Source organism: Nannobrachium achirus (assembly GCF_963921795.1).
Source record: "Nannobrachium achirus genome assembly, chromosome: 1".
Classification (NCBI taxonomy): domain Eukaryota; kingdom Metazoa; phylum Chordata; class Actinopteri; order Myctophiformes; family Myctophidae; genus Nannobrachium; species Nannobrachium achirus.
This window is the reverse complement of record NC_137810.1, coordinates 75,137,284-75,209,372: the sequence shown is the minus strand read 5'-3', so window position 1 is coordinate 75,209,372 and position 72,089 is coordinate 75,137,284. Positions and strand designations below refer to the sequence as shown.

The window sequence follows — 72,089 nt, the reverse complement described above, 5'->3', positions numbered from 1 at the left end:
GTGTGTGTGTGTGTGTGTGTGTGTGTGTGTGTGTGTGTGTGTGTGTGCGTGTGTGCATGCGTGTGTGTGTGTGTGTGTGTGTGTGTGTGTGTGTGTGTGTGTGTGTGTGTGTGTGTGATAAGCCATGTTCAGCTTAGAATATAAATTGTCTTTATAAAACATGTTTATGATTGTAAAACATGTTTATGATGTGTGTTTATTTACAGGTTTCTGGCTACTGGCGATTCTTTCAAAATGATCGCTTTCAATTACCGTGTGGGTGTGAGCACTGTCATCGTGAGGCAAGTTGCCACAGCCATATGGGACACAATGGTTGATCGAGGCATTGTGTGCACTTGAGCCTGAGCAAGATGGCGCCGCCCAGGGCTGCTATGGTTCGTGTTGTACGTGTCGTGTGAGCCTTCTTACACAAGAGAAGAGCTGCTGCACATTGGGTGTTCTACCCCACTGGACATTCTACTAACACTACTCACCCGTTCCACGGATGTACTGGATATTCTGCTGAGGGGGACAGCGTTCTTTGCCAGTGCTGTACGCTGGACCCGAAGACAACGGGGGAAGCGAGGAGGTTGTCTGGTTCGCCTACGGCGGCGAAGTTCGCGTCCACCGCTGCCAGGTATATTCCTCTGCAACGTGAACTCTTTACCCAATAAAATGGATGAACTCCGGTTGCTTGTTTCACGGGAGAATGACTTCAAATCCACGGCGGTTTTCGCGTTTGTGGAGACAAAACTGACGCCGACGGTCCCAGACGGGGCTGTACAGTTAGATGGCTTCTCCGCGTTTCGCTGGGACAGAGACTTCGAGGCGGCTGGGAAGTTGAGTGGAGGAGGATTAATGTTCTTTGTGAACAACCGCTGGTGTTCTGATGTGACAGTGTTACAACAACACTGTTCGCCTGCAATTGAAAAGCTTTTCATCCTCTGTCGCCCATTCTATTCTCCCCGTGAGTTTAATGCGTTCCTCCTCGTGTGTGTTTACATTCCTCCGGATGCTGACGTCACCGCAGCAGTGGACATACTAGCAGAACAGCTGTCTGTGGCGGAACGTAAATACCCGGACAGTTTTGCTGTGGTGCTTGGGGACTTTAACCAGGCTCATCTGAGTCGGGCTCTCCCTAAATACAGACAGCAAGTGACATGTGCTACTAGGGGTGGGAACATTCTAGATCACTGCTACTGTACCATCCGGCAGGCATACCACTCTGTCCAACGTGCTGCTCTGGGCAAGGGTGATCACCATCTCATCCATCTGATTCCTCGCTACAGGCAGAGATTAAAAATATCAAAACCTGTAGTGCGGAGTTTCAGAGTGTGGTCCAGTGAGGCAAGTGAGCGACTCTGTGCCTGGCTGGAAAATGCGGGCTGTGACCAGGACTTTGTTGAGTGGGCGGGGCCTGTGGCTGGAAACAACCTGGATGACAACACTGTGACATCATTCATCAGCCTCGGCGAGGAGGTGTGTGTCCCCCTCCGCTACAGGAAGATCTACAACAATGACAAGCCCTGGTTTTCAGCCCATCTCAGGAGGCTGAGGTCGGAGAAGGAGGTGGCCAGGCGTAGCGGCGACGTGGCGTTGTTCAGGCAAGCCAAGTACGGGTTTGCCAAAGCGGTGAGGGAGGCGAAACATCGCTTTTCGGAGAAACTGCGGCAGCAGCTCTCTGAGGGGAACTCCTCCTCCGTCTGGAAAGGCCTCAAGACCATCACCAACTACAAGCCTAGGTCCCCGCAGGCGTCTGACAACCTCCCCCTCGCCGACAAGCTCAATGAGTTCTACTGTAGATTTGAGAAGGAGTGTTTTCCCCCTGCCCTCCCCCTCCACCAACCCTGGCCACAACCACCCTCCCCCCCCCCCCCCCCACCCCACCCCCTCTCACTGTCACAGAGAGAGAGGTTAAACTGCTGCTCAGGAGCCAGAACCCCCGGAAGGCGTCCGGCCCGGATTCTGTCTCCCCCTCCGTCCTGAAGCACTGCGCTGACCAGCTCGCCCCGGTGTTCACCAACATCTTCAACACCTCGCTGGAGCTGGGTCAGGTCCCAGCATGCTTCAAGGCATCGACCATCATTCCCGTCCCCAAGAAGGCCAAGGTCACAGGCCTAAATGACTATAGACCCGTCGCCCTGACCTCTGTGGTCATGAAGGTCCTGGAGCGCCTTGTCCTGGCCCATCTGAAGCGCATCACTGATCCTGTGCTGGACCCGCTGCAGTTCGCGTACAGAGCAAATAGATCCACGGAGGACGCCGTGAACATGGCTCTGTACCACACTCTAAAACATCTGGACACTACCGGCAGCTATGCCAGGATCCTGTTCGTCGACTTCAGTTCGGCCTTCAACACCATCCTACCATCTATCCTGGAGCACCAGCTGTCCCTGCTGCAAGTTCCTGCCTCCACTCGCAGGTGGATTACGGACTTTTTGACCAACAGGTCCCAGCGGGTCAAGCTGGGGAAGAACATTTCCAGCTCTAGGTCCACCAGCACCGGTTCCCCCCAGGTTGTTGTTGCAACAACAACAACCTGGAGCTAAATGCCCTGAAAACAGTGGAGATGGTGGTGGACTTCCGGAAGGACCCAGCCCCGCCCCTTCCCATCATGCTGGGTGGCACTCAGGTGAACTATGTGGAGTCCTGCAAGTTCCTGGGGATGATCATCTCCAGGGATCTGAAGTGGGAACTCAACATCACAGCCCTCCTGAGGCCCAGCAGAGGATGTACTTTCTTCGGCAGCTGCGGAAATACAGACTGTCGAGGGCCATGATGACGCAGTTCTACACGGCCATCATAGAGTCCATCCTCACACATTCCATCATCACCTGGTTCCCCGCTGCAGCTGCAAAAGATCTCATCAAGCTGCAGCGGGTGATACGCTCTGCGGAGAGGGTGATTGGCCGTCCCCTGCCCTCCCTCAAGTCCCTGCACGACTCCAGGGCGCTGAGGAGGGCAAGAAAGATCATGGCCGACCCCTCCCACCCTGGCCACGGCCTGCTCACCCTGCTCCCCTCTGGGAGAAGGATGCGGCATCTAGGGGCCAAGACAGAGCGCCACAAAAACAGTTTTTTCCCCTGAGCCGCCAGGCTGCTTGATGACGCTGGTTTTCCTTCTGCCCCTGCCCCTTAGGGACATCAGCAATATGTCGCACTACTGAACACTACTGCACTTTATATATATTATTTATTATTTATTTTCTGCACGGTGTTGTTTTGTGTTGTTGGTTTAATGTTACTTGTGAAAAAAATATTGAATGCACACTTGTATGTTGCCAAAGCAAATTCCTATGTGTGTTACACAATGGTAAATAAAGGAATCTGAATCTGAATGTATTAGGTAATTTTATCACTGTATACTTAAAAGTGGTAAAATCTGATTTTGCTTCTATAATGTTGAGCATATTTGCAGCTAATGGTGTAATGTAGCCTATAAAATACAGGTAGCAAAGGCCAACCTATTCAGAATTAATCTTTAACCCCTTGTGATGTGATCTAGCCTGGTTGGCATCTCTGAAAATGATTGTAGGTCATGTTATCACTGTATACTTAAAAGTGGTAAAATCGGATTGTGCTCCTATAATGTTGAGCAAAAAAGAGGGATTCACTGCAGTGGAGCATGTGGATGTGCCTGTGCTGCTTTGTGCAAAAACTCATTTGACAATGAAGAATCTGACAATGAAGAAACAGACCTTGGCCAGGAGTAGAGCCTCTTGTGGAACTCACAGAGTTTTGTTAAGAACACATACATTTGACTGTTATTACACTGTTATTACAATATGGAAAATAACTTTCTATATTGTTCTTTTATCTATTTCCTTTAATATAACATGTCAAAAATACTTTTAAAAGTAAAGAATTAAGGAAATGCATGCAATTTAATCGGATTATTTGACTATAGCATAAATGGGCATTCAAATATTGAAGGGCTTCTAAAAGTCACCAGAAAAAAATAAATAAACAGAGAGTAAAGCCGTAAAGCAAAGTATGGACAAATAGTATTGATAAATATATTCACTGGTATGAGTGGCAAATGACCAACTCACTTGAATTATGCAATGCAAAGAGGGGGGTTCAAAACTTTTGTTGCCATTAAACTCTCAGTTCACACCAAAGACAATTGAGTGGTCAGGGTGGCCCATCCTTAACTATTGAAATGCTGAACTGATTAGCCCCATCAAAATTGAAAACAGCAGGCATTACTGGCAAGTGCCATTAGTCCCTCCCACTTGTGCTATAAAACATGGTGCTTGCACCCCAGTTTTTCACAATCACCAGCAGGGAGGCTGGTGTGGAGGTCACAACCAAAAGCTCTCAGCATTGTTGATATAAGGTAAGAGACATTTTTTCCCCTTGAAATATATTTATTCAATTGCAATACTATAACTATAGTCCAGTGTTATTGTCAGCAAATTCTGGTAATCTTTGCAATATAAATCCTGTCTTGGTCTTCTGAAATGTGTTGCCTATAATTTCATTGCGGTTTTGTTGACATTAGTATTAGTCCTATAACTAGTATTAATGTTATTCACTTTAGCCTGCTTTAGACTTAACAACTTTGATAATATTTGGCTAAAGTAATCAGTACCCAGATCCTGCAGGAACACGCTTTAGTTTGCTATTTACTTTGCAGATATAAATTATAACATTATAAAACATTAACCACTTCAATGTTTTTAGGGTTGATCACCCTAAAGAGCGAGTGACCTTAACTGTCCTCTCTCTTCCCTTGTTCTTGTCTTGTCTTTCCTAGTAACACAATGGCTGAATATGATAGTAGCGACGACGATGTCCCCCTCGACCAGTTGAGGGAGATATTGTTAGATAGACAGGAACCAGAATACAGGATAGATGAAAGCATCACCTTTGATTCTGTGGCTCAGAGCAACACTGACGCGTTGTTAGGGGCCTATGAGAGATTCCCAACCGCCGAGGAGTACCTGAGGGAAGAGGATATATTTGTCAGTCTCCACAGTACACACGTTTCAGACCCACAAAGCCTCCTTCTGTTCGACTATGACGTCGATGGACTGGTCATGGAAGTCAAGGACTTTAGTAATCTCTGGGTCCGGGTCACTGACCTCCATTTCCCAGATGCGGACTACAGAGTCAAGCCACACTGGGGGTTTCTGAAAAAGCACCTCAATATGTCCCACTATTCCCACGATGTCATTAGGAATTGGCACGCTGTCCACGGCGTGGACATGGGCGTGGTGGATGGAGGTTACCACCTGAACATAACTGTCGTCCCCGACGACAAACGAGTGAAGTGCGTGACCCTGGACAGATCAGACGAAGCCCTGAAAGCCACAAGAGCGTTCACGTTAAGAGTCATGGAAACATTTATAAATAAAGTGTTTGAGCTCGGAAAGTCGGACTTAGCAAGACCAACTGTCCAGGCAAACGCCCTGACGCAACTCGGGAGGGCCGGACATGGCAGGATCAATGTCAAACCAACAGACTTGTCCTGGATTCTTGGAATGTTTGACAAGGCCATCCGAGACACTCCTCTGCCGGCAGGCACCAGGCTCATGAAGACGATCATTCGCATGGGTCAAAAGGAAGTGTCGCCCTTACGCATAGAGAGGCTCATGGGCTCCCAAAAACCCCTCTCCCTTTCGGTCCATGTGGCCGTTAAAGTGAGGGCCAACGACCCTGCTGTACACCTGATGTGGTCTCGCTATGGGGTAAAGTCGGTGACCTATGAAAGCGGATCGACCTTCACAGCTCTGGGAATGCACGAAGCCGTTAACTACCAGAGTGACCCGGACCACGGTGTGGAAATCAGGCCTGCTTTGTTCCAGGTCTTGGCGGGGACACCCACAGTTTTGTTTGTGCAGTTGTATTGCGACAGCCCACATAACAAACAGGTTAGTGTTGCTTTTATGCGAATACCAACTAGTGTGTACACCTTTTGGTTCTCAGCTCTGTTCATGGTTTCTGGTAACTCATTGTTGTTTTCATCATCCCTAGGTGCCATTCACAAGTCACCCTGTATCTGGTGCAGTGGCGACCGGTGGACTGCTCCACCACAAGACAAACAGGATGCTGTCTGACAGAGCCTTTGATTACGTTCATCACATGGTTGACCTCTTAACGAAATGCAACATCCAACTTCCAGCGAGAATGGAGTTTGTACTGCTGTACGACCAGGATGCCCTTCGTGGCCTGGATGTGGTGGATCCAAAAAAGTGCTTTGACCAAGACAAGCTAAACAAGCTCCTGCGGGTTAAACCCATGCTCTTGCCATTTAAGGACAGAGCTAACGGTAGAGGCCTTCACAGCGTGAACAATGGGGTGCTGGAATTCCTCATAGGCACGTTATCAGATACATGCCAGAAAAACTCCACGATGGAGGTTTCGAGGCGACCTGGAAAGCTTTCCAGGCCGAGCTGGCACTGGAGGAGTTTTTCCACGGCCACCCACGGGGACGGCTTTCGTTGCTGAATCAGTTCTCTGTGTCGCTTGGAACCAGCTCCACCAGCATCAACAGCCGGACGTACCAGCGCGGCGCACTAGCACTGGCCCCCTTTGACGCTGCCAGTGTACTGCAAGATCCTCCTCCAGTCGAGATCTGGACACCAGAGGACAGAGGCGCAGACGCCATAAGATTGACGGAAAAGAGGATAAAGAGACTTTTCCCGCTCGGAGACGTCCTTGAAAGCATCGATGATGCTGTTGTGTACTCCAGTATCTGGCCTATACTCCTGTTCGCAATTTGATGTGAGGGGAGTTTCTCACCTGAACTGAGTCAGTGGGTCCCTAGACATGAAAAATCACAGAGGTGCTTGTCCGCCATAGTGCCACGAATGGCGCAATGGCCAAATCAAATATGGCCGCCATCGGCTATAATGAAAATCCAACTTTTGTGTATATGCACATGCAATACCTCCATTCTGACTAATTTGGGTGTGGGGAATTCATTTCTGATGTTGTTTTGACCATTTTGAGTGATTTGGACCTTGAAAGGTCATGGTCAAGGTCATTTTGTAATTCCGAAGACCATGGCCACAACTTGGCCATTGTTAGGAGTAAAAACAGGTGCTGTAGGTATAAATCAACTAATTCTGACATGTAGAATTCATTTCTGGTATTGTTTTGACCATTAAGGATCATCTTGTCTTTGAAATATCAATATCAATGGACTGCTCCACCACAAGACAAACAGGATGCTGTCTGACAGAGCCTTTGATTACGTTCATCACATGGTTGACCTCTTAACGAAATGCAACATCCAACTTCCAGCGAGAATGGAGTTTGTACTGCTGTACGACCAGGATGCCCTTCGTGGCCTGGATGTGGTGGATCCAAAAAAGTGCTTTGACCAAGACAAGCTAAACAAGCTCCTGCGGGTTAAACCCATGCTCTTGCCATTTAAGGACAGAGCTAACGGTAGAGGCCTTCACAGCGTGAACAATGGGGTGCTGGAATTCCTCATAGGCACGTTATCAGATACATGCCAGAAAAACTCCACGATGGAGGTTTCGAGGCGACCTGGAAAGCTTTCCAGGCCGAGCTGGCACTGGAGGAGCCAGTGCCAGCGCGGCGCACTAGCACTGGCCCCCTTTGACGCTGCCAGTGTACTGCAAGATCCTCCTCCAGTCGAGATCTGGACACCAGAGGACAGAGGCGCAGACGCCATAAGATTGACGGAAAAGAGGATAAAGAGACTTTTCCCGCTCGGAGACGTCCTTGAAAGCATCGATGATGCTGTTGTGTATGTGGGACGGCTGATGTTGTTGATTCTGATGAAGGACCTTTACAACGGCCCCACTTTCTACGATGAGAACGAGACCCTGCGAGAGCTCCAATCTCTTGAGCCGCCGCATGGCCATAGGCTCGTGGATTGCCTAGACCTCGTCGAATATGCAGACAGGATCGTGTCACATGTCAGCCATTTCCGTTACCCACTCGTCTTCCCAAGGGTAGTCGAATTCGTGGGAAGAAGAGCAGGGGACTGTCTCGCAGAAGGCTTCAAAGTCCTAGGTCTCAGGCGATTCCCCCATCTCAACTTCGGAGACGCCAAAGGAGGGAAAAAGGCCTTTTGGGACAAGAGGAGCTTGGTGTTGTTGCTAGCCCCCGGGGCCCCTGTGCCAGACGAAATGAAGCAGCTCCAAATGAAGACCCAGATCCTGCAGGAATTGGTCGAAAGGGGGTTCTGCTATGAACATGGGACCCAAACCCAAACACTGATGGAGCATGGCATCCCATGGCAAGCAGAAATCGAAAAGAGGATGCCTCAGGACTATGTCGGCACCCAAAGATTGGAGATACACATCTTCTGTACGGTCATTGGGATTCTGCAGAGATTCGGGTTCATAGATTACGGTAAGGTCGGTAAATTCGTGAAAAACTTGCCAATGAAAATCCTTGACATGCAGAGGGCTGCCATGCTCTCTCATGATCCACTAAAGGGCACGAATGGAGCTCCGCTGGCATTTGGAGGCATCCCAATGTACAAGCTTCACGGTGGCATTCCGACCGTCAGCCCCGATGTCAAAATCCCACAGAGGCGGCAAGGAGATGAAACCGACTGCCCTGAAAGGGGGCCACTTGAGGGATTGAACGAGCTGTCGGAGTACGACGACATCCCAAAGCCACACTACACCAAAAGTCGACAGATGCCTGCGAACACGAGTCGCAGGTGGTCTAACCTGGAGATAGAGGCTGTTCCTCTGGATAGGAACTTGACTCCAGACGAGGCATACGATGCTTATTACATAAACTGCGAAAGACGTGATCTGCCCAAACGCAGCAGGGAGGCATTAAAGAAAAAAAGGAGCTCCCTCCGGAGCACTGTCATCGTGAGGCAAGTTGCCACAGCCATATGGGACACAATGGTTGATGAATGTATGCCGGTTCCCATCATGGCTGACTGGAAAGCAATTGGCCAGAAGTTCCATGAGCGATGGAACTTCGCTAATTGTGTCGGTGCCATCGATGGGAAGCATGTCATCATGCAATGCCCTTTCAAGTCCGGCTCACTTTATTTCAATTATAAAACAACATTTTCAATTGTCCTCCTGGCGGCTGGCAGTGGTGGATGCGGATTATATTTTCAGAATAATTGATGTGGGCCAATATGGAAAGAATCCAGATGGTGCCACATTGTACCACTCTGCCTTTGGAGAACACCTGAGGGATGGCACCCTGGACCTCCCAGCCGATACACCCATTCCAGGAGCAGAGTACAGGGGACCAGTGCCTTATGTCTTTGTGGCTGACGAGGTTTATATATTTTTTGCACTGTTGTTTTATTTTTTAATTTTCCTTTTTTCCCTGACTACTGCAGTGCATAGTACTGTGTTCTATCCGTCTGTCATTCAATGTAATATGAGCTACTTCAATGGTTTCCTGTGGAAATAACACTAGTGCTTTTCTAGGATATCCTTTTAGTTGACCTTGTACCAGTGAACTGTAACTTTTTCTATGCAAACTTCTAATAAAGTCTTCAATCAATCAAAGGCATTTCCGCTCCGAAGAGACGTGATGAAATCCTTCCCTGGAAAGGACATCACCAGGGAGAGGAGGATTGATCTTCAACTACCGTCTCAGCCGTGCCAGGTTTGTGTTGCAAATTACATGAAGTCAGCAATATTAAAAAGTATACAAGAATATGTATAACTGTCTGCAACAATGCATGCTCTTTTTTTATTTTATTTTTTTCCAATATGAAGCTTATTTCTGTTTTTCTGACAGGTTTGTGGTTGAGGATACCTTTGGCATCCTCGCTGCTCAGTGGAGCATGTACCACCTGGTTATTGGGGTCTCCCCTAGAACTGCAGAGGAGTGTGTCAAGGCCACATGCATACTGCACAACTTCATGAGGTTTGATTGATTGATTAATTTATTAACAAAAATGGAGAACAGTACAAGTATAGTCAATATAGCCTTGGGCTACAAATGGCCCCAGAAAACGATGGTTTAGTGAGTCATCACTTTTCATCAGTTTCATCAGTTTTGTGGGCATTTTCTGGGGCCATTTGTAGCCCCATGAATGTTTTTTGTGCAAAACAATTGCTTGCAATGGATTCAGCATCATGACAAACCCCTAGTTAGACCCCTCGCATCCTACTTAAATACCCAGAAAAAAAAACCCTCCTGTATAGAAAGTCGAAGGGAGACCGACTCTAGCGGGTGATAACATCAATTAAGCTACTTCTCAGAAAGGGTTATCATACCAAAATATAAACTAGAGACATGTACGAAGAAGAAAATCCAAACATGTTACTGTCACCTTGGGTGGTACCAAAATTTGTATTAGCCCCTGTACTACATCTTATTTTGTTGTTGTTTGGGACAAGATCAACACAATCCACACACAGTTATTTTTTGTGTTCAATCTGTGTTTTGAGATATTTTAATATTTCAGCATGAATGATGATGCATCAAACACAGATTGAACACAAAGAATAACTCAGGATTGTATTGGTCTTGTCCCAAACAACACTAAAATAAGATCTGGTTGACCCAGAGGTGAACCTGCCCTTTAACCCTTAAGTTCTGTTCAGATTCACTACACCTTCGTTCTGTTCGGGTCATTTTGACCCGGTGGATATTTGGTTTAAAAAAAACAACACTAATATAAATTTTAACTTAACAAATCATCATGATACATTGACTTTGACTCAATACCAAACAATTCTTATGATATATTTGGTAAATGTTTGCATTTCTGCTTTGCTATATCACATTAAACACTGAAAGAGCTAGGCGTTTTTACTGATTTAGCTGAAATCCATGTAAAAAAAACGACTTCATTTAATACTGGGCAATATTGCTCATGCTTATAGGAAGGGGGGGAGGGTTCGGAATGGGGCTTCGGAAGGGGGGTGTTAGAAGTGGGGGTGACTGTGTGTCTGTGTTTTGGCATAATACTGTGTATTTCTCTGCTTCCGGGTCAAAATGACCCGAACAGCACTTAAGGTTCAAAAAATATGAGGGGGGTGTAGCATGGGTGTAGTGCAAAAATATTTTTTTTACATGTTCATCTCAGAAGAATCTTTAAGGCCAGTGAGTTTCAGGTGGAAACATTTTTAACTTCTACCTTTTTTTTCCAAATGAAAATGTAAAACGGGTCAAAATGACCCGAACAGCACTTAAGGGTTAAACTATCACTGCTACACAGCAAATCCTTGTGTTTACCTTGCTTATTGTAAGTTGCCCTGGATAAGGGCGCCTGCTAAATACCTAAATTGTAAATGCATTGTACACAGCATTTGAAAAACTACTGCAGATTGAGCAACATTTTAATCTCTCTCAGACAAATACTGCAACTCATCCGAGTTCGCGGACGTCCCCCATTCAAACTACCCTCAGCTCAAGGAGAGTGGGGGCTATGTGCTGATGGGGAGCCGGGGTTCCACCCGCTGCAAAGCACTTGATGTAATTCAATGCCCCCCAGACGGCTACACGCCGGAGTACCTGTCAAGGCAGGAGCTGGGTGTTAGGGCGGCGACAATATACATCAGACCTCTCCAGAGGGACATAGACCTGCAGGTAACTTTGTGGTGAAAGGAAAACACATTTTTAAACCAAAATTATGTTTGCATTGTTTCATGTAGATATAACATTTTCTCCACTCACATCAGACAATCTGTGAAATGTTTTTACCTTACTGGCACCTGTCCTGAGTACCCTCAGCAGCTACCTAAATACCTACCTAAATATTCTGTCAGGGGGGGCAGGAAGAGCACCTATGGTGCAAATCACAGCTGCAGCTTCCAGCCTCCAGGAGGGCTCCAGGATGGGCCCCAACAATGCTACGATGGAGGCATTCCGTATAAGGAGGACCCCCTCCTCTCATTTCAACAATAAGCGTGCCGTTTCATGGCAAAATGAACATTTTCTATGAAAATTTGTGTGCCTAGTGTAGGAGTGTCATAGCCGCAAATTGCAACACTAGATTTTTTTGTTATAATTGGATGAATCTAGGGTTGCAATACCTATCATAGGCAGTGAATGCATCAAAACATTTTTTTGCTATCTGATTGTATTAAACAACAAGCTTGTTAGTTATCATGCTGGTGCAGCTGACTGACTGACTGGGACATCCTCGCCACAACCTGAACAACACAGCTTCTGAATCAACATGGCTTCTGATCCTGATGTGATAATGACTTGCATAGGAGATTTCAAAAGAGCATCCAACACATTCAATGGGTCGAAGTTTGGTGCCAAATCTACGGATCACAGGAACGTTTCCACTGACATCACTGGCCGTAACTGGAAGGGTCTTGAGGTCAGAATCAATGTGACCATTGATTGAATTCGATCCCACAGCCCCTCAGATGATCACCAAAGCCCTGAGCAAGTGGCCTCGTAACAAGACTTACTACAAGAACTCCGAAAGAGTCAATCTTCAAGTAATGGGTGGACATCTGGAGTTGGACCAGATAAATGACATTGCTCGTACCATTGATGGCAAGAAACCATCCATTTCCAAGGACCTCACACTGTGATCATCAAGGAGATGCTTGATATCCCCGAGAATATGGGCTGCTAAATTGATTCTCGTAATGTCATTGCTTACATTAGACGTCGCAGATTGGTGTGTCCAACAGAGTAAAATACATTTTGTTTATGATTTTGTTTTGTTTGTTAGGGAGAGTTGTAGCCTGCATTTGTTTGTGGCTGTGAGTTCTGTTGCATATGTTGCACCCCTACTCTGGTATAGGCTAGTGTAGCAGGGGTTAGCTAACTTTGATTTCTAGGTCCTGAGCAGATAGGTATGAAGACTCACAAGGAGACTTGAGTGTGTTGGACACAGAACAGCTGCTGGCAAATGTATTACACAAATGACCAGACAATAAACAAACATGAACAGTATCCACAAGTTTCCCCGGGAGTTTACTGGAGACTATCAGGACCAAACTTCCGGGTTTAACAGCAGACATACAAGCTCACGTCGCGTCGCAGATGCAACCCGCTGTGAGCTTGTAAATCGGCGGCGGAAGCTCGGTGCAGACGTCTGCACAATGTACTATGGGGCGTTGGAAACTCGTGGATATAGTTTTAAATTGGACAAATAGAAAAATACCCCCCAAAATAAAATAAATTAGAGCTCTTTGTGGTTTTAGAAAAATAGAAAAAATGCAATTGTCTTTGAAAAGTGTGCACTCTACCCGGGTAGTAAAAGTAAAACACTTTTGGTTTTATCCTTATTTGAGAATCTTGAGTATTCCTTGTATTCCTGATTTGACTCAATAAATACTTGCGACTCTGGTGAGTTTATCAGCTCAGTTCAGTTCACTGCAGAATCCCAGAACCGATGCAGTGTGGCCACCACTGCATCCAAATGCTCCTCCTGCAGATCTTCCTCGCTGGGTATTAGCTCGCCATCAGATTTTTCCACCAGGACACAAACACCAATCTGTACATAGACGTACAGAGTGAATAAAGTCAGTTAGAAAACTCTTTTCCCAAATATTTCTCTCCATATGGTACCATATTAATTTTGTTGCTATCAATTAAATCTCTTTGAAGGTCCAAGTTGCCATGGTCTCCATAGACTTCCATGTAATTCATAGTGCACGGATCATGCACGCCCATGCCTAATCATGCACCACGTGTGTGCACGCTGTTCACAGCTTTCAAACAAAAAAATCCGCTTGGAAATCCGTTCAGGCATTCATGAGCTAGCAGCCATTGTTTTCTTCAAATGTAAACAAACATGGCTGCCTGATGGGGTTGGTATGGGGGTTAAACATGCAATTTCGCAATCGCGATCATGCACAATACATTTTTTGAGGTCCAAAAAACATTTTTTTTTCTTCAAAAACGCCCAAACTCGGGAAACTCTGTGTTGGCACCAAGCAGGTTAACTTCTCTTCTTTATAAATCAATCAGATAGCCTACTCATTTTTTTAACCATTAGCCTACTCATGGATAGGAGTACTGTTCTGTTCACATTGTGCTCTATGTCTGTCAGACTTGAACAGTAACACTGATTGTCAAAACCACATTATGATAGCTGCACCTTTTTCCAAACTGAAATAAATTAAAGGATTCCGTTAAAGGATTTTTATCTTTTTATCTTGTTAACTTTTTACCTTAAACCATGAACTGTAATGTAACTGTTTTTAATCACCATGAAATGAAATTAATTGCATTTTTAACAGCATCAAATAAATAGAATGAAATGCACATAGTGTTCCCCTTTTAACATCATGAAATGCATAAAAGTGCTCCCTTTTAGCAGCATAGCATGACTGCAGTTCTACTGCATAGGACTGAACACAGTAACATCACCAAAAACGTTCTTAAACCAAAATAAATAATTGCAAGGTATCAAAAATATAAAATGTAAACATTTCCTAACAATATTCCATCACTCAAATTGGTTTTGATATGGTATCTTTACACCTTGTGTTGTTTTCTGTAAAACATCCACACATTGTTCATAAAATGGCTGCTGCCATGTTGGCACACACAACAACAACATTACTGGAGTTCTTCAGCAACAAAACACAGACACAACTGGAACAGGAACCGGGATCACAAAAGCAGCAGTGGTTTACTACTCCTAGAAGTGCTTTTTAGCAAGATTTGTACAGAAAATCAGCTTAATAAGTTAAGTTTTCAAAAACTGAGCAGGAGCCCTCTCTTGTCTGTCTTCACTCTAGCAGGTTCAGTGCAGAATGACCGGACTCACGGGAAATTGTGCCCTCTAGTGGTCAACATGTGCATAGGTGTTGAATTGAACCACAAAGTTTACCCTTTAGTTACAGCAAAATGCATTGACACCATTAAATGACAGAAATGAGAATTAGTGACACCATATGCCATGGGTTACACCAATGATTTATGTACTTAGAATATTTGTTGTTTTTATAAAAATCTAGCAAGCCTATACAATGTTTGCCTCCACCCATCTGTAGTTGAACACATGTTATTTTTTGTTTTCTAATCCCAATTTGTATTTTATATATTGGCCTTTAACTGAACTCAATCAATTTAGGTTCTGCATAATCATAATCTTATCTTGGTTATTTTGATGTTTCAAACCAAGTTGTGCAGCAGCAGTAGGCTACTTGTAGTTTTTATTTTAGTTTTCTACAAGTTGTAATGTTGGTAAATAAATGTTAATTTAGCTAAAAAAAAAAAAAAACTTTTCTGACCACACATGTTAAGGGAGGGGCGCTGTTGTCCTGGCCAGCAGGCCAGGCACACTCACATTCACACATACACGCACGCACGCACTTGCGCACACACACACACACACACACACACACACACACACACACACACACACACACACACACACACACACACACACACACACACACACACACACAGCCTCCACCTCTCAGTTCACACGAGTGTGATTTTATTAATAACAAAAGACAGAATGCCCCCTTTAACTTTATACAAATAAAAAACAAAACAAATAACAATTTCACTCGAAGTGAACTATTGTGATTGTGCTCCAAGGTGAAAGACTGCTTGATGCAGTGGAAGCATGTGCTGCTTCTCACCGGTGCCATACTGCTGCAAGATCTCCTTCATCCCGTGCTTGGAAGTGGTGTACAGTAGTATAGCATTCATGTGAAGGACACCAACTTTCTGGGGTCCGCTCAAACTCCTGATGTCACACTATTCCGACCATTAGGTTAGTGCAGGGGTCAGCAACCTTTTTGAAATAAAGTGCCATGTTTTTATTTTCGAGAGTGTCAGTGTGCCAACACCAACATACATTTTAATTACAAATATTTTGACATATTTTGATTGGCAGGACATAACGATCATTAGACCCAGAGCAATAATCCACCTATCTCCCCGACTCCCTCCCCAGTCAGAGTTTAAAAGAATGTAGAATTTTGTGCAAGATGTAATTTGCTATAAATGAGATTAATTTAATTGACCATGTTGTGCCGGTGATCACCCTCCCCAGTGCCAATGTTGGTACCCGTGCCTAAGGTTGCCTACCCCTGTGTGAGGTTAGGTTTATGGCTGTGATCTTCTATATCGTTATGCAAAAGCAAAATATCGTACTCTGTATCGAATCGTTTTGCAATACAAATAATCGATTGTATGGAAACTAAGTATCTGTGCCTTGTATTTGGCAATTTTAAGAAGGAAAATGAAAAAGAGGGGTCTAATTACTTTTACATTCCATATAGCTACACTTGGTCTATTGATAAATGTGTGTGATCTCTGTCAAGGTGCAGGTCTGTCCGTATGTGTTGAAATATAATGTATTTGCTGCTATGCTGCTATGTGTTTACTTATTTATATCCATAATAATAGATTTTTCACTTAAAAAAACTGCACTATTGACATGCGTCACATAGATTTAATTAATTTTCTATATAGTTTTATACTATATTCTAAACCAGGGGTGGGCAATTATTTTTTTTCCATGGGGCGACATGAACAAGAGAAAGATTTGTGGAGGGCCGGGCCAAAAGGCAGTGCTCCCCACAAGATGTGCTCCCCGCAAACTAAACACACGGATTTAACTCCGACCTCAGTAAATACATACTTAGCAGTCCAACTTTTGTTGAAAACCACGGCATCACACACACGCTGATGTACACATTGCGTCCATATGTACGTGGATAAAAAAAATTCTAAATAAAAGCAATGCAGCTTTTTGTCCATGCATGAGGTAACATTTGAAAATGTGTTTATTTTGTAATTTGCCATTAACCATACAGGGGCCGGTCAGAGTGAACCAAAGGGCCGTATACGGCCCCCGGGCCACACAATGACCAGGTCTGTTCTAAACCATTGAATCGAATCGTATCCGTCACGTGTGAGGCAGGATTGTTGGACCCAGGAGCAGAACAGACAGGCAGGAGCAGAGCAGGTCAAATGAAAGAGGATTTATTCTCCAAACACACATAAACAGGACTGGAACATGACACCATAACAACATCTTAAGATCTGACAAGGGCACATAAGGAAGTGAGGGTTTAAATAGACACAAGACTAACACATGATTGGCTAAGGACTAACAGGACACAGGTGGAGAACAATAACTAATCACAGGGAGGTGAGACAAGACAGGTAACAGTAACTAGGCCAACACAGGAAACACCAAGACATCACTAGGCCTACACAATAAAGGTACTCAACACAGACAGTACATGACAGTATCACCTTGAATGAACTAACATCGTCCATGTATCGTATAGTCAACCATGTATTGTGATGCATATCGTATCACTATTAAATGTATCGTTTCACCCCTAACTCCACATGCACCACCAGCCTGATGTCAGCCTCGAGCCTCCTCAATCCTGTTGGAGATGTCTGGGATCTCTTCACAACCAGCCACCTTTGTCATAATCATCAGAGACAAAGGGATTGCTTTCATATAGTGCTTTTATCCAAAGCGCTTTACAATATATTTCACATTCACTCATTCACACACACATTCACACACCGATTGTGGGGGAAATCATGCAAGGTACCAACCTGCTCATCGGGTGTTAAGGTTTAGTTCTGGTATAGTAATCCACAGGTGCAACCCTGGTTTATCTTATTGGGTTAGTTGGGTTTTCTGAGGTTTAGAGCTAAATTAGATATAGCTCGACTCAGCAGTTAGGGGTTCAGTGTCTTGCTCAAGGACACTTCAACACATACTGTAGCCAGGAGGTGCTCACCATGCTGGGAATCAAACATGGAACCTTCAGATTCCAAGGCGGCCACTCTTCCTCCTGAGCCTCTGTCGCCCGTCAATAGGCAATTTAAGCTTTGGGCGGCTACGGTTTTGGAAGGCTGAGCAAATTTCAAATATGTCAGTAATTTATTTATATATGTATGTCATATCTGCCATGTGCAGCTTCAAAGCCTATACAAGCCAAACTGAAATGTAATTGTCAACGACAAAAAACTCAATTAAACCGTTGATCACAATCATTTGAGTGAAAATGTATCGTCATTTAGAATGTCATAATCGTGACGGCCCTAGGTGGAGTATCCATTTAACTCTGGGAGAGTATACGTAACCAAATGGACCCATTGGGTACAACTCAGAGCCAGAATGGGTCAAACAATAACAGAAATATGTTTCAAGGTTGTTGTTTTTTTATGTTCTTTTCTGTGAGCACTTTGATTATAAGAAACACTAATATAACAATAATTTGTGCTCTTTCAATTCTATATTATATTTTCAACATCTTTGATGCTGTGTGATGCTGCAGCGTGACACGTAGTTAACTTGTAGATATTTTCTTTTGTCACGTGACGTCAACCCAATTTGGAATGGAATTACCATAATAGGCTACCATTCTATGCTTTGTTTTTGCTACACTGCCTGTCTTTGGGCATGGCACACAGGAGTAAGAGACTCATTATTGTGCTGAATGGTTGTTATATAGGCCTGGAAATTGGGTTAAATATTCTGGAAAAGTTTTAGAAGTTCATTGGTAAACATGTGTGGGAACCCTGGTTCTAACAGAACATAGACAGACACTGTAGTGACAACGGAGCAACAAGAGGTGGCGCCAAACACACAAAAAAGAACACCCAGAACAACAGAGCAACTCAACAGCAAACCAAAAGAAAGAAAGCTTTAAATAAAATACAAGATCAGAGACTTTACAGGTCCATGTGGTTCCATTTGTACACTCTGAGTTAAATCAACACTGAGGATTTAACATGGTAGATTGGATTCCCGGACAAAAACGTTATCACACTTTTAATTTAAATGTTTATATTCACTGCTATAGACCAGTGGTTCTCAACCTTTTCAGGCCGCGACCCCCAAAATAATCATTTTTCAACTGGGGACCCCTCCCACCCTACGAGCACTAAGAGTTGAGCCATTACATTTTGTATAACACGGTTCTATTGTGAAAATAGTAGATCTACATGCTCACAATTCCTCGCAACGCGAGGCGTTGTGAGCATGTAGAATAATTTTGTTATTTTAGAGGTGTTTAACAGTCCTTAAACTGTCACTTTAGAAATGTGCATAAACCCTCTATACACTTAAACTTTGTGTTGTTTTGTTTACTGTTGAGTGAGAAAACAATGTTGCACATTAAGTTAATCATCTGGGGACTCCCCATAATAATGTGGCGACCCCCCTGGGGGTCCCGGCCCACAGGTTGAGAACCACTGCTATAGACAACATGAGCTGTCAAGTTTCACTTCCATGCTGACACTGCAGTGTGTGTGTGTGTGTGTGTGTGTGTGTGTGTGTGTGTGTGTGTGTGTGTGTGTGTGTGTGTGTGTGTGTGTGTTTGCATGGCAGGGAGAGAGAGAGAGAGAGAGAGAGAGAGAGAGAGAGAGAGAGAGAGAGAGAGAGAGAGAGAGAGAGTTTCTGTTTCACCAAAGAAGACGATTAAGATTCATCAGTCACGTCTTTGCTGAACACATTCTGGTAACATTTCTAATAATTACGCCATTATTATGGAGCGTTAATGACCAATACAGTGTTGTTAATGTATATTAAGTATACTTACTTTTCCATATATGCAGTTAATGTATTGTACTTTTATGACGGCTTTGTTTACTGATGCCTTTGCATGTTGAATTATGTATTATAGGTTTGTCTACTGAGCAACATATTAAAGTTGTTTATCAGATGCAACATTAAAGTGATGAAGACATTAATGTGTTATTAATTACAATATATGGTGGTGAACAGGGGCATTCTGCATAATGACATAGATAGGCTACTTTTATATTAGGTAATTACGTGTTATGAGGTATTTTGTTTTTGTAGTATTGCAACTTTTACTTATGTCAAAGTTTTACTTAAAGGGGAGTACAACTCATTTTCTACTTTGAACTATGTCATTAATATATCTTAGTTAGGGTTGTTTGGTAGAAATAAGAAATGAAGATGTACTCTTTGACTGGCAAAGTACACCTTCATGATGTCACTGATCACATGACCCCACAATCAATCCTCCAGTTCTAGGCAACACAGAAGGGGGGTTCTTTTATATTATTTCACCTTAACTCTGAGGTACAGTAATGACAATGTTGAAAATTAGTTGTATTCCCCTTTAAAGAAACTAAAACTATAGTAAAACTATATTATCTTTTTTATTATTGTCTTACCCCTTGTCAAAATCCCCTGGTTAGTTTTTCTCTTTATTACTTGATTTTAATGGATGACAAATCATTTTTTGACATTGTGTAGCTTATCATTACTGTTTCCATTATGATTGTGTTTAGAGGCCATGACAGGACGTTATTATTGGCCTGCCAGTCTGGCGGTGGGCGTGGCTTTACTCCTGACAGCCAGCCAATCACAGGACACGTGTGGAGGCCAAGATGGCCAACCAGGAGAGGCAGGAGTGGCGGGGAGAAACGGCTGGCTGGGTCCCAAAGGAGAGAAAGGAGAGCCAGGTAAAACTCCTCTCCTCTACTTTCCTCTCCCCTACTCTCTCCTTCACTCTCTTCTCTTCTCCTCTCCTCTCTCACTCTCCTCTTCTCCCTCACTCTCCTCTCCTCTCCTCTGTTGCCAATGCTTTTGTACACCGAATTAAAGGACAACTCCAGACTAAATAACTTCTAGGCTCATTTTCCTACTTATATTGATCCCAAATTACAGTCAATGGGGTCTATTCGGCAGAAATGCCCCTGTTTTCCAGTTTCCCCAGCAGAACCCAGCAGCCCTCATGGCATAGAGTGGCCATGAGGGCCATCACTTTTACACTATTTGTTACGGTCAAATGTTTTTTCCCCCCATGAATGTGTTACTAGTTGTCAATACAAACACATCCATGCCTTGGTTGTCCCACATGAGCCACCACAGTCTCATAAATCATGTTTTGGGACACAACTGCCACTGTCTGTACTGGCCAATCACAGCAGGTCTTTTCTGGGACTTGGCAAAACACATAACAGCATAACAATACATAATGACAACTAAATTAGTAACACATTCATGAAAAAAAAATATATAATAAAAGAAAAACACTTTTGACCGCAACAAATAGTGTAAAAGTGATAGGCTTATGTTATGGGCTCCACTCTATGCTATGAGGGCTGCTGGGTTCTGCTGGGGAAACTGGACAACAGGAGCATTTCTACCTAATAGACCCCAATCCCCATGGACCGTCATTTGGGATCAATATAAGGAGGAAAATAAGCCTAAATGTTATTTTGTGCGGAGTTGTCCTTTAAGTTTGAACCTTTCGGTTATAAAATAGTTATTTATTTTTACATTGCAGTTCGGTTGTAAAATTGTTATTTATTTTTACATTGTTGTAGTGATTGACTCAAGTGAAAAGCGCAATAAATACGAGTGTCCTTCCTCCAGCCGCCCCAGTGCATGCTGGTCCTGTGGCGGTGGATCCCGGCGCCCTCCTCAGACTGAAGGGGGAGCGCGGGACCCGAGGGTTTCCTGGAGAGCCCGGTATGAAGGGTCTGTCGGGGGACTTGGGACCCGAGGGAGCGTCTGGTCCGCCTGGACCCCCGGGAGCTGCTGGAGGAGCGGACAGACAAGGTACATTCCAGCTGGGGTCAGGGGTGATCAAGGAAATAAAAAAACTAACTGCCCTCAAAATATTTAACCCAGGCCTGGAACCATTGTAAACCATTATTATATGCTTTAACTATTAAAAATTAAAAATGCAGATATACAAGCTCACAGTGCTGCACCGAGTGCCACGTTTCGAGCTTGTAGAGCTGCTATTATAAAAGAAAAAGAAAAAAAGTCTTTGAATATATCTTTTTAAAAGTGAACATTTTAAATTCAAATATTTGCCAAGAATAACATATTTTGAGATGGAGGTCCGTGGTCAAATACATGTAATTTGGGGGGTCCTTGACATGAAAACGTTTGAGAATCGCTAGAATCGAGGCAAAGAAAAAGAAGATTTTTCAAAAATAGCAGATCTACATGCTCGCAGAGCGGCACTCCCTCGCAAATTAATCGCATATTTTTTATCTGTTCTAAAATCTACCTTAAATAGATATTAATACTCATTTCAACATGGGAGTACACTACTAGTTGCTTTATACAAATGCAGCATGTTATTTATATTACAAATACTGTCCAGAAGAACAAACTTGAAAATATCTGTTTCCATTAGCACAGATTGAAATTGGCTTTTATACTAGGAATGTTATCACATACACCCCAGCATCCTTATTCTGGAGGTAACATTCACCAAAAATATCTACAAGCTCAAAACAAGACATGTTGTGAGCTTGTAGAACCGCTATTTTGAACGTTGGTGTATGGAAAAATACTTCCGGTGTGTTTTACATAGCATAGAGGGTCTAAAAGTTCTAACTGAAGTAATATTGATACATTCTAAATATTATCAAAGTATGTACAATGTATTTTGTACGAGTTAAAAAAGCCCCATTTAAACAAGCCCAAAGGCTTTCTCATGGTCTTTATCCTTTTAGTTGACCTTGTATTAGTGAACTGTAGTGTCCTGTTCCTTTTTCCTATGCAAACTTCTGATAACATATTCAATCAATCAATTCCAAGTCACCCTGGTGCACTTAGAGAAAGTGCTGTAGAGACACTGTGATGGAGGAGGTCTTTAGTGACCACGTCCATCATGTTTCAAGGCTAGTGTGACAGCTGTGGTGTGCGGCACAAGGCATAGGCCTACTGTTTATGTTGTATATGTATTAATTAGTTAATAATGTGTTAACCTCAACAGCCTTAGTAATAATGCATTTACAGGTCTAAATGGGTTTAATAATGAAAAGGTTAAATGCTGGTTAAAATCAAACCAAACACTAGCTGCAAACACTAATATGTTAAGCATGTTTTAGAATGTTAATGTCACTGCTTTCTGACTGTAATTTGGGAATGTTATGGATTTTGTACGTTTTTTTCTTTTTTGTTATTTATTAGAGCTTCATGATATTTGTATAAAAGGCCTAACCAGGGACTGGGGTCTCGGCTCTAAACCCTATGCAACTTTAGGTGAACTATACTTAACCCCCGGTAGGGAGATGCTGCTATATCCAGCCAAGTTGTCATGACAACGGACACTCACACAAACCACGTGTGCACGTTAACACAACAAAATAAAGACCAGCATTTCACAATTGCCACATCCATTTTAGCTGCTACAATAATGAGGAATGGAAACTTGACTAAAATGACTGTATCTGCCGTGTCTCTCGCTAAACAAAGTACACAATAATCCAGCTGCATGGTCAGGTCAACCAAAGGCACCCCCGGTAGGGAGATGCTGCTGTAATGCAGTGTGTGGGTGACTGGATAATAATATTCTGTTTATAATGGTTGTCATGTTAAAAAGAAAACTATTACTACAATCAAATAGAAATAAGCTTGCTACGTCTACATATTAAAAAATAAATAATATAAAAATAATTTAAAAAAGAATAAATACAACTTTTTTATGGACTTTTCGACTATTACCAACATATTTAGCTTGCTGCTTATTGCATACATTTCAAAATATATTTTCGTGAATGGATTTGTTACTCGGATTTCAGGAGGTGTAGTTCCAGATGCTAGTATATACGTAGCATTCGGAGATTGTGGAATAGTTGTCTGCCTATGCGAGACTATACTAATATATTTACTTTGTTTCCCCATTGGTTCTCATATATGCTGACTTGTCCCCATTGGTTCTCATATATGCTGACTTGTCCCCATTGGTTCTCATATATAGGCTCCAGTCCTTCTCAGGCTCCTCAGTCGGCCTTCTCTGTGGTCCGGACGCTACCCTCCTACCCCGCCTACAACCAGCCAATCCTCTACCAGACCCAAGCCATCAACAGGCCTGGAGACATGAACCTCTCCACCGGACACTTCACCTGCAGGGTGCCTGGAGTCTATTACTTTGTCTTCCACGCCATGTCCAAGGTAAGATCTTTAGGTCTACTGTTACTTAATGTGTTATAATATAATGTGTCTAAAACCAAAGCCATCTCCTTTCTATGGGAAAAGTGAGTTTTACCTGACGAGCATCACAGTGTCTCTACAGCAGGGCTTCTCACAGTGGGTGCCGTGGCACCCTATGGTGCAGTAATGCAAGTCCAGGGTGCCTCAGAGATTTATCAATATTACTTCAGTTAAACCATTTACTTCAGTTTAAGTGAGTTGCACTGTACTTGAGTTATTTTCACATACACAAACTCTCTTCACTAAATACAGCAGATCTACAAGCTCACAATGTTTTCCCATACAAAAACTCTCTTCACCAAATACAGCAGATCTACAAGCTCACAATGTTTCTTGTTGTGAGCTACTGTAGTAGATCATCTATTTTTGGTGAAGTGATTAAATGCCAAGTATAAAAGTAATGGAACATATTTTAAGTTTGTTACTTGAAGATTTAGTCCGGTTCACTATGTTAAGAAATGTTTATTCGTTCAAAATTTGTGGGGATTTGTAAAACTATACATTTTTGGAATCTTCAGAGCATGGGGAATCCAAAAATCTTTGTTTACATTTGCACAGAAACCTGCAAAGCCGCCATTTTGGACGTTCAAAATGGCTGACATAAAATACATAATTTGTGCCATCTTGGCTTCTAGACAACCTAGAAACTTAATTAAACATGCCAATCCTATGTTTTCTGGGTCAAGGAATCAAATGAGTAAATGATGGTTGTAAAATATTGCGGACCCCCACCCCCTTTCTGGGTGTTATCTATTTTGGGACCTCCCAGAACAGTACGCCAGCCAGTTAATGTCCGATTTTCATAATATCAGAGTTGTTTTGTAGGTTTTAAAACATCCCAAGTTAATTTATTACACTTTTAAAGCAGCCAGAATGACCTGTCTGACTTTTGGTTGGCGTCTTTCCTCACCTTGGACCCCCCAGACAGACCCCTGAGCCTATCTCAGTAATCGCTCTGCTCCAGAACAATGTTAAATTATATCATAATTGAAGCATAAAAGTTGTTGTAGCTGGGCTCTGGAAACAGAAATGAGTAGTAGCAAATAACAGGGGTATTCCACAGGGGGTCTGGGACCCCTGGGGGGTCCTCATAGTTACTACAGGGGGTACGCCAAATCTTTATGGGATCTTTTTTTTTTTTTTTTTTTTTTTACATTTGAAACTTTGAATGTTTTTAGGTATCCTGGGTTATGTATTGTACTTTGATGGTTTATTAGTATTCTCAGTATTATTTATATATTTTTGTGTGTTAGACAGTTATGGTTGACAGGTGTTACTGCAGGGATTGCAATAATTAAGGTATTGCAACTTCTTACTTTGGGCGTGCAGAACAACGTGTCTATTTATTGCACTGCACTCACACTGACAACACAACACGCACACCTCTTTGTATTGTCACCCCTCACCCTAGAGCCCATGGTCAATTATGCCCAAAGAGATTCACTACAATACAGTAATTTCAGACATGCAGGATCTATTCGTCTTTATCACCGTCATCTTCGATGTCCAACCTAATATTGTTGACAGTGTCTCCACCATAGTATAGAGTAAAAGGCAGGTTATTTGACTACCTGCACCATCCCTTGCAAACTGCTTTTCAGTCACATTATGAGCTCAAGTACTGCCTTTGAAGCAGGGAGGGCAAGACACCTGACTGGAACATACCCTCCACTCTCTGAATTCCATCTATTTTCTTCAATTGGTGGGCAATTTGACAGGTATGATTTATCCCTCATTGTGACGTAGTTGGCACAAAGGATTATGTGGTAACAGTGCAGCACAAGTTGGAGGTAGTATCTCAAGCTCTAAGTTCTTTGACAGAAATAGTTCCCATCTGAGTAATTGCAGGGTTGTTGTACCTTTTGAACTGTAAACACGGCATGCAAAATGCTCCAATGATGTTGATGGATGCTCACCATTAATAAGCTCAGGAGGAAACCTTGCCAAGGTCCTTGAAGCGGTTTATGGCTTGGTCATCATCATCAGGCTTCGAGTAGGCATTGACCCATGTACTTTGGAGATTCCAACAAATGTTCTTCCCCAGTCAGCAACAGGTAGATTGTGTAGGCCAAGGAACCCTTGACATTTGTGACATCCAATAACTTGACCTCACTCGAATATATCTATATATTTTTTTTTTGTATCTGTTGCAAATTTCAGAGAAGTAACAGCAGGAGGACATCAGTGTCGGGTGACCAAACACATATATCTCGCAAAGCACCATAAGCAGAAGAGGCAAGGACTTTAGTAATCAGGGCCTATTCATGTGTGTGCACTTCCTCAAAATCATGTCCCTTGATGAATGTATTGTATTATGATGCCTACTTTGTCATAACTGACAAATTGCCCTGAGCTTCCATCAATCGAAGAAAATAGATGGAATTCAGGTTGCAAGGGACGGTGCAGCTGCTCAAACAATAACCTGCCTTGCACTAGCTCCTCCCTGCAAATGCTATGTTGGAGACAGTCAACACTATTAGGGAGGACATATGAAGAGTTCATTTGCAAAAACAGATAACTCCGTTTTTATAAATGTTCACAAATCCAGTTTTTTATTGTGCACTCAAAGTAATATCAATCAAACTGAAGTTGGGTGGATTTGACTAAGTAAAAATGACTTAACAAAATAGATGTATCATAAAAAATGTAACTTTATTAGAAAATAGTTTTTCTTTTAATTTAAACTTATTTTTTTGGCAAAAACAGATAACTCCAACAGTCGTTTTTTATCAAAAACAGATACCGTAACTCCACAATTGATGTTTCACCATTGAATTTTGCCATATCGAGGACGCAAAAAGGATTTCCAGAATTTTACAGGAGAGCAAAAACAAAGTTTTGACAACATACTTAAGTAGTCTGTACTTTTATAGGGGCCACGTGTAGCCACCAGGGGGCACAATAGGGGACAACTCAGGGGCCCCTGGGGTGCTAAAGGTGCACCGTTGCTCCAATCTGCACCAAACTTGGCACAACCACTGTTCAGGGGTCTACCAAGACAATAGTCACACCAGGGGCCACCTCACAGGCCACACCAGGGGCCCCAGTGTACCATATCAACGGCCCCCGGGGGCCCCAGGGTGCCAAAGGCACACCATTGCTCCAATCTGCATCAAACTTAGCATGAACACTGTTTAAGGGTCTGCCATGACAATAGTCACACAAAGGGCTAAACCAGGGGCCCCAGTGTACCATATCAGGGGCCCCTGGGGGCCCCGGGGTGCCAAAGGCACACCATTGCTCCAATCTGCATCAAACTTAGCATGAACACTGTTTAAGGGTCTGCCATGACAATAGTCACACAAAGGGCTAAACCAGGGGCCACAGTGTGCCATATCATTGGCCCCTGGGGTCCCCAGGTGCCAAAGGCGCACTGCTGCTCTGATCTGCACCAAATATGGCACAAACACTGTCCATGGGTCTACCATGACAATAGTCACACCAGGGGCCACCTCACAGGCCTCATCAGGGGCCCCTGTATATCAGGGGCCACTGGGAGCCACACGCCACATGGGGCCACATGGTAGACCCCTGAACATTTTTTGAGAAAATGTTGGTGCATAATGGGGCAACAGTGCGTCTATGGAACCCAGAGGCCCCTGGGGGCCACACATGGCCCCTGAGAGCCACACATGGCCCCTGGTGTGACTTTCCTCATGGCAGACCCCTGAACAGTGTTTGAGACACATTTGGTGCATAATGGGGCAACAGTGCACATAATGGGGCAACAGTGCGCCTATGGCACCCAGAGGCCCCTGGGGGCCACACATGGCCCCTGGGAGCCACACATGGCCCCTGGTGTGACTATCTTCATGGCAGACCCCTGAACATTGTTTGAGAAAATGTTGGTGCATAATGGGGCAACAGTGCGTCTATGGCACCCAGAGGCCCCTGGGGGCCACACATGGTCCCTGAGAGCCACACATGGCCCCTGGTGTGACTATCTTCATGGCAGACCCCTGAACATTGTTTGAGAAAATGTTGGTGCATAATGGGGCAACAGTGCGTCTATGGAACCCAGAGGCCCCTGGGGGCCACACATGGCCCCTGAGAGCCACACATGGCCCCTGGTGTGACTTTCCTCATGGCAGACCCCTGAACAGTGTTTGAGACACATTTGGTGCATAATGGGGCAACAGTGCACATAATGGGGCAACAGTGCGCCTATGGCACCCAGAGGCCCCTGGGGGCCACACATGGCCCCTGGGAGCCACACATGCCCCCTGGTGTGACTATCTTCATGGCAGACCCCTGGAACAGTGTTTGAGACAAGTTTGGTGCATAATGGGGCAACAGTGTGCCTATGGCACCCAGAGGCCCCTGGGGGCCACACATGGCCCCTGGGAGCCACACATGGCCCCTGGTGTGACTATCCTCATGGCAGACCCCTGAACAGTGTTTGAGACACTTTTGGTGCATAATGGTGGCAACAGTGTGCATAATGGGGCAACAGTGCGCCTATGGCACCCAGAGGCCCCTGGGGGCCACACATGGCCCCTGGGAGCCACACATGGCCCCTGGTGTGACTATCTTCATGACAGACCCCTGGAACAGTCTTTGAGAGAAGTTTGGTGCAAAACGGGGCAACAGTGCGCCTGTGGCACCCAGAGGCCCCTGGGGGCCACACATGGCCCCTGGGGGCCACAAATGGCCCCTGGTTTGACTATCCTCATGGCAGACCCCTGAACAATGTTTGAGACAAGTTTGGTGCATAATGGGGCACCATCTTGGATCACATGGTCTAAACACGCTGCCCAATGGATTTATCTGTTTCTGCAAACAAAGTGCTATGTCACTTGTCTGTTTTTGCTACAAAACCTTATCTTTGAGGGCGTTTAGAATGGGATATATCTGCCTTAACAACAAAATTGATTTTATATTCTAATAAAACTCTAACTTAACTGTGATTTACAATAGTCATCTCATTTTTTTCCAAAATGGCTTTTATCTGTTTTTGCAAATGAACTCTTCATATATTGTAGTGAATCTCCTTGGGCATAATTGACCATGAGCTCTTTAAGAGGATAGGGTGTGGGGTTTTGGGCTGACGATAACAAAGAGGTGTGTGTGTGTGTGTGTGTGTGTGTGTGTGTGTGTGTGTGTGTGTGTGTGTGTGTGTGTGTGTGTGTGTGTGTGTGTGTGTGTGTGTGTGTCAGTGTGAGTGCAGTGCAATAAATGGACACGTTAGTCTGTGCGCCCAAAGTAAGAAGTTGCAATACCTTGATTCTTGCAATCCCTGCAGTAACAACTGTCAACCATAACTGTCTAACACAAAACATGTTATAAATAATACTGAGAATACTAATAAACCATCATTATACATAAAAATGTTAAAAGTTAAAAAAAAAAGTTTAAAAATATAGATTTGGCGGGCCCCCTGTAGTAACTCTGAGGACCTCCCAGGGGTCCCGGACCTCCTGTGGAAGACCCCTGGTATTTGCTACTACTCCTTTTTGTTTTCAAAGCCCAGCTACAACAACTTCTATGCTTCAATTATGATCTGATTTAACATTGTTCTGGAGCATGAGCAGAGCGATTACTGAGATAGGTTCAGGGGTCTGTCTGGGGGGTCCCAGGTGAGGAAAGACCCCAACCAAAAGTCAGAAAGGTAATTCTGGCTGCTTTAAAAGTGTAATAAATGAACTCAGGATGTTTTAAAACCTACAAAACAACTCTAATATTATGAAAATGGGACATTAACTGGCTGGTGTACTGTTCTGGGAGGTCCCAAAATAGATAACACCCAAAAAGGGGGTGGGGGTCCGCAATATTTTACACCATCATTTACTCATTTGATTCCTTGACCCAGAAAACATAGGATTGGCATGTTTAATTAAGTTTATAGGTTGTCTAGAAGCCAAGATTATGTCGGCCATTTTGAACGTCCAAAATGGCAGCTTTACAGGTTTCTGTGCAAATGTAAACAAAGATTTCTGGATTCCCCATGCTCTGAAGATTCCAAAAATGTATAGTTTTACTAATCCCCACAAATTTTGAACGAAAATACATAGTGAACCTGACTAATTCTGGACAGAATGTTTTTTCTATTTGTGTGTGTGTGTGTGTGTGTGTGTGTGTGTGTGTGTGTGTGTGTGTGTGTGTGTGTGTGTGTGTGTGTATGTGTGTGTGTGTGTGTGTGTGTGTGTGTAGGTCAGTATGTGTATACGTCTGAAGAGTGAGGCTCTGGATCGTGACCTGGGCTTCTGTGACTTCAACACCAGGAGAGACACACAGGTCAGAGGTCAACACACCATTTACTGTAGATCCTACTTCTGTCTCCTGTCCCACATTAAGTCCTGCCACACTATACTGTAATGTTTTAACCCAGTGGTTCTCAACTTGTGGGTCGGGTCCCCAAATTATTTTGGGAGGTCCCCCAGATGAGTAACTTAATGTGCAACATTGTTTTCTAACTCAGCAGTAAACAGACCAACTACAAAGGCAGAGTGCAGTAACTACATTTTTGGACACACAAACGTATTTGTGTATCCCAAAGGTCAAATTAGCCATCATGATATTGGGGGGTGAACAATTACCTCAAGAACAGATATACAATCAGTGTAATATCACTTATATGCCTATATCTCATTTGGCTGATCAGCTGTAACACTATTAAACCCATTTTTTGATGACATTTCTGTTCGTATACTGCACTCTGCCTTTGTAGGGCAGAGTGTTGTGTGCACATTTCTGAAGTGACAAAGGACTTTTAAGAACTTTTCAGACTTTTAAGAACTTTTCAGACTTTTAAGACCTCTAATATTAGAGGCAGAAGTTGTGAAAATAGCACCGCCAGGTCGGGAGCGTGTTGCTGTTACTACCGGTACATGTCATCTTTTCGACACCCGACTCTAACCCTAACCCTAACCTCCGCGGGGTGAGTCGCTAACCCTCCGGTCGAAATGATGGTCGTTCGAAAGAGCGCGTTTTTCCCCGCCAGGTCGCCGTTACTATCAAAACCACCACCGGCTGTCAGTCTGTCTGTCACATGTCACACTTTTGCCCTATTCATATCTTCGCTGCGTTGCCCCTATCCATGCCAAACTTTGCACACACACTCCTTGGCTGCCAAACCACAACCTCCACCCCTCATTTCTCACATGGCCCTCTTCTAGCGCCACCATGAGGCCGATTCTTGCAAAACACATTTTTGGACACTGCTCCTACAGATTTTGCCCTAAAATCACGCAAAGCGGTACACAGTATCTCTAAAGTCATGTCATCAACATGGATCTGTCCCATTTCCCATATTCCCTCCTGATTAGCTTCATTGCCTTCTAAAATTTGTGTATGCGACCTGGCAGTCACTTATCTCCCGATTAGGGAGTCTTACTGGTATAATCAGCTATGTTTGAATAGCCAAAGTATAGAATTATGCATTTTAGTTCAAATCTAAAATGACCCAGATACTTTTAACGGGTCATATAAAGACCCACCTGTTCTCCCTGGCTATTCTTTCTGTGTGAGGATGGATGCCCCCCATGGTTCATGGCCACTCTGTCCTAGCCTGGCGGGGCCCGACGTCATACTGCGTTCACTCACTCATTCCTTCCACAGTATAACGTCTGGCCTTTGGCCTATTGGCAGCGTGAAAAGTGGGCGGGAGTACTTGCCTTGACAGACAGACTCTTCCAACCAATCAGCGTAGCCAAACATCTCTCAGCCAGTCGGAAGAACGGCAAACAAACACGTCTTTTCGGACGATAAACTCCACTAGCGCATCCTCCGTGTTCCTTTTTAATTGTTGTAATTGATTCCAACTCTGAAATAACTGCACTTATTGCTTGTTCTATGGTTAGAGCGTTAACTGTTACACTTGTTGCATCGCGAGGGCAGCCATTGTTGTTTTGAAAATGCTGCAGCATGCATCTACGTCACCGTCTACACATGGACCAATCAGGGAAATCTTTTCACTTGTTGTCAGGAAAGACAGCTACGTTTGTTGTGCGGAAGCAGTCACTGATTGGCCCCGATCAGAAAATAATCATAATACTCGCTGCCAATACCTGGAAGTCCAGACGTTATACTGTGGAAGGAATGAGTGAGTGAACGCAGTATGACGTCGGGCCCCGCCAGGCTAACTCTGTCCTTCCACCTCAAGCAAAGTAATGTGGTCATCCTTGATTGGAATACGCTTTGGGTCAACGGATATTGTTTTTAAATGTTACAGAGCCGCCGCTAGGGTAGTGAGAGCGCTGCGGTCGCACAGGCCTCGCACCTGGGGGTCCTCGCGCTTTTTTTTATATCAATGTTAACAGAAGGGGTGGGGATTTGGGTTTTGGTCATATCATTTTGGGGGTCCTTGACATGACAAAGTTTGAGAACCACTGATATAGCAATGTATGTTTTTTTCATGTAACTGTTAGGATTTAGAAGACAGGCCTATGTCAGCGGTTCCCAAACTTTGTCATGGCAAGGACCCCTATTTGGCCACAGCCCCCCACCTCAAAATATTTTGTTCCAGGGACCACCAAGAAGCAAAGATTTTAGTTAAAAATGTTCACCCTGAATTTGGGTCTCGCTTCATGCTTGATGCACAATAGATGCATGCGGCCATGACTGATGATGATGATGGTGGTGATGATGATGATAATGATGATGATGATGATTCTGGTGGTGATGTCATTGCAGGTGCTGTCAGGGGGCGTGGTCTTGCAGTTGACCCAGAATCAGAAGGTGTGGCTCGAGGCTTTCAGAGACGAGAAAGGCCAAACAGATTCGCACAGAGCAGACACCCTGGAGAAGGAGATCATCTTCAACGGGTTCCTTGTCCTCCCCTGAAAGCAACCAATCAATGGCTTCCTTGTCGTCTGAAAGCAACCAATCAATGGCTTCCTTGATTAATTAATCATCACATCAATACAAATATTGCTATTGCACCAGCGTTATATTACTTTACATGTTACTCCAATTTCATTTTGTATCTACGAATATTGAATATTAAAGGCTTGATAATTAAATCAATGAAATGTGTGTGATGACTTTCTTATTTTAAGCTGCTGGTCTCAGACACACGTCCATTTCAATTATGCTTTTAGATTTACATTATATTACATTGCTGTTTAGTTATATTACTACATTTATTTATATGAAGCAAACGTTAAGTCATTCTTGAACATGGACATGATTTGATCTACAATCTAGTGTGTAATCGATGTTGATTCCTGAATGAAGCACACCTTTATACAGTATATATATCACTGTTTCTAGTGTGTAATTTATGTTGATTCCTGAATGAAGAACATCTTTATACAGTATATATCACTGTTTCTCACACACTGGGTCAGGACCCATTTGTGGGTCACAGACACATTTTTATGGGTCACAACTAGAGTGAAAATCCATTTTCTTGTCCTACATTAAAACATTTGGTAAGATTTAACCCATTTAGGCCTAGAATTATTGAATGCTTAAACCAGTGAAAAATAGCAGATATACAAGCTCACAGCTTGTAGATCTGCTATTTTTGAAAACGTTGTGAATGTGTGCAAATCGTTCAATATATGTATTTTCAAAGCAAACATTTGTAACTCAAATATTGCTTCTCGGTGTTCCCTGGAACTAGATGGGGGTCCGTGGCCAAATAAATATCATTGTGGGGGTCCTTCACATGAAAATGTTTGAGAACCACTGACATAGTTGTCTCTGAAGAACAGACTAACTGAGCTAAGTTAAGTGAAAGGGACCTTTTCTTTGACGATGGCCGGCCAGTTTGCTGACATAGAAACATCAGTTTTTCAAAAAACCTTAGAAGGATCCAAAAGATACTTCGGGTCAAAATTCTAATTTTCACGATTTTTCAAAAATAGATTTAAATAACGATACACATTAATGTGTACCCGTAAACAAACTGTAGGCTGTAGTTCCTGGCAGCACTGTTCATTTCATTGACTAAAATACGGAAACTGTTGGTTCCACTTCTGTCGACAAAACAGGATTACTGCATGTTTTTTTGTGAGGGTACCTACCCTAGGGGACAGGGGGAGAAAATGCAAACTCCACACAGAAAGGCCCTTTTGCCAACCCCACCTATAGGGTGTGGGCACTGATGAGGAGAGAACACGCCCCCAGTGTCTCCAGCGGGAATCGAACCCAGGAACTTCTAGCTGTGAGGTGACAGAGCTACCGACTGTGCCACCGTGCCCCCTGTTAGAATGATGTTTTTGTCTGGCCACACCCACCTGTTCATTAAGTATACCTGCTTTTCAGGTGAGTGGTGACCCAGCTGAAGTTACCCACAGCCCACAGCTGTATGGTAAAAAGGGGAGGGGATGACGTTATTGTGTCATTGAAGCGGGTATTTCGATTGGAGCTTTAACTCAGAGGCTTTAAGCTTTCAGGAAGAAACCAAAAATACACAGGGAAGACATATTTGCATATTATAACCACACCTGGGGGTCTAGAGCACTGTTTACCAAAGTTTGGCCGGGCCCAACTTGTGGGTCCCTTAATTTTTGGTTTTCAACATTTTGTTTTTTAATTATTATTATTCAAAAATATTTTCAAAAAGACATTTAAAAAAAAGCAAAGATCTAAGAAAAATAAGAATGTTCATACATTACTAGAACACAAATGTTTAAGGAGTAGAGAAAATAGACGATCTACAAGATCACAACATGGCACGAAGCAACGCTTTCTGAGCTTGTAGATCTGCTATTTTCACTAGTTTGGGTGCTGGGAACCACTGTAACGTTAACTCCATAGACACATACGCAGAACCAATCATCAAGGATGATGATACACGAAAGAAGAAGAAGAAGTACCAAAACTATGACACCACCTCTTTAAGTTTTCAAATAATAGTAGTGGAGTAAAAAGTAACAATAGGCCTATTTTTGGAGTGAAAGTAAATGTATTGAAATTTGGAAATACTCCAGTAAAGTAAAATAAATAAATAAATAAAAAGTGTACTTAAGTACAGTACTTGAGTAAATGTACTTAGTTACTTTACACCACTGTTGTTTTATCACGTGTTGCTGAGTCTGCTGTTCATTGATACTTCTGCTTTCTCTCTCTCTCTCTCTCTCTCTCTCTCTCTCTCTCTCTCTCTCTCTCTCTACTCCAGTTCAGTCCAGACACAGCTCTTGGTCTTAACAGTCTTCTTGCAGGTATGTCAATAACTTCATATTGTTAAGGGTTATGTTGTGTTAGGGTTCAAAACAAACAAAATAAACGTCTATGCAACACTGAAAACAGCTACTATTATTGCAATGCGAAAACCGGGACAATTTTGTAGTGAATGTTGAACACCGGGTCATATTAGTGTTTTAGAAATATTTGTCGGGACACCAGGACACGCAGCTTGAAAACGGGACAGTCTGGGCCAAACCGGGATGTCTGGTCACCCTAATTCTGCTCAATCAGAGTCAGGGTGCTGATATTGTGCATGTTGGCTCACTGGAAACTCTCTGCTACACCAGTGGGTCTCAAAGTGTGGTCCAGGGACCCTCATGGTTCCTTGAAGGTCTGTAACTTTGGTCCATAACTTAGAGTTATGGTGGTACTTGTGTAGCAGTGACTCACTGTCTCAGCCTGATGACTTAAAAGTCTAATATCTCATTTATTTTAGTGGCACCTGAAAAACACTCCCACTGCTATGCCCTATTCTTAGTGCTTGTCAGGGTGGGGGGGTCCACAGTCAGTCTGGTCATTTATATCAGTGGTCCTCAACCTTTTCAGGCCATGACCGCTAAAATAATCATATTTTAACTGGGGACCCCCCCACCCTGACGAGAACTAAGAGTTGAGGCATTACATTTTGTACACCACGGTTCTATTGTGAATAGCAGATCTACATGCTCATGTAGATTGGCTATTTTCACAATTTCTGCCCCTAATATTTGACAATTTGGCCAGTGTTTAATTTGTCATTTTAGAGGTATTAAAAAGTCCTTAAATTGTCACTTTAGAAATGTGCAGATACACTTAAACTTTATGATGGTTTGTTTAATATTGAGAGAGAAAACAACATTGCTCATTAAGTTAATCATCTGGGGACCCCCAAAATAATCTGGGGGCCCGACCCACAGGTTGAGAATCACTGATTTATATGGTAGCAAAATGTGTGTACGTAGCATCATGTTTGTCTAGTGATGTCATATGTTGTATGTCTGTAGCCTTTTGCCATAGAAAAATGTGTGTGTGTAGCATAGCCTGTACATCCTAGACTCAAATCCTAGTCTGAAGATGTTATGCAAGCACGACCACCGTTCACTTCACATTAGGTGTGATTTTTTTCTTTTCTTTCCTTTTCCTCTCTTTTATCTTCTGTCCTCTGTGTCTCCAGGTAACCATGGTCCATTGTTACGTTGTCGTGATAACGGGTGCTCTGATCTCATTGGCTGCCTCTCCGTCAGTCGCCATGGAGACCTGCACCTTTACGGGGACACCTGGACTGCCAGGTGAGTGTGTGTGTGTGTGTGTGTGTGTGTGTGTGTGTGTGTGTGTGTGTGTGTGTGTGTGTGTGTGTGTGTTAATGTGTGTCATTATGTCATGTGTTTATGTCTATATTCTTATCTCTATTCTATTCGTCTGTCTGTCTGTCTGTCTGTCTGTCTGTCTGTCTGTCTGTCTGTCTGTCTGTCTGTCTGTCTGTCTGTCTGTCTGTCTGTCTGTCTGCAGGTATCCCAGGGATACCGGGGAGAGATGGACGCGATGGAGTGAAAGGAGACAAAGGAGGTCCAGGTACAAACACCCCCCCCCCCCCCCCCCCCCCCCCCACACACACACACACACACACACACACACACACACACACACACACACACGCTTCTCCAATACCTTTAGCCATAGCCGTTGTTGTTTCTCCTCCTGACCAGGGGTGGCAGCGCAGGCCAGCCTGGCTCCACAGAGAGGACAGAAAGGGGTGCAGGGATCCCCTGGACCTGCAGGCAAACAGGGTCCCAGTGGAGAGCGAGGACCCCAGGGACCCCCTGGAGAGCCTGGTCCTGCTGGGGAGACGTTGCTGTCCGGGTAATGAGCAAGGCACTGGATTGATTGAATACTTTATTAGTCATAAATGTAAACAAAGGTACAGTCAGACCTTAAGGCTAAAAGGATAACACAATACTTTATTAGTCATAAATGTAAACAGAGGTACAGTCAGATATTAAGGCTAAAAGATAACACAATACTTTATTAGTCATAAATGTAAACAGAGGTACAGTCAGACATTGAGGCTAAAAGGATAAAGAAGTCCATGGACACAATAATCCATATCCTGAGCCATAACTGTGGCAGAGTTTTTATGTGAAATCTCGCTATTTCTACCATTGTCATTACTTCGACTACAGGAGGGTCACCAGCGTCGGCAGGTTAGCTGCTTACCAGTGTCTGGGTTACTGGGTTAAGGTTTGGGTTAGGTTTAGGCATAGAGGTTAACATTCACCAGCGTCGTCAGGTTAGCTACTCTCCAGCGTCTGGGTTACTGGGTTAGGTTTAGGCATAGAGGTTAACATTCACCAGCGTCGTCAGGTTAGCATTTCATCAGGTTAAAATTCACCTGTGTCAAAATACTGGGATGTAGAACAAATGTTATGTCGAAATATCGACACGCACCCTTTTTATGTAGCAGCTATAAGGCTGCTGAACAAAACCTAAGTCTGTCGCCTGTGCTTAAAGGTGATACACCATGAAATGTCACTTTTCCTATTTTAAAACCTTTTTTTGGGGTCCCACTAGCACCTTCTATCCTCACAAAGTCCCATTTCTGACCATTGTGTCTTTTTCTGGTTTTGGGAAGGCGGAGGTTAAAAGCATCCCACGGGTTCTCAAAACAGGCTGTCCAGATTTGCTGCCGTCGCTGACGTCAGCGATGGCCGTTTTTGAAGAAAGTGGGGGTGGCGCAGTTCAGGCAAAAGGTGGTACTGCAGCTGAAAATGCTCTGAGAGCAATTCAAAAATGAGAGGCTCTCTCAGGAGTGGTAATTTAGCCTCAAACCTTTTGAAAAACGTTTTTTTGGGACATAAACAATATGACATAAATACTTTTTAAATGCATGTTGTATCACCTTTAACTGAATTGCATTTTATTGACACACTTTTAATGACTTTAAAGCAAAATTACCTGGTAATTACTGTACTGTAAAAGGAAGGGTTACCGCCTACTATGCATAGGATATCATCAATAACAAAAGGGGAAAAAAGCAGTCATAAAGAAAAAGAAAAAAGGAAAGAAAGGGAAATATAAAAAATATGAAATGATATGACCATTTGAGAACAAACAGTTGCATGATGTCACCTTCTTAAACTAAGTGTGTGTGTGTGTGTGTGTGTGTGTGTGTGTGTGTGTGTGTGTGTGTGTGTGTGTGTGTGTGTGTGTGTGTGTGTGTGTGTGTGTGTGTGTGTGTTCCAGTGCCTCTGTGCAGAAGCATTCTGCCTTCAGCGTGGCCAGGGGGACCGCAGACTACCCTGCCAAAAACACACCCATCCGCTTCCTGTCTGTCATCACCAACATCAACGATGACTATAACCTGGACACTGGGAAGTTCAGGTATCTGCATCCGCATCGCGGCGCGTTGAAGAGTTTGTAGATCGGCTATTTTCAAATAGCCAAGGTATAAAATTGGGCTAAAGTGTGTTTTATAATGTTATAATTTATACACCTGCAAAGTGACTAATAACTAAAGTTTTCAAATGAATGTAGTGGAGTAAAAGTACAATATTTGGAATCCGAGATGTAGTGGAGTAGAAGTAAAAGTATTGGAAATTGGAAATACTCAAGTAAAGTACAAATACCTCAGAATAAGTACAGTACTTAAGTAAATCTACTTAGTTACTTTACACCACTGCCTGTCTGTCAGGATAGTAAGGGTATTTTATCTGGTATTTGACCAATCTGCCAACTAAATTGTTACCAAAAAATCTAACCATTGGTTCGAATTGGAGCGGTGAATTTGAGCAGCTATACCCTGTGTGTGTGTGTGTGTGTGTGTGTGTGTGTGTGTGTGTGTGTGTGTGTGTGTGTGTGTGTGTGTGTTGTGTGCATGTGCGTGTGCGTGTGTCTAGGCTGTGCAACAGTGGCCTTCTCAATCTGTTCCTATTTTTATAGTTTAAAAATCCAACCACGCAACGTTGTACTAATGAAACATAACTCCGGCCATGTGCCGTTGTACTAATGAAACATAACTCCGGCCATGCACCAACTCCGGCCACGCACCGTTGTACTAATGAAACATAACTCCAGCCACGCACCGTTGTAATAATGAAACATAACTCCGGCCATGTGCCGTTGTACTAATGAAACATAACTCTGGACACGCACCGTTGTACTAATGAAACATAACTCTGGCCACGCACCGTTGTACTAATGAAACATAACTCTGGCCACGCACCATTGTACTAATGAAACATAACTCTGGCCACGCACCGTTGTACTAATGAAACATAACTCACTTGGTAAAAGTTCATCCTAACAGGGACAGACATAGGGACAGACAGACGGACACACAAAGTCGAATGTTGGTGGCCGATTTCAGCGCTCCAAAATAATACTTCACCAATGTGTTTCTAGAGGTGTGTTGAAATTCTACTCCCGGGGGAAGCCTCATAAAAATAAAAAAAAACGTTTTAAAGTTTGGGTCCCATTAACTTTACTACACAGGAAAAAAAATCTGCTTTAAAGGGGTATTTCGGTCAAAAACGACTTTCCTACCTTTCTAATGATGATTCGGGAAGCTTCTGGGTTGATCCAGGTGTTGTTTGACCCATAGCAGCATTTTGTTCCATTTTCGATTTTCTCCCCTGCACCCCACGGCTCCAAAACGGCACCTTTTGGGTCGTTCCGTAATCCGGTTATTATTCTCGCTCAAAATTCACTTTTCTCGCTCGGTATCAGTCCCTCATACTGTTGTTAGCATATCCGAGCTACACCAGCTCCTGGTCGCCGCCATGTTTGTTTACAAAAAGCTCAACTCTCAACTCGCAGCCCAGGAGAGAACACTGGGAAATCCCGTTTTGTATCGCGTGACTCCCCGACGCGCGACGAACAATAAAACACAAAAATGCTCTTAGCCAAAGAAAAAAGATGTAACTATGTCGACAAAGTCTGCAGAGTGATGTATGGTGTAGCCTCTTGTCTGCCTCAACCGGTAACAGGCTGTGGGGGAGGGAGGTGGAGCTGTGAGAGCAGCAGCAGCAGCAGCAGCAGCTCGTGAACGCGCGTTTCCCAACGGGTTAGGGATTTCCCAGTGTTTCTCTCCTGGGCTGAGAGTTGAGAGTTGAGCTTGAAGTAAACAAACATGGCGGCGACCAGGAGCTGGTGTAGCTCGGATATGCTAACAACAGTATGAGGGACTGATACCGAGCGAGAAAAGTGAATTTTGAGCGAGAATAATAACCGGATTACGGAACGACCCAAAAGGTGCCGTTTTGGAGCCGTGGGGTGCAGGGGAGAAAATCGAAAATGGAACAAAATGCTGCTATGGGTCAAACAACACCTGGATCAACCCAGAAGCTTCCCGAATCATCATTTGAAAGGTAGGAAAGTCGTTTTTGACCGAAATACCCCTTTAAGTAGCATGTGAGGGGTCAAACTAGAGATTTTTCATGATTCTGAATACATTGCAAGCATTTGTTTTGCACAAAAAAACATTCCTTGGGCTAAAAACGGCTCTCACAAAACTGTGAAAAGTGATGACTCATCACTAAACCATAGTTTTGAGGGGTTTCTTGTTTAGTTAGCAGATTTTCATATGTTTCTCTTACTAGGACCCAAACATGGATCCTGACTTAGTGTTTGGGAAACATTGCTGTACCAGGCATACAGAATATTACTTATAGCCGTTGTTTATGCCCTGGAGATATTTTGATATCACATGAATGATATCACATGGTAATAAGGAGGAGAAGCATGACGATATTGTGTGGTCACAGTCCATGCCTCTGGTAATATTGTGATGTCACATGAAGCATGACCTCCAAACATTTTGTAAAAGGTTAAATTAGTCTAAGTCTCTAAAGTCTATTGAAGGTAGGAAAGATAGCCTATAACGTGGCCAAGCCCCCAACAAATTGGGGGACTCCTCTGGAATTATAGTAGTAAGATAATAAGATAATAATAGGTCATATTTTAACCCTTTAGGTGCAGTGTACCAGGGACATACTACTTTGTGTTCCATGCGTCTGCTGCCAGCAGGTTGTGTGTGATGATGAGGCTGGATGATATGCCCTACACCGCTTTCTGTGACCAGCTGGACAACGGCAACACACGACAGGTAGCACACAGACTGACAGACAGACAGACAGACAGACAGACAGACAGACAGACAGACACACAGACACACAGACAGACAGACAGACAGACAGACAGACAGACAGACAGACAGACAGACAGACAGACAGACAGCTAACAGTACAACTCCATGTTGTTTTTGTTGTTTTTAACACCTTTCCTACTTAGTCCTATTTTGGACTACTAGGACCTACTTAGTCCTATTTTGCGCTGAAAAGAACAATGGTCACTGAAGTATGGCCATGTGAAGTGTTAAACACTGCTATAACACTGAAGTATGGCCATGTTGTGAAGTGTTAAACACTGCTATAACACTGAAGTATGACCATGTGAAGTGTTAAACACTGCTATAACACTGAAGTATGGCCATGTGAAGTGTTAAACACTGCTATAACACTGAAGTATGGCCATGTGTAGTGTTAAACACTGCTATAACACTGAAGTATGGCCATGTGAAGTGTTAAACACTGCTATAACACTGAAGTATGGCCATGTGCAGTGTTAAACACTGCTATAACACTGAAGCATGGCCATGTGTAGTGTTAAACACTGCTATAACACTGAAGCATGGCCATGTGTAGTGTTAAACACTGCTATAACACTGAAGCATGGCCATGTTGTGAAGTGTTAAACACTGCTATAAATAACACTGAAGTATGGCAGACTGTTAAAAGGATATTTCACTTAAAAAAAAAAAAAATATATATATATATATATATATATATATATATATATAATAACTTTTGGTCATTTTATCATCTAACCAGGCTGTTGTGACCACCCTGGACAGATTTTGAGTTGCTTGAAATAGTATTTAGATATTCGATGTTCATTTTATCAGACACGGCCCCTCCCTTTACAAACCCATTGTAACTTCAAACTCCATTTGAACCATGATTGATTTATAAAAAATGCCCTCATGTTACGCTCCATATATGGAAGATTACTGCTATTAAGCCCATATCTGGGAATGCGGATATATATCAGATATATATCAGTCTCATGATAACCAGTGTGGTTGTCAGGACGCGAGTCCCAAATGAATTCTGTCCTCGTCCCTTTTATGCCCATATGTGGAGATCCCTGATGTCATCAATATTAAGCCCATATCTGGGAATGCCCAAACTGTATATGGACATATTGTGTCGGTCTCTGTTGTTTCAGCTTCTCGCCCTTAGGGCGTCTTACTGGTAATAATAATAATGTTATAATTGCAACCGTCAGGGAAAAGCTCCACAGGCTGTCTGTCTGTCACGTCACATCAAATTTTTGGCCCTAGTCATATCTCCGCCACCATTGCCCCCCATGCCAAACTTTGCACACACACTCCATGGCTAGCAAACCACAACCTCCAGCCCTGATTTCTCAAATGGCCCTCTTCTAGCGCCACCATGAGGCCGATTTTTGCACAGCAAATTTTTGGACACTGCTCCTATAGATGTTGCCCTAAAATCACGCAAAGCGGTACATAGTATCTTTAAAGTCGTGTTATCAACATGGATCTGTCCCATTTCCCATATTCCCTCCTGATTGGCTACGATTGCCTTCTAAAGTTTGTGTATGCGACCTGACAGTCGCTTATCTCCCGATTAGGGAGTCTTACTGGTGTGTATTTCTCTAGGTGTTTTCAGGAGGTGCGTTCCTCTACATGGTGCAGGGTCAGGAGGTGTGGCTGGAGACCAACACCTATCGAGGCCTGACGGGAACCCTGGGAGGAGACAGCGTGTTCTCTGGCTTCCTGCTGCACGCCCACACCGTGCTGAAACCCACCGTCCCCCCCTACTGACCACACCATGCTGAAACCCACCCACTGACCACACCATGCTGAAACCCACTGACCACACCGTGCTGAAACCCACTGACCACACCATGCTGAAACCCACTGACCACACCATGCTGAAACCCACTGACCACACCATGCTGAAACCCACCGTCCCCCCCTACTGACCACACCATGCTGAAACCCACTGACCACACCATGCTGAAACCCACTGACCACACCGTGCTGAAACCCACTGACCACACCGTGCTGAAACCCACTGACCACACCATGCTGAAACCCACTGACCACACCGTGCTGAAACCCACCGTCCCCCCCTTCTGACCACACCATGCTGAAACCCACCGTCCCCCCCACTGACCACACCATGCTGAAACCCACCGTCCCCCCCACTGACCACACCATGCTGAAACCCACCGTCCCCCCCACTGACCACACCATGCTGAAACCCACCGTCCCCCCCACTGACCACACCGTGCTGAAACCCACCGTCCCCCCCTACTGACCACACCATGCTGAAACCCACCGTCCCCCCCTACTGACCACACCGTGCTGAAACCCACCGTCCCCCCCTACTGACCACACCATGCTGAAACCCACCGTCCCCCCCACTGACCACACCGTGCTGAAACCCACCGTCCCCCCCTACTGACCACACCATGCTGAAACCCACCGTCCCCCCCACTGACCACACCATGCTGAAACCCACCCACTGACCACACCATGCTGAAACCCACTGACCACACCATGCTGAAACCCACTGACCACACCATGCTGAAAGCCACCGTCCCCACCCACTGACCAACGCACTCATTAAAGGAGTAGTTCACCCCCAAAATGACTTGTTTTCTATTGATTACTCACGCCATGGAGACTGGAGTTAAATAATATTTTTTAGTCTTTTGTCGCATTCCTAAGACAAAAAAAAATATTATAGTGATTTACCCCGATGGTTTCCCCATCCAGTGCCATGTATTTTGGGTCCCCATCCAGGGGTAAATTAACTATAATCATTTTTTTTCCTTAGGAATGCAACAAATACAAAAGTATATTATTGAACTCAAGTCTCCGTAGCATGAGTAATCAATAGAAAAAAACAAGTCATTTTGGGGGTGAACTACTCCTTTACCACAGTGATTCTCAAAACCTTTCATAACATTTTTTGATCAAGGCGTAATAAGATGACTGAAACGTTGCATAATATTAGTGTTCGCATAATATTAGTGTAGATGGTGTGTGAGTCATTGTGTACTGTACATGTTATGCATTGTTTAGAGCAGTGGTTCTCAACCTGTGGGTCAGGACCCACAGGGGGGTCCCCAATTTATTTTGGGGAGTCCCCAAAGCTTAATCTGAAACATTGTTTTCTCACTCAACAGTAAACAAACCAACAAACAATTTAAGGACTTATAAGACCCTTTTAATGCATCTAAATGAATAAAAAAAATAACATTGGCCATATTGTCAAATATTAGAGTCAGAAATTGTGAAAATAGCCGATCGACATGCTCCCAACTGAAACCTTTCAAACTATGAACTCTCACAGTCAAGAATAACAGGTAATTTCAAGACAATTAGGACAAATATGAGGAATAAAAGAGACATTTCTGAATGAATATTATGCTTTCTGGTGGATCTTTGCTGAATATTGTTGTGATTCATACTGTTTTTACTGTGTTAATCATCTAATATAAACCTAATAAACTGTGTTTATCATCTAATATAAACCTGATAAATCGTGTTTATGATCTAATATAACCTAATAAACTTTACTCAGTCATTCAGCTGTTCTGTCTTACTTTACACGCGCACACAAAAAGAAATAAAAAAACACATGCTGATAGGCTATTTCAGTTCTGACCACAAGTTGACCAATGCTATAGGCAATTAAGCCCTCATTTTTGGATTCGATAGATGAAGAGTACATTAGTTGGTTCCATGTTGTGATTGAATGAGTTGCAGTATTTTCTTCGGACAGTATTTCATTTTTGACTTTTCTTTAATCAATCATTCATTGAATGTTTCTCAGTACCCCATGTCTTTGTAGAAGGAGGAAAAAAAAAGAAAATATATATATATATATATAATACAAGCACACAACGCCTCGCGGTGTGAGGCGTTGTGTGCTTGTAGATCACTCACACACACACACACACACACACACACGCACGTGCACGCACACACACACACACACACACACACACACACACACACACACACACACACACACACACACACACACACACACACACACACACACACACACACACACAGAGAGAGAGAGAGAGAGAGAGAGACACAGAGAGAGAGACACAGAGAGAGAGAGAGAGAGAGAGAGAGAGAGAGAGAGAGAGAGAGAGAGAGACATTGGGACAAAGTGACTGCAGAGAGAGTACAACACAACCACATCTTCCTCAAGCAGCTTCATCTTTTCTACGGTTCCCCTGGCGTCTCCATGGTGACCGGGGACAAACAGTGTCAGGGGAGGAACATTGAACCCTGGGAAAAAGAGAAACAAACCCTGTCTTTCCCAGCATGTTTCATATAAATAGCTCTAAATGTGATGATGTTGATAATTCTCCTCCATGTCCGTACCCACTTCCTGTTCTGAGCTCTTTCACTTCCTCCGGTCATTTTTCATATGGCTTCTTAATAACAACCTTTGCAGGGACGTGCAGAGAATGTTAGAGCGGCAGGGGCTGACATTTCTAAAAGAGCCTTTTGGTGAAAACATCGAACATAGCCAACCTCCAAGCTCACAACGCGTCGCGCTTGTGAGCTTGGAGGTCGGCTATTTTCCGTGCTTGATACCACACTGAACTAAAGCATAATCAAGTCAATACTGGAGTGGAGATGTGTCGCATGGCATGTATTTCTACACAGAGAGGGCAATTCTTTCAACATAAGACACTGCATTCAAGTTCAGGAGAGTTTGAACAAGGCAATTCTGAATGCTGCCTTCATGGAAAGAGGGAACTTTCATTTCTTTCACCACAGTAAAAACTGCATTCATGGTCTGAGAGGGCACTTTTTACAGACGGATAAAAGGGCAGGGGCTCAACCCCCCTTTGATGTCTATGTGTGCACATGCCTGGTCCTTTGTGTTTGGTTTCACTTCCAGTTTTTGACTTAAAAAAAAAAAAAAAAAAAAAAAAAAAAATCAGGATGACTTTCATTTCTTGTTTATGAGAAGCTGAGCAGGGCAGTAATAATGTTTTTCAACCAGTGGTCCGAGGACCACCAGTGATCCTTGAGGGGGTTCCAGTTGGTCCCCAGCTAAATGATGAAACCAAATGGACCCTTTTCATTTCACGCTCTCTGCAGTTAAACTGTTGTTAAACATCTGCATTACTCACTTTACAACAAGTTTACACATATTACATATTATCTACACATATTACATATTATCTACACATATTACATATTATCTACATATATTAGAGAATGTTGGAAACGTCATCTCTCCTATGGTACCACATAAATACAGCATGGAAATGTGGACAAAATCCTATCCAACGATAACACAATGTTCTTTGGGCATTGATTTAATCATAATAATGATGATGATGATGATGATGATGATGAATGCAACTTATATAAAGCACTTTTCTATATACTCAAAGAAAGTTCAAAAACAAAAGATCTTTGTTGTTTTCCAATACAGTTGCAAAACATGGACACAGCATGAACCAATAGTCTCTCTCTCTTTCTCTCTCTCTCTCTCTCTCACACACACACACACACACACACACACACACACACACACACACACACACACACACACACACACACACACACACACACACACACACTCAGACACGCACACACACACATGCTGCACATGCGTGCAGTGCACACAGAGCGTGGGCACACAGATCGTGGACACTCCTTTAGTTTTTTTTCTTTTTTTCTTTTTTACTCTCTTTTGTCAGTGAGTCTGACATCCAGAAGAACACAAGACAGACAGCCAGACAGCCAGACAGCCAGACAGCCAGACAGACAGACAGACAGACAGACAGACAGACAGACAGACAGACAGACAGCCTTCAGGACATTGTGCTAGAAGAACAGAGAATGGTGAGACTATAACTTAACACTCATGACACTATTAACTATGATTAATGTCATAGGGGGGGAGTGGGACTGAGTTACTAGGGCCCAAGGTGGAGGGGCCTGGAATAATTTTATTTTGTAGCTGATATACAAGCTCACAGCGTGGCACCAAGTGCCGCGCTGCAAGCTTGTAGATCTGCTATTTTTTTAAAATTTGTGAAAATGTGTGCAAATCTTTGAATATTATATGTATTTACATATAATTTTGGGGGTCCTTCACAGGGTTTTGCGCACCACTATAGGTTTTCCAAAAAAACCTTAGAAGGATTTGAAATATTCAAAGACATCTACAAGCTTGCTGTGAGCTTGTAGATCTGCTATTTTATCAATAGAAGTACCCAGGGCAGAGAATTAAGGTGTGACACCCCTGCCTGACCGTTCTCAGCCTATCACATGACAATGCTTGTCACATTCCAAAACATTTTATTAACTTAAAAAGTCCATGTTCCAGTCATTCTGACAGGCTGAAGACATCTATGCAATAAGGCAGGATGAATCAGCAGTTAGTTTTAGTTTTGTTTAGAAGATTTATTATTGTGACACATCGTGTGAGCTTGTAGATCTGCTATTTTCACCATCTCACATAGAGCAAAGTACAAGGGGCAGTACATGATTGGTTTGCATCGTTGTGCATGACTCGTGTGTGTGTGTGTGTGTGTGTGTGTGTGTGTGTGTGTGTGTGTGTGTGTGTGTGTGTGTGCGCGCGCGCGCGTGCTTGTGTGCGTGCGTGCGTGCGTGCATGTGTGTGTGTGTGTGTGTGTGTGTGTGTCCAGTGGGTCACATGGGTTTGTGCAGCCCTCCTCCTGTCCTCCCGCCTCCTTCAGCCAATCAGCACGGAGCCCAGCTGTGATGCGTACAGGGGGGCGCGGCCTGGCATCCCCGGGATACCGGGTGCCCACGGTTCCCATGGCAACGACGGAGCCAAGGGACAGAAGGGAGATCCAGGTGAATTTGTTTATTTATTTATTTCTTGTGTTCTTGCCATTGGTGTAAAGCAGTGGTCCTCAAACTGTGGGCCGGGCCCACCGGGGGGTCCCCAAATAATGTTGGGGGGTCCCCATAACTTAATGTGCAACATTGTTTTCTCCCTCAGCAGTAAACAAACCAGCATAAAGTTTAAGTGTAGGGCAGGGGTTTTCAAAGTGGGTGACGGGGCACCCAGGGGTGCCGCCACTGCCGCGAGATCATTTGATAATATTTGGAATTTATTTGGACACTTGAAAAAATATTTAGTATCATTTTAAACTTGAAGTACAAAGTTATTTTCAGTCAGTTCTAACCAAAATGGCTATTATCTCAACATTTTCCTCGCAACATAATCACTAAAATATCGTCACTGTCGGGCAGAAACCTCGTATCTCCAAGTTTCAAATGTGTACATCTTTTGGTAAAGCAAAGCCCTGCTTCATCATACAAGACTGTCGCACAAAATAGTGAAAACAGCAGATCCTACAAGCGATGCGAGGTGTTGTGTGCTTGTAGATCTGCTGTTTTCACTAGTTTAGTATGATAAATACAAAACAAACGGTTTTGGACATGCAAGGTTTCCACCCGACAACGACGATATGCTATAAATATAAGGTGCTGGGAGTGAAAATTATAATGTAGGGATGCCTCGGATTAAAAACATATTTATGGGGTGCCCTGAGACAAAAAGGTTTGGGAACCCCTGGTGTAGGGGTATCTGCACATTTCCATAGTGACAATTTAAGGACTTTGTAATACCTCTAAAATGGGAAATTAAACATTGGTCAAATTGTCAAATATTAGAGGCAGAAATTGTGAAAATAGTGATGTCATTTACCCATCTTACACCTGTGTCCTCAGGTGAAAGTGGGCACGTCTTAAAGGGACAGAGCGGGGAGGCGGGGCCGTCAGGACCCCCAGGGCGGCCCGGTGTGCGTGGTGACCCGGGGTCACCTGGTCCCCAGGGTCCCCCGGGACCCCCGGGGCCCAGCGGGGGAGGGGTTTCCATGGCCCCTGGCGCCGCCCAGCAGAGGTCCTACTTCTCCTACAAGCGGACCCTCACCCAGCCCCCCTCTGCTGACACACCTCTGAACTTCAACAAGTAAGACCCTCACCCAGCCCCCCTCTGCTGACACCCCTCTGAACTTCAACAAGTAAGACCCTCACCCAGCCCCCCTCTGCTGACACCCCTCTGAACTTCAACAAGTAAGACCACGCCCACCCCAAGTAGCCTATACTAGTTATTATAGACCAGTGGTTCTCAGCCTGTGGATCGGGACCCCCAGGGGGTCCCCAAATGATTTTGGGGGGTCCCCAGATGATTAACGTTATGTACAGCATGTTGTAATGCTGTTTGTAAACAAACCAACATAACGTTTAAGTGTATAGAGGGTATCTGGACATTTTTAAAGTGACAATTCGAGGTCTTTTTAATACCTTTAAAATGAAAAATTTAATATTGGCCAAATTGTCAAATGTTAGACCCAAAAATTGTGGAAATAGCAGATCTACATGCTCACAACACCTCGCAACCTTGTCATACAAAATGTTATGCCTCAACTCTTAGTGCTCGTCAGGGTGGGGGGTCCCCGGTTAAAATATGAATATTTTTGGGGTTGCAGCCTGAAAAGGTTGAGAATCACTGTTATAGACCACCATTATTTTGGGTTAGGGTTAGAACTTCCCGAAGAGCTTTTTTGAAGCGGTGAAAGCCACTTCCAATGAGTGGCTTTGTGTGTCCCACGCCCATATATGGTCATTTCAGTCCAGAATGAACAGGTTTTTTCAAAAACAAAATGTGTGTTTCATGTCCATATATGGTCATCCCAGTCCAGAATGAACAGGTTTTATCAAAAACAAAATGACTGTCACTTCATGTCCATTCCAGTCCAGAATGAACAGGTTTTATCTGTCCCGTACGTCCGTCCGTCCGTCCGTCCGTCCGTCCGTACGTCCGTACGTACGTATGTGTGTAGTGTCCGTCCCGGTCTGATGATTGGATACTTTGAGGATTGGTCAAGCTTCACATGACAATTCGGCCCTCCAGATAAAATCATTAATTCATTCAGAATATAAATAATGTATAGATCACAGAGTTCATAACTCTAGAACACATAGAATAAAAGTTCACCGCTTCATTTCGAACCGAGGTTTGATTTTTTGTTTCATGACTGAAAACAAAATTCAATGATATATAGTTTTCAGTCATTTTATAAAGAAATAAAAGAGGAATCAAAGAAATTCTATACATTTGAAAACAAAACTTTTAAGAAGTAGAGAAAATGGAAGATCGTCTATTTTCACTAGTTTTGGTTCCCGGGCAAACGCCTAATCTCTCTTTAGGGTATTGAGCTAAAAGATTTGGGAACCAACGTTATGGACTATGTATGTTGATACGTGTGTGTGTGTGTGTGTGTGTGTGTGTGTGTGTGTGTGTGTGTGTGTGTGTGTGTGTGTGTGTGTGTGTGTGTGCGAGTGCGTGTGCGTGCATGTGTGCGTGTTTAGGAATGGACTGGAGCAGACCAATGAAACAGACACTCTGACTCAAGGAGTGTTCACCTGTACCATCAAAGGAGTTTATTACTTCACTTTCCACATGTCTGCCAAGGCCCAGGTCTGTCTGTCTGTCCTTCCTGGATTTTTGTCAAAATGTAATTTTTGTCACAGACAGAACCTGAGCAGACAATAATGTTACCAGGAACACTGATGACCAGTCTTGTAACTCTGAGAGTGTACAAAAGGAACCAATTTGGTTCCTTTTGTAGACTCTCAGAGTTATGGCGGTCCTTGCAAATAAAACACTTAGCCCTATTCACAGCCCGCCCACTCAGCAAATTTCGCAGCAACTTCCTGGTGCTGACGTCATTTTAGAAGGGGAAACTATAACAGAAATAGCTGGACTTAAAGCCAACAAATCATTATTTTGAACGGTAAAGTAAATTATAATGCTTTGTGCCTTTTACTATCTTGTGTTCTTGATCATGCTAGCCGTATTTTATACTTTACTATTCGGAAATTGCTGTGTTAACACTATGGGCTTTTAGAAGGGTTTCCCCTTCAAAACGTGACTTCAGCACCAGGGGGATGCTGAGTGGGCGGGCCGTGAATAGGGCTAATTGAGAACCAATAGTACTTGTTGGACTCCTAATGTGCCATAGTGTCTTAGTGAAAATAAGAACATAATAATGGTGTGTAAAACAGAATCTAGAATTTGTCTCAGGCTCATTCATGTGTTTATTGATGGAACACTATTTTAAATAGGAAAGAAAATAACTCAGGGGGGTATAGCGCCCTCCAGCGGCAATGATGTGACACTTCGGTTTACCATGACAGACACTCAGATGGCAGGTTCTTATCAGAGATGTAGATACAGTGAAGTAGGCTATTTAAACTTCTTTATCTCGTAGTTAGGTGAATTATATTAACTCTTTGTCTTGTAGATAAAGTAGAATTATAAACTTCTTTATCTTATAGTTAGGTGAATTATATTAACTCTTTGTCTTGTAGATACAGTAGAATTATAAACTAATGTATCTTGTACATGTAGATACAGAAGAATAATAAACTTCTTTCTTAGACACTGTAGAAGTATAGACTCCTTTTTATCATGTAGATACAGTAGGAGAAGTAGGCTATTTAAACGTATTTCTCTTTTAGATACAGTAGAATTATAAACTCATTTATCTAGTAGATACGGTAGAATAATAAGCTTTATCTTAGATACAGATAGGTGCTTTTATATTGTAGATACAGTAGGTGAAGTAGGCTATTTAAACTTCTTTCTCTTGTAAATACAGTAGAATTATAAACTTCTACTGTGAAACTAAACTAGTTAGTTGAAGTACAGTATAATCTCTATGTTGTAGCTGTAATTTACAGTAGAATAAGAAAATGTCTGTATCTTGTAGTTAGGTGAAGTATAAACATGTGTGTCTGTTATGATCTTGTAGTTGTAAGTTACTGTAGAATTATAAACCTGTTTACCTTGTAGTTTGGTGGAGTGTAAACCGGTGTGTCTGTTGTCAACTCACACAGGTGTGCGTGAAGCTGAAGCAGGGGGCGGAGTCCAAGCTGTCCCTGTGCGACACGTCGGAGAACTTCCTGGTGGCGTCGGGCTCCACCCTCATGGAGCTGGAGGAGGGAGACACGGTGTCCGTGGTGCTGGGAGAGGACAGCACCGTGGTGTACAGCAGCAGCAGAGCAGACAACACCTTCAGTGGCTTCATGCTGTTCAACACATAAAGCTGGAATCATAGTCTCTCCCACAGGGGCGTCACACCAAATAAGAAATAATAATAGTTACCTATATTATCCCAAGGGGGAAATTCAGATATCGCAGCCCAACCCAGCTGCTTTTTTTATCAGCTTTAACCCAGCTGAACTCAACCCAGTGATGCCCACAAGGAGCGCAAAGGGGAAGGGGAGCAGTGATAGCTGGAGCAGGGAATCGTACCTGCGGCCTCTGGGGCCTCCAGAGTCCTAGGTGTGGACACTAACCACTCAGCTATCACTGCTCAAATCCTGGGCCCCCCATGAATGTTCTTCATAGCAGGAGGGGGTTTAACCCATTTAGACAGGGAATGCATATTACACATTATTTTGTGCTTTAATTATTGAAAAATAGCAGATTATACAAGCGCACCTAGTGCCACGCTTGTAGATCTGCTATTTTTGGAAAATCTTGACAATTTGTGCAAGTCTTTGAATATTTATTTTTTATTTATTTTTTGTCAGTGGTGTCAGTGGTGCTCAAACTTTTCATGTGAAGGACCCCCAAAATGATATGTATTTGGCCACGGACCCCCATCTCAAAAATATTTAGTTCCAGGGATCCGCCAGAAGCTAAATTTGAGTTACAAATGTTCGCTTAGAAAATACATATAATCAAAGATTTGCACACATTTTCACAAACATTTTTTTCAATAGCTAAAGTATAAAATAATTAAGGTCCCTCCACCTTGTGCCCTAGTAACTCAGTTCTCCCCCCCCCCCCCCATCACCCCCCCCCCCCCCCCTTGTGACGCCCCTGCTCTCCGAAACTGAACTTTTCGTCAGAGAGTTCCGACTTTCCGACCTGCAGCTTTCCGAATTCTAATTTGGTGTAATGCTTTTCAGAAGTCGCGATTGATGCCATCTTGTAGTTGAGCTGGACCTTTCTGACGAAAACTTTGGTTTCGGAGAGAGTATATGTGTTGTCCTTGCTCTGGATTAAGAGCATCTGCTAAATGCCTAAATAGATATCTGTTGTACAATCATTAAATATAATCTTGTCATTAAAACATGTCTGTTGTACAATCATTAAATGTCTTAAATTAGTTTGTACACAGAGCATAGACATAAACATTAGCCTCTAGGATGCAACCCAAGTAGGTTTCTTTAGTTTCTTCGTGTTATTACATTGTCACCCACTTTGACTGTGAAGTTATTGACCTCTTTGGATCTGATTTGATCCAAAGTGGATGGATTCAGTTTTACCCAGATGTATTGAACGTTTCTTGTCACTGAGCCAGGTGCAGATCTTATCTAGTTCACAACACGTCACAACACGCCACGCTGTGAGCTTGTCTGCTATTTTAGATATGCAACACTGTGTGTGTGTGTGTGTGTGTGTGTGTGTGTGTGTGTGTGTGTGTGTGTGTGTGTGTGTGTGTGTGTGTGTGTGTGTGGCTTCCATGTACACATATGTTGGGGACCACTTCTCACGTTCAGTGGTGGAAAAATAACTTTTTTTTTATTTGAGTAAAAGTATCAATACTGCAATATAGAACTACTCTCTGTTACAGGTAAAAGTTCGGAATTCAAAATGTACTTGAGTAAAGTACAAAAGTATTGGCATCAAAATATACTTAACACATCGGACGCCCACGTGGTGCCCACGCGCCAATCTCTTTGATGTTTACGTGTGCCCACGACGCGTTCGACGCGTTGTACAGTAAACTATACTGTACTGTAGCTACTGCACTTGGCTACCGCGGTGATGAAACAAACTCCATTTCCCAACATGCAGCGCGAAATTACGTCACCCGGACCATAGATATATATAAAGGCTAGATAGCTCACGCCCGCTGTTGGCCAATGGGGACTGACGACGCTACAGGTCGGCCATCTTGGGACAGGACCGATCACCCAGTTTAACATTCATTTCTATAGTGCATGAACTATTTAAATGACCAGAGCTTGCTCAATTTTCAACCTATTTTGAAACGGATTGGTTTGTTATAAACCTAAGAAACGTAGCTACGTTACTGTATACTTAGAATAATTATAACCATGGATTTCCATATGAAATAACATTAAGTATATAGGTAAAGTAAAGCAATTAGCTATACACACTGTATTTATATTGTAAATATAACATGTAATAGTTCCATTTTTAGTAATATTTATATTATTTAATACATTATGTATTAAATGTATCAATGTATTTATTTAATATAAAAAACTGTCTCATTTGGCTTATATTTATTTCATATAAAATAGTCTCATGTTGCCATTCTGTAAAATATGAGATTAGAGATGGGGCTTCAAGGTTATTTTATTAAGGACATAACAAAACCAAATAAACCTCTTTTTTAACTAAAATAATACATTTTATTTCAGCACTGCAACTGCAAGTCATTTCCCAATCAGTAACATGACCAATCCTCCCCTCCCTCTGAAATCAGACCACTAACAGCTAGACGAGTACATACATAATATATACCAACTATAGTCATAACAGCAATAATCATGATATATAATAATCTTTTTTTTTTGTGTTAAACCCCATGCTGCACAGGTAGCTTTTGGTGGCCCTTGATATTGAAGTAGGCTACATGCAGTACACCTGTTTGAAGGTTCAATGGACCAATATTGTATTGAACAGCTCAACAATGATCAATGAGGTTGGGGGTTAGACTGGAACTGTTGGGGGCTGTTGAGAGGGCGGTGGTGTGGCAGTGTAGAGAGACAGACAGGATTTACCATCATCAAGTATACCTGTAGCATTAACTGAATAGCAACATCACAGTGGGTTCCTTTTCTCAGATGGCATTCAGTGCACTACTCATGGGCTCATACGTTCTTGCTTGGAGTCAACTTTAAATGTAAAGCCTAAAAAGGAGGTAAACCAGACTCAAATACATTCATTGGGGGAAAAATGACCCATTATTTAACATCTGCATTACTTACAAGAAGACTACACAATTATAGAATGTAGAAGAATGTTTTATTTGATCATTGTTTGCCTGTTATCTCTCCTATGGTACCAGATCAATACAGCATGGAATTGTGGATGAAATGTTTCCATACATACATATATATATATATATATATATATATACAGTATAAACCACTGAGGAACATTGGCTCGAAGCCAAAATTAGGCTTCCGTATGTGCACACAGAGTTTGAGCGAATGGCCTTTAAAAAGGACTGTTTTGGGTAGTCATTTTAGCAATATGGTGCAGCCTCAGCTTAAAAAACAGGGACATAACTAACTTCATCAGTGTATGGTGGTGACTGTCAATGCCTGAGCAAAAACACATCCTCTGAACCTATCCTCCTATCCTATGGGCTGTTTTCATCTGGATTCTGCAGATGCCTGGCGAACGACCCACTCTGCTGCCTTCACCGTGCCTTCAGAACAGATGGTATCACCAGACCTCCATTGCTTTTCAGGGTCAGCAGGTGGTAGCTCTTGTCCTTACAGGCAGATTCAGCATCGGTCACAAGGCTGGCCCGGCAGACATCACAGGACAGCTTCTTCAAAGAGCGTCGCACAACAAATCCTGAAATTAGCAGTAGACAGATTATTATAATATTATTAATATTATTATTACCCCAATAAATTTACCCCCATTGATTCCGGAAGGGGACCCAAATGCATTCGTCCCCATCTGGAATCAATGGAGGTAAATTTACTATAATCATTTTTTTTGTGAAGAATGTGACAAACACAAAAAGAAATTATTGAACTCAAGTCTCCATGGTGTGAATAATCTATATAAAAAAAGTCGTTTTGGGGGTGAACTACTCCTTTAAGGATTTATGTAGGATGTATGTAGGCCTATGTACACTATGTATGTATGCATGTATGCATTAGCCTATGCAAACTTTGAGAATAAGACAACCACAATAAAAGAGTTAAAAAGTGTGTAAACAGGTGGTGGAAATATTTCTAAAAGCCAGGGTCAACAACACTCTTGCAATGTTATTATCTCACAGCCCTGTTGTTCCTGTGAAGCAGAACTTGTATTGTACATAATGATTATCCTAATTATAATATAATATTGTCATATTTGTGGCAGGTGATCCCACAGGTTCCATTTGGATAGGCCTACTCCTTTCATTGGAGCAGCCATAGGCATTAGGCAGCAAAACAATCAGGCATCTTCACAACAGACTTAAGTTCACATACAGCCTAGGCCTATTTCTGTAAACAAAAAGCCAGCAATTCCCTGTATCAATGTATCTAAATGTAAGATATTTTTAACAAACCAAACCGCTTGGAAATCATGTAATTCTGCCTCTCCCACCATTGTAACTTTGCTGTCAACTTTGTAATAAGATATAGGTCTAGCTCACACTCACAGCCTCTTTCTTGTCTCTTAGCCTGCAGCTAAAAAATACAACAATATCCACACAAAGAAATGTAATTTAGACAAAAGATTAGTTGTCATGAAATCGTTATTGGTCTCAGGAAAACCTGATAATATTTGAAAATCTCGATTGTTGTTGTCTTGATGAACTTGTGCAAGCAGCCATGTCACTTAACTATGCTGCATGCTCTTTTTTCGAAATGAAAAGCTTCAATTTCAACATGTCAACCAGCCTGAGCTCATAGCCACGCTAATAATGTTTGTAATAATCCAAACCGTTAGTAAATCGGTCAAGATTTCAGAGAGTAAAGAGTATTTAAGTGTGCAGATCACTCACCTTACAGGCACAATACAACGGCAGGACGCGGGGGATGGTCCTGTCCTAAGATGGCCGCCAGTGAACGACGCCGCCGACTCCGCCTTGCGCCATCTAGCCTTCTTATATATATCTATGACCCGGACGTGCTGTCTGTCTCGTTGACTTCCTGTTTAGCGGCTGCACAAAAATGCGGTTTTCTCCGGATTCTCTTCCTTTTTTATTTTTTTTCTCAAAAAACGGCAGCCTCTTCTACCGGCCGTAACACAAACACTGTGGCTTAGAATTGATAAAAAACGGTCCTGACTGAAAGAAAAGATTTTCGCGAAATAAACAGGACATACTTGGATTACATTTACTCAGATTACTTTTAGGTAGGTAAAATGGCGGGTTGCCATGGGCACCAGCAAATTAAACGTTGATTAATTCTGGGCACCCGATGTGTTAAAAAAGTACAAAGTACAAAATGTTTGAAAATAGCAGATCTACAAGCTCACAACGCATTGCAACGCGTTGTGAGATTCTATTTTGAAATAGCCTAAGTATAAAATAGGGCTAAAGTGGATCAATGTATGTTTTATAATATAATAATGTATATCTGCAAAGTTGTAGTGGAGTAAAAGTACAATATCTGGATCCGAGATGTAGTGGAGTAGAAGTGAAAGTATTGGAAAAACTTAAGTAAAGTACCTCAAAAGTGTACTTAAGTACAATACTTAAGTAACTGTACTTAGTTACTTTACACCACTGTCCACGTTGTTGTTGCTTAACTTTGTTTTGTTCAACACGGTGTCAGGGAAAGATGGCAGTGGTGGAAAAAGTTGTCACATTTTTACTCTTTACTCTCAATACTGTTCAATAAAATCCTGTGCTCAAGTAAAACAGTATTGGCATTAAACATACTTAAAGTACCAAAAGTAAAAGTATCGGTACTCAATTCAATTCAATTTAAATTAGCTTTATTCAAAATACAACAAAAACTGTTGAAAATGGGGAACGTATATACAGCTACAGATATTCTGCCAATGTATATTGTCTTTTTAGTGCTAGACAGCATTCCATTTTGCTGGTTTTGGGTTGTCTCTTTCCAGTATGTCAGGTAGCTTTCTTTTTGTTTTCTTAGTCCAATGCATATTCTGTCTGGTAGTTGTGATTGTGTTTGTGCTTGTAGATCGGCTATTTTCAGATGGCCAAACATTAAATAGGGCTGAAGTGGTTAATGTATGTTTTGTAATAATAATCAAAATGTACATAGCAAGGGGGCACAGTGGCACAGTCGCCTCACAGCTATAGAAGGTCCAGGGTCTGATTCCCGCTGGGGGACGCTGTGGGCGCTGGGGTGTGTTACCTCACCCGATACACGTCTTATCTTTCTATTGAATGGCCTCCTTTTCAAAATTGTCATACCCTAGATATCGGCCAGTAGTCAACTACTGGACTACCAGGAGTTTCAAGTAGACCCTTATCACCCACTGATTTGGATGATACAATGTTAACATATGCAAGACAAGCACAGCCCCTGTGCGGTCACGTGACCATGACAACAATGGCCGACGTCATTCTTTTTTATTCAGATTTATTATACTTTATTATACTTTTAAGGACGTTACGGCACTTAAAATATTTTTTTATCACTTCCAGACAGAAATGGACATCTTATATTTGAAGTGCATGGACTTTGTATGCACACAACGTTTTTACGTCATTATTTTATTATGATTTATTATACTTTTAAAGACGTTTCGGCTCTTAAAGCATTTTGTTAGCATTTCCAGACAGAAATGGACGTCTTATACGTTGTTGTTTACACGTTATATTAACAACACAACGTTTATTATTTCACTAGCTTGTCTAGTTTATATGGGTTGCTATGACAACATGGATCCGTACCAGACGTCATATCCGTTTCCGTTCTGGCCCTGCTCTCGCGTTGCCACACTGAAATAAATGATCCTGATGTCCAGTAGATGTAACATAATTAAATATTTTAAAAGTTACAATAACAAATCAAGTTTGTTCGTTTACATAAATATTTCCAGTATTATGTGAAATATCACTTGTTGAAAATACAAGAATAAGTGCATTTATTCCTCAAATAGCTTTATTTACTTAAAACCAACCAATCTTGTTCAGTACACAAATTTAACTAATACAAATACATAGTATTTACAGCCAAACTCAACAATCAAAACGTATTAATTTATACAAGCAATGAAACATCTGTAGAATTTACGACCCTGAAACACGTGATCTCCAACTAGCTTCTCAAGAAGTCACGCCCCTTCCAAAAAGTTTGGAGTTTGGAGAAGAAAGAGAAGCCCCGCCGCCATCACGCATTCACAGCTACCCGCTTACAACTTCAAGGTAAGGATTAAATTAGCTTACAAGCTTTGCATTTGACTGAGGTTCAGTTCCGCGTGTGTTTTTAGGATATTTTTTTTCTTCTCTGGGCGCCGTCGCGAGCCGCCACCGCCCGGCGCGCGTCCAGAGTCGCCGCCGAGCGACGGCCTTCCCCGGGCGGGTTGGGCTGGTTGGGCCGGCCGCTGTGGCAGCTCGCGGTGGCGGCTCGCGACGGCGGCGGCGCCCAGAGAAGCACCGACCACCGCCTAATAGAGCTAGAACATGCCACCTGTTTCAAGAAAAAAACTATCCTAAAAACACACGCGGAGCTTACAAGAGTCGTCTAAATGTCATTGTTTTGCTGTGGGTATAACGTTGAATTGTTTTTGACGAGGGACGTTAATTAGTTTGTAGTTTTTGCGCCTAAATCCCATGCCTTTTGTGTTTGTAAGTGTGACTTATAATGTCACGCAGCGTGGGTGTGTATTCTTTTTTTTTTGTGTCTTAAAACGATTTCTTTGTGGAATGTAATGGTCTGTGAGTTTAACCAAAGATTTAGGAAGTGTATGCTATTTAGATGTACTGTTGTGGTTGGAAAAGACTGGACACGCACATGTTTCAACAAGTCAGAACATGCACTAACTTCAGTCTCACTCTCTTGTCACCCATACTTCCTTGTCTAGCCCGCGCTTTGCACGTAATGTCAGCATCCCATAATGATATACTGTTGTGGTTGGAAAAGACTGGACACGCACATGTTTCAACAAGTCAGAACATGCACTTCAGTCTCTTGTCACCCATACTTCCTTGTCTAGCCCGCGCTTTGCACGTAATGTCAGCATCCCATAATAATCACACAACCACTGTAACACAGTGTGACCCACGTTATTAGAACAACATTTAAGCAGGGGTAAAAGTGAGCATCTGTAGTGCTTGTATTGCGACCACTTTCACCCCAGAATGAGTTCTATGCCATTCAGACAAATTCAGACACCTGTGTTGCTCAACATGGGTGTTGAGGAGTCTGTATGTATTTCTAATTGATTGTATTCTGTATTCTCATCCATTGATAACTAACTATGTATGATGTCATTTTAAAACATGTGTTTATGTTCATATTCTGATAATTGTAAAAGCATTTAACCCATTCAGAATGGGTACACATTATTGCGTATCATTATTTTATGCTTTAACTAATTGTAAAATAGCAGATATACAAGCTCACAGTGCGGCACCGAGTGCCACGCTGCGAGCTTGTAGATCTGCTATTTTTGTAGGCTATTGGGCTTCAAATGTACTAATTAATGGGTTGCATTTGTAGTACACAGGCCATGTTGAGGACCAACACATGTATAGATATTGGCATATTTTTAGAACATGAGTTCTATGCCAATCAGACAAATTCAGACACCTGTGTTGCTCAACATGGGTGTCAAGGACAACATTGGAAAGCCTTGAATATGCTGGTGTCCTTATAGGGGGTTGAGGAGTCTGTATGTATTTCTAATTGATTGTATTCTCTATTCTCATCCATTGATAACTATGTATGATGTCATTTTAAAACATGTGTTTATTTTCATATTCTGATAATTGTAAAAGCATTTAACCCATTCAGAACGGGTACACATTATTGTGTATAATTATTTTATGCTTTAACTATTGTAAAATAGCATATATACAAGCTCACAGTGCGGCACCGAGTGCCACGCTGCGAGCTTGTAGATCTGCTATTTTTGAAAAATTGTAAAAATTTGAATTTTGACCAGATTCCATAAGTGTCTTTTGAATCCTTCTAAGGTTTTTTGAAAAACCTATGTTTCTATGTCAGCAATCTGGCCAGCCATCGTCAAAGAAAAGGTCCTTTTCACTTAAATGGAGCTCAGTTAGTCTGTTGAGAGACTACTATGTTGCTCAAACCTTTTCATATGAAGCCTGCCTAGTTTAGTGCTTTAGTCCTTTTCTCACCCTTGTGTTCAACTGCCCAGAATGGCCAGTCATGAGGTTTAACGAAGTATGTATGATTTTACTCTGTTCTCCCAGATCGCCCACATCGCCCACCCTATCGGTCTCCCTGTGGTCCCGGCAGAGACAGGACACCACCCAAGCCTGCAGTCGCTCTCCGTGGTCAGTCACCAGAGAGGGGTACTGTAGAACAGAAGCCTAGCACACACTAACACACCCGTTTGACTTTAATGTAGGGCTGTCACGAAATTACATCTGTTTGGCTTTTAGGCTTTGAAGTTGCACATAACCAAAGGGACATTTTAGGGTTCATTTGGTTCCATTTGAACACTTGTCAGAGTTACAGACTTGTATGGAACAATTTAGACCATCTAAGGAACCCACAGAGTCCTCGGTGGGAATCCTCTTTGAGAACCACTATACTGTGTTCAAAACTATTTGGCCAAATGTCATGAGGTTTAACGAAGTATGTATGATTTTACTCTGTTCTCCCAGATCGCTGACAACCAGCCACTCGGTCTCCCTGTGGTCCCGGCAGAGACAGGACACCCCACCCAAGCCTGCAGTCGCTCTCCGTGGTTCGCTCTCCGTGGTCATTCACCAAAGACAGGTACTGTAGAACAGAAGCCGAGCACACACTAACACAACCGTTTGACTTTAATGTAGGGCTGTCACGAAATTACATCTGTTTGGCTTTTAGGCTTTGAAGTTGCACATAACCAAAGGGACATTTTAGGGTTCATTTGGTTCCATTTGAACACTTGTCAGAGTTACAGACTTGTATGGAACAATTTAGACCATCTAAGGAACCCACAGAGTCCTCGGTGGGAATCCTCTTTGAGAACCACTATACTGTGTTCAAAACTATTTGGCCAAATGTCATGAGGTTTAACGAAGTATGTATGATTTTACTCTGTTCTCCCAGATCGCTGACAACCAGCCACTCGGTCTCCCTGTGGTCCCGGCAGAGACAGGACACCCCACCCAAGCCTGCAGTCGCTCTCCGTGGTTCGCTCTCCGTGGTCATTCACCAAAGACAGGTACTGTAGAACAGAAGCCGAGCACACACTAACACAACCGTTTGACTTTAATGTAGGGCTGTCACGAAATTACATCTGTTTGGCTTTTAGGCTTTGAAGTTGCACATAACCAAAGGGACATTTTAGGGTTCATTTGGTTCCATTTGAACACTTGTCAGAGTTACAGACTTGTATGGAACAATTTAGACCATCTAAGGAACCCACAGAGTCCTCAGTGGGAATCCTCTTTGAGAACCACTTACTGTGTTCAAAACTATTTGGCCAAATGTCATGAGGTTTAACGAAGTATATATGATTTTACTCTGTTCTCCCAGATCGCTGACAACCAGCCAATCGGTCTCCCTGTGGTCCTCGCAGAGACAGGACACCACCACCCCACCCAGTCGGTCTTCCTGTGTGCCCTAAGTCCCCAGAGACAGGTAGAAGCCTAGCACACACCAACACAACCGTTAAAGTAACGTAAAGCCAAATTAAAGGCATGTCAGTCATAAATCCAATACAATTCCACATTTTTACATTTTTTTTCCCCTTACTTTTGAGGTCTGACTGACCACCACACGACATCCTGACCATTGAGGTCTGACTGACCAGCACACGACATCCTGACCATTGAGGTCTGACTCACCAGCACACAACATCCTGCGGTCTGACTCACCAGCACACAACATCCTGACTACAAACTGGGCGTCATGGGGTGGATATGCAAGATATGTTCTTTTGTTGGGCCAGAAGCTAAGGAACTTATGAAGCACTATAGATTAAGACACGGCCACAGTGAAGTTCTTCACTGTTTACATTGTGATTGCCCCTGCTCCTTCAAAACATGGGGTGCCCTCAAGTCACACTTGTCAAGGAAACATTCAACAAGTCAACAAGTAAACAAGTCAACGACCGAGAGCATTTGTTTCAAGTGTGAACATTGCAGTTCTACTCTTTCCAACGAAAAGGATTATTTCAAACATCTCGGAGTTCATCTTGAGAAAAAGGAAACTGTGCGCTGTGTCTTCAAAGACTGTCATTATGAGACAAATGTTAAAGGAACCTTTGCATCACATAGGTCTAGAAACCACACATCACATTCTTCAATTGACTTCCGTGATGAAATTGTGCACAAGTATCAGTCAAATATTACTGATGACATTGAAGAAGCACAATCTGCTGACACTCATGAGGATTCTGTGGCACTGGCAGTTGACGATTTACGAGAGGATGACATTGAAGTAATAAAAGAAGATGAAATTGAGCTTAAATTAGGCCATCTTTTCTTAAAATTAGAAAGCATTAATAACGTGCCAACTAAGTGCATCAGTGAAGTGGTTTCAGATCTCCAGTTTATATCTTCTTCTTCCGTGTCAGGTCCAAGCATAGCAGAGACTGTAAACCTATGCTTAAGGAAACATGATTGTATCCTTGAAGATACTGTAGTTTCTGATTTAATAAACGAGTTGAGTGAGTCAAACCCCATTAGTAGAGCTTTAAGAGCTGATGGTCGTCTTGCAACGTCTTACAAAAGACGGGAGTTTTTTAAGGACAAATTTAATGTAGTTCAGCCTGTTGAATACAACCTAGACATGAACGGTAGTCGAACCTTTCAATATGTTCCTATTCTTGAGTCATTGTCACAGGTATTAAGCCAGAAAGACATACAGGAGCAAGCGTTCACTTCATACACTACTCATGAGGGCAGATACGAGTCATTTCATGATGGCACGCATTTTAAAGAAAATGCACTTTTGTCTAGCGAAGACATTTCTCTTCCTCTGATTTTCTATGTCGATGATTATGAGGTTTGTAACCCGTTAGGAACGTCTAGAAAAAAACACAAGATTACTGCTGTGTATTGGGTATTGGCTAATGTTCCGCCACATTTTCGTTCTACGCTAAGGTCAATTTATCTAGCTGTGCTGTGCAAGGCTGTGGATGTGAAGGCTTACGGTTATGAAGCAGTGCTTGAACCACTGTTAAAAGACCTCGTCCATTTGGAAGAGAAAGGGCTCTTCATTCCTATGCTTGGAAAGCAAATCAAAGGCACTGTGGTTAGTGTAGTAGCAGATAATTTAGGTGCCCATTCTATTGGTGGCTTTGTGGAAAGCTTTTCTTCATCTCATGTTTGTAGGTTTTGTTTAGCAGAGAAGTCAGATTTTCAGGAAAAAGAAGTAGGACAAGGATCATTCAGAGAAAGAACAAAGCAGGAACATTCTGTTCATATAGAAAGAGCTTCTGAAACTCTCAGTCACTGCTGTGGGGTGCGAAAGAACTGTGCCTTCACCAATAAATTAAAATATTTTCATGTTCTATCAGGGTATCCACCTGACTTGCTCCATGACCTGTTTGAGGGAATAGTACCCCTGGAGCTGGCTTTATGCCTTAATGTTCTGATAAAGAAAAAGTATTTTAGTTTAGATCAACTAAATGATCTAATCAGACAGTTCCCCTACAAGTGGACCGACAAAGCTGACAGCCCACAGCCTGTCCCACTGACATATGCCATCAAAAAGAGTGTAGGTGGAAACGCTCATGAAAACTGGTGTTTGTTACGGCTTCTGCCTTTTATTGTTGGTATGAAAGTGCCAGAGACTGAACCTGCATGGCAACTTCTAATAGTTCTTAAAGAAATTGTTGAACTAGTGGTTTCGCCAGTGCACACAGATGACACAATTGGATACCTTGACAACTTGATATCGGAACACAGGCAGAGATACTTGGAGCTTTTCCCAGAGTCAAACCTTAAACCAAAGCATCATTTTCTTGAACATTATCCACAGCTAATCAAGGCTTTCGGACCAGTTGTAGCTCTGTGGACGATGAGGTTTGAAGCAAAACATAAATTCTTTAAGGAAGTTGTCAGACATACCAGATGTTTTCGCAATATTCTGCTGTCTCTTGCTGTTAAGCATCAGTTCATGCTAGCTTACCATCTGCATGGCACAGACATACTCAAACCTGCCCTCAGTGTCTCAAATCTGTCTACATTGCCTTTGGATGTCCTCAAGGAAAACATACAGGAAGCAGTGCAAAGAAAGTTTCCTGGAGAGACTTGTTTTCAGGTGGCCAATACAGTGACCTGCTATGGAACCAGTTACTCAGTGGGAATGATCATGCCCTACGGATCCACAGACGGGCTTCCAGGATTTGTTGAACTTAGTTTGATCTTCATTGTGCACGGCCAACCTGTATTTGCAGCGAAGAGTCTAGTTTCATGGTACAGTGAACATCTTCGGGCTTGGGAACTGGAAGACACAAGACAGGTGACTGTCCTCGAGCGACTGGAATTCACAGACTCCTACCCTCTTACAGCATACGTTGTTGATGGAAAGCGGTTTGTCACCTTGAAACGGCACATTTTGATTCAAGAATAGGTACTTGCAATTTAATTTTAATTTGCATTCACCACTCACTTACTGTTGTGTGCATTCATCACTCACTTACTGTTGTGTGCTGATCATGTATGCATTCTTGTGACAAGGAAGGCCTTTAAAGGGATAGTTCACCCCCAAAATGACTTTTTCTCTATTGATTTATACTCACGCCATGGAGATTTGAGTACGATAACATCTTTACATATTTATCTCATTCCTAAGACAAAAAATATATTTTAGTAAATTTACCCTAATTGATTCCGGATGGGGACCCAAATTTGGGTCCCCATCCGTAATCAAAGGGGGTAAATGTATAGTTATCAAATTATTGTCTTAGTAATACAACAAAAAACTAAAAATATTAGTGAACTCAAGTCTCCATGGCATGTGTATTCAATAGAAAAAAAGTAATTTTGGGGGTGAACTTCTCCTTAACTGAATGCTTCATGTTTTTAATATTTTGTTTCAACATAACCAATTATGTGCTTTTCTTTTTTTTCCTCATCCCTACTACAGAATCACCATGTCTGCCGTACTTCGTGTGATACTTAAAGAAGACGTATTCAAACTTCACTTGCCCTCAGGAATCCCTCAGACTGTGGAAGAATTGAATCAAATAGTAAAGGACAAGTATAGAATTGAAGAAGCCTTTAAAATTCAGTACCAGGATCAAACCTTTGGTGGTGAATTTTTCACTCTCATAAACACACAAGACATAGAGGACAAGTACACCATCAAGGTGGTCTTTGCGCCGCAGCCAACGGTCGCATCAGTGAATCCATTGTCCGCTGAGACTGAGAGAGAGGAAGTGGCCGATGCCAGTTTGTCTGAATCCGATACCATTATCCTGTCTTCACCAGAGAGATCCCTTTCTTCTGCATCCGTATCCATCCTGTCTTCACCAGAGAGCTCCTCACTTTCTGTTGCATCCGTAGCCACCTCTGTGTCCAGTGATGTCCCATATCAGGCTTTTCCAGAGGGCAAGAGCTCTTCCCTTCGTTCTCTGCCGTGGCCAAAGGTCTTTGAGATTCCTAAATTCTCCCTTGACACAGAGATCCTCCTCGATGCGGCAAACTTGGCTTATAGAAAGGATGGAACCCTGATGAACAAGTTCACCATAAAAAGTGACATTCTCCAGAAACTTGTAGAGACAGTGTTTTCATACACTCCTTATCCCACCCCTCATCAAAGGGAACAGATGCTTAAGGCCCTCATTAAAACACACCCGTGTTTGACAGACCCAAAAAGCGATGATGGCATCACATATTGGCTTCAGAAATTTGACACCAAGATTGCAAATTACAGGGCAAAGTTGAGACAGAGGCATTCACTTCCAGAGCTTGACGTGAACACTCAAAAGCGGAAATCTGCTGCCGATAAAGCGCCGGCCAAAAATGTCAAAAAGGCAAAGAAAGCTGAGATAAATTACCTCCCACCTCACCCTGAGGGTGAAACGGATGAGACCCTTGAAGCAGAAAGAGTGGAGCTCCTCCTTGAGTGTATGAAGCGGGACAACAAGAACATTGTCAGTGAGAAGATGGCCAAAACCTTCTCATTCCGCCGGATGGATGTGGTCGTCAATAAACCTAGAGTTGTAAACTTCAAATCAAGATGGCCTGCCCTCTTTGAACCTTCCCAGGTTAAACATGTTAATTGTTTTAATTATTTTTCAATTGTTATTGCTTTATTTGACACTTCAATTATCCTGTAAATGACAGTTAACAGTGAAGTTGCATGGCTTAATGTAAAAAAAAAATAATGTTAAAGGAACACTTAGCCCATTTTAAACATTCTCTTCATGTTATTGGTCATTAATGCTCATTTGACGCCTCGAATTTTGTCTACATGTTTCAGAGGCGGCTATGGACAGTTCAGAAACTAGCCTACCAATGACGTCACTTGATATGTTCATTTAATTTCACTTACTGGAATCTTGGCTGTAACAAGCCATTGTTGTTGTGTCGATAAAAAACGAAGTTTCAAAATTTACTATATCCAAATTAGTGTTTTAAGAATGCAATTAATACAAAAACATATTGAACTCGAAGTCTCCAGAGTGAGTAATCAATTGAAAAGGGTTATTTTGGGGGTGAACTAATAAGTGTTTTTAAAGCACTTTATTTGTGCACGCTTAAGGTTTAGCATCTAAATAAATTCAAACATGACCAAACTGATGCATCCCTTACAAAACATGGGTTTTAGTGTAGTTATAGGTTTCTATGTCTTGCTTGTTTTCCTTGGCCAGTTTCTAATTGATTTGTCTTTCTCCATCTCCAGATCGAGGAAGAGTTCCGGAGGATCACCCTCAAACCTCTGCAGTCAACATTCATGAGGAACTTGGACCTATACACACCAAAGCTACTGAGTCTTTTCAGGAGTAAGGGGGGAGCTGTTGGAAAGAAACTCAGCGGGACACTTGAGGTGTTGGATAGGGCAAGTACTTGCAATAGTGTAGTGGTTATTTGTATGATGTATTTATGGTGTCTGCACTTCTGGGTTCTGATGTCAGTACTCTGGTTCTGATGTCTGTACATTCTCATTTCATGTGTTTGTAGGACCACACCATTGAGTCTCGTAGGGAAACGGTTATCAGAGGCCTCATTCTGTTCCTTGGGGAGAAGACGGAGGAGTTGTTCAAGGACTTCAAGGTAAAAAAAAAAAAACTTGATGGTTTAAAGGCCTAGCCCAGCGATACTCAAACTCAGGCCTGCGGACCACTCCTGCAGCACAATTTTGACTGGCCCACCCTTCTAATGTCCTTGAAGTCACGCATCCAACAAGCTTTAAACTGAGCAGATTGGACCTTGCGTTCCAGAAATAATGGCCAAAACAGAACGACATCAACCCAGACAAATGGCTGACAAATGTACATTAGTTTGTTTAGTGTTTGTGTGGAATATGCTAATTGCACAGAATTATTAAAAAGAGAAAATGTTGCAAATTACTTTGATTACAAATTGTGTCATTGACAGAATATAAATGAAATTCCAAGCCATAAAATAATGCACATTGCACTTGTCTTAAGTTATGTGGAAATAAAGTTATCAAGTTTGTCATTTTATCAACTGCTTCGTGGCCCCTTGACACTTTTGTAATTCTCATAGCAAATAAGACCAGGTTGAAAATGTATGTGTGCTCCCCTAAAGGAGTAGTTCACTCCCAAAATGACTTTTTTTCTTTTGATTACTGAGCCCTATGTCTAGGCTGAAGTGTCGCATGTAGCTCTTATTGGCCAACCATGATAGATCCAGACACCAGGCACAAGCCAACGCTCACTCACCTCCCAGGCCTGGCTCTTGTCACTCTTCATTATTTGAAATAAGTGAAAATAGGGCAAGTTAACTCAAAACCAAAACCTCTACCAAGTTTAACCCATTCAGGCCGGGAACACATTTTGCTGTTTGGGAGGGGCTTACAGTACATGTACAGTATGTAGCAACATATTTGTTTTGTAGACTCATTTCTGATTTAGCCCTATTCTATAGGTTAGGTCTAAATGGTGTGCTTTAAATGCCATTACAGTGATAACCCTTTGGACTGTACACTACAGTACTCTTTATTTCCCCCTTGTCTGTCTGTCTTTGATGACAAGTGCTCCTTCATCTTAGCACATTCTCACGGTTGTCTCTATTTCACAGGTATTTGATGACGGCGATGTTGCCGAGGTCCAGAAGGCCGTCGAGAAAATGGTTCTGAAGATCTTTGTTGTCAGCCGGGGCGCAGGTGGTCGTGACCAATCGGCAGGTATCGCCATTGAGGGATCGGAGGTCCTCTTCGTCAATGACGTGGCAACAGCGTGCACATGCCTGATGGGGCTCATGTACGCGTTGGAACTCAGTTACCCGAAGCAGTTGAAGTACACGTTCGAGGTCTTCCAGAAGATCTTTCTGGAGCTGGACGCAAAGAACAATGTGTCTTCCAAGGTTTACGATTTAAACCTCAAATTAAAGGACTAGGTTCCAAATCTATTTCTTAGTGTTAAGGTCAGTAGGGCCTAATTTTTTCATGGAGGCTAGCAGGGCTAGTTCCAACATTTCATCGTCTAAAGGTCAGTAGGGCCTATTGTTTTCTCATCTTCTAAAGGTCAGTAGGGCCTAATTTTTTCTTGGAGGCTTGCCCCCAGGGCTAGTTCCAACATATCCACATGCATCTAAAGGTCAGTAGGGCCTAATTTTTTTCATGGAGGCTAGCCTGAAGGCTGACTCCATTACCTCATTGACCAATATTTTATCATTTTAAGGCAGCTGTTGCTTGTTCTAAAAAAATGCAGATATCAGCCAATGCAACTTCGCCATTTGCATTACAGTTATACAATCTATTTTATTTGTATTCATTTGTGGCTGCACTTTAAGTTTTGTTCCTATATTTTATTGTTTATGCACTCGTTGCACTGATGCAATTTTTGAAAAATCGTGAAAATTTGCATTTTGACCCGATTCTAGAAGTGTCTTTTGAATCCTAAGATCTTCGGAAAAAACCTATGTTTCAATGTTAGCAATCTGGCCAGCCATCGTCAAAGAAAAGGTCCTTTTCACTTAACTGGTGCTCAGTTAGTCTGTTCTTGAGAGACTACTATGTGGTGCTCAAACCTTTTCATGTGAAGGACCCCCAAAATTATATTTATTTGGCCACGGACCCCCATCTCAAAATATCTATAGTTCCAGGGAGCAAAATTTGAGTTACAAACCTTTCCTTTGAAAATGCATATATTCAAAGATTTGCACACATTTTCACGACTTTAAAAAAAATAGCAGATCTACAAGCACACACCAGAAAGCATCTCAAAAGCACTTGAATGTATTGAATGTATTTTTTTTGTTTTGCTTTAACGAAGCAGAGTTCTGCATGCACTGTATAGCTGTCCTGATGGTTCAGAATAAATGTTATTAAACCTGACTCATTCTGGTGGTGTTCATAAGACAATATAAGCATTTACAGTATTTTCAGAAATGGCATCTAATTACAATTTAAAAAAATAAGTTATTCTTTAAAATGTATATTAATATTTATTTATTAAATTCATTCATTTTATTATACTTGTAGATTTTACTTGAATATTCTTGTAGATTTTACAAATGCAGACTTTACTTGAAATGTCTTGTATTATTTACTGTGACTTAAACATTGTAGAATTTACTGGACATTTCTAATGGATTTTACTGCCTTAGATTTTACTTGAAAATGTCTTGTAAATTTTACTGGAGAAGATAAGTTGACTACAAATTAAGTATTTGATACAAGGCATATTCTAGTATAATTTACATAATTTAGTGATGCAATTGGTTGCATTAATTTTTTTTTGTAAATAGGAAGAGATATTTTTCTCAGTGAAAGACTACTCTATGGTCTGACCAGTGTCCTGTCCTCGCGAGAACACTGGATACAACAACAAGTTGATCGAGCACAAACGTGTCGTCTTGCAAACAAAGTTTACTTTATCCATTTATCATAACTTCTCAAAGCCAAAGGTAAGCCCTCATGTATGCATGTATTTAAAATGAACGTTATACACCACGAAAATGATAGAACCAGGCCATGGTGTTATTGTTAATCTGCTGTAGTCTTTAACTGCTAAACTAAAGCAAAGCTAAGTTAACTTAGCTCAGCACAGCACAATGCATTGTGAGAGTGCTTAATGTCAAAATGGGCAATTTTCAGCCGCCTTATCTGGCATGCCGCATGTGCAATGTTTTATTTTATACATAACAAGCTTCTTGGACGTTCTTTTAGACCACGGTCCACTTAGCCTGCATCAAGGCTGCTGCTACCACCACAGTGGTACTGGTTCTCAACCTTTTCAGGCTGCGTCCCACAAAATAATCATATTTTAACTGGAGAGCCCCAGACGAGCATTAAGAGTTGAGGTATTACATTTTGTTAGCCCTGAAACATGACGGTCGTAGGATTGACATGGTTCTGGGCAAACATTCACCTCATTACAACTCTGACTGGGAGTCTGGGAGATAGATGGAATATTATCTGAGTTTAATGATAGTTATAACAATGTCCTGCCAATCCAAATATGTCAGAATGCTGATGTGGTGTCATTAAAACTAATGTTGACATTGCATACTGACTATCTAGAAAATAAAAACATGGCACTTCATTGACCCCTGCTATATACACTTAAAATATATGTTGGTTGAGAACCACTGATCTAAAGGGCAAGCTACAGCTACACCAACCTCAACAGGCTTAAGGGCACAAGTTCAAGCCAAGGTCTGCCCTTTGGAAATAATAATGGCAGTCCTACAAGCTCATAACGCTTTGATAAATGTCAGTGAGACTCAGAGAAAATGTAGCAGGCAACTTTTTAAAAATATATTGTACATTTAACTATCATTTATAATAGACCATCAGGAAACACATCATTTGAGTTGTTGTGAGCTTGTAGATCTGGCATTTTTGGCAAATGTCCCATCTAGAATAGGGACGCTAGGGTTCAAGTGAAAGAAATAAAAGTAATAATTGCTGTCCTGTATGAAGCTTGAGGATCTGTTCTTTTAGTTTTCAACTTTATTCATATCAAGGTCCTTTATTAATTGGAGCATTTGAGCCATGAAACACCATTTAGCTTCTCAGACCCAAAACTAAAACGACATTTTGTTGGTGTTGG

General features: G+C 42.5%; 3 protein-coding genes across 3 annotated transcripts; all 3 read left to right on the top strand.

Moving 5' to 3' along the window:
- The first annotated feature begins 19,229 nt into the window (after nt 1-19,229).
- LOC308291523 (complement C1q tumor necrosis factor-related protein 5-like) lies at nt 19,230-32,662 on the top strand. The gene is made up of 6 exons (XM_080733552.1): nt 19,230-19,317; nt 20,121-20,294; nt 21,211-21,396; nt 23,558-23,751; nt 29,941-30,024; nt 32,422-32,662. The coding sequence occupies exons 2-6, from the start codon at nt 20,126-20,128 to the stop codon at nt 32,569-32,571; spliced, it is 783 nt and encodes a 260-aa protein (XP_080589678.1). The 5' UTR covers nt 19,230-19,317; nt 20,121-20,125; the 3' UTR covers nt 32,572-32,662.
- Nucleotides 32,663-34,873: 2,211 nt separating this feature from the next.
- On the top strand, nt 34,874-42,961 carry LOC308284048 (complement C1q subcomponent subunit C-like). Its single transcript, XM_080724586.1, has 7 exons — nt 34,874-34,898; nt 36,077-36,191; nt 36,412-36,474; nt 36,609-36,762; nt 38,143-38,280; nt 40,870-41,002; nt 42,641-42,961. The coding sequence occupies exons 2-7, from the start codon at nt 36,083-36,085 to the stop codon at nt 42,803-42,805; spliced, it is 762 nt and encodes a 253-aa protein (XP_080580712.1). The 5' UTR covers nt 34,874-34,898; nt 36,077-36,082; the 3' UTR covers nt 42,806-42,961.
- A 3,791-nt stretch (nt 42,962-46,752) lies between these two features.
- LOC308293401 (complement C1q subcomponent subunit B-like) lies at nt 46,753-52,317 on the top strand. The gene is made up of 5 exons (XM_080735895.1): nt 46,753-46,876; nt 47,686-47,857; nt 48,740-48,980; nt 50,384-50,492; nt 51,914-52,317. Exons 1-5 carry the CDS (start codon nt 46,874-46,876, stop codon nt 52,118-52,120), a joined length of 732 nt encoding a protein of 243 aa, XP_080592021.1. The 5' UTR covers nt 46,753-46,873; the 3' UTR covers nt 52,121-52,317.
- The last annotated feature ends 19,772 nt before the right edge of the window (nt 52,318-72,089 follow it).

Coding starts and splice junctions, on each gene's coding strand:
- LOC308291523 (XM_080733552.1), top strand. CDS start 20,126: ATGACAGGACGTTATTATTGGCCTGCCAGTCTGGCGGTGGGCGTGGCT. Junction 20,295..21,210: donor AGGAGAGAAAGGAGAGCCAG/GTAAAACTCCTC, acceptor TCCTTCCTCCAG/CCGCCCCAGTGCATGCTGGT. Junction 30,025..32,421: donor ACACCAGGAGAGACACACAG/GTCAGAGGTCAA, acceptor ATGTCATTGCAG/GTGCTGTCAGGGGGCGTGGT.
- LOC308284048 (XM_080724586.1), top strand. CDS start 36,083: ATGGTCCATTGTTACGTTGTCGTGATAACGGGTGCTCTGATCTCATTG. Junction 38,281..40,869: donor CTGGACACTGGGAAGTTCAG/GTATCTGCATCC, acceptor TTAACCCTTTAG/GTGCAGTGTACCAGGGACAT. Junction 41,003..42,640: donor ACAACGGCAACACACGACAG/GTAGCACACAGA, acceptor GTATTTCTCTAG/GTGTTTTCAGGAGGTGCGTT.
- LOC308293401 (XM_080735895.1), top strand. Junction 48,981..50,383: donor ACACCTCTGAACTTCAACAA/GTAAGACCCTCA, acceptor GTGCGTGTTTAG/GAATGGACTGGAGCAGACCA. Junction 50,493..51,913: donor ACATGTCTGCCAAGGCCCAG/GTCTGTCTGTCT, acceptor CAACTCACACAG/GTGTGCGTGAAGCTGAAGCA.